The 51429-nt window shown below is 41.8% G+C and overlaps 2 protein-coding genes across 2 annotated transcripts; one reads left to right on the top strand and one right to left on the bottom strand.

Moving 5' to 3' along the window:
* Positions 1-4358: 4358 nt before the first annotated feature.
* On the bottom strand, positions 4359-18958 carry LOC127003754 (eukaryotic translation initiation factor 1A, Y-chromosomal-like). Its single transcript, XM_050870756.1, has 6 exons — positions 18818-18958; positions 17217-17311; positions 15335-15430; positions 7353-7485; positions 7009-7112; positions 4359-5121 (listed from the first exon to the last, which is right to left on the bottom strand). Exons 1-6 carry the CDS (start codon positions 18831-18833, stop codon positions 5116-5118), a joined length of 450 nt encoding a protein of 149 aa, XP_050726713.1. The 5' UTR covers positions 18834-18958; the 3' UTR covers positions 4359-5115.
* Positions 18959-20749: 1791 nt separating this feature from the next.
* On the top strand, positions 20750-39523 carry LOC127003752 (intraflagellar transport protein 88 homolog). The gene is made up of 17 exons (XM_050870755.1): positions 20750-20953; positions 22999-23175; positions 23470-23553; positions 23925-24103; positions 24198-24393; positions 24586-24803; positions 26682-26913; positions 27958-28115; positions 28498-28684; positions 29080-29266; positions 30448-30595; positions 31408-31519; positions 31650-31884; positions 33761-33899; positions 35183-35269; positions 37547-37683; positions 37922-39523. The coding sequence occupies exons 2-17, from the start codon at positions 23017-23019 to the stop codon at positions 38041-38043; spliced, it is 2580 nt and encodes an 859-aa protein (XP_050726712.1). The 5' UTR covers positions 20750-20953; positions 22999-23016; the 3' UTR covers positions 38044-39523.
* Positions 39524-51429: the final 11906 nt, after the last annotated feature.

Here is a 51429-nt window from a genome sequence, read left to right as displayed (position 1 = left end):
AACAGCCAATAAGGTTACTTCCTTATTGTCTCTGAATGATCCATGTAAAGAGGTGTTATAGTGCAGCGACTTGCGAGAAAGCCGACCTGGCTTGACTTGGTGCGCGCCTCTAGTGTAAACCAAGGTAAAGGGAAGCAAGCCGGATGTCACACTGGCCCTGTGTCCCGGGGTAATGGGCTCCCTCCCACCACTGGCTCAAGGGCCAATGTTTTTTTTTTTTTTTTATACAGCTATGAAACAGTGCAAGGGCGTAATGAAAAAAATAAATAAAAAAAAGGCCCGCTACTTACTGCTCCAGAACAGAGGTTAAAGGAGTGTTCGAAATCAGAGGTCAATTTCGGGAGGAGAGGTGTCCTGATACCCTCCTCTTGAAAAAGTTCAAGTCATTGGCAGGAGGAAATACAGATGAAGGAAGATTGTTTCAGAGTTTACCAGCGTGAGGGATGAAAGAGTGAAGATGCTGGTTAACTCTTGCATAAGGGGTTTGGACAGTATAGGGATGAGCATGAGTAGAAAGTCGAGTGCAGCGGGGCCGCGGGAGGGGGGGAGGCATGCAATTAGCAAGTTCAGAAGAGAAGTCAGCATGAAAATATCGATAGAAGATAGAAAGAGAATCAACATGGCGGCGGAATTTGAGAGATAGAAGACTATCAGTATGAGGAGGAGAGCTGATGAGACGAAGAGCCTTTGATTCCACTCTGTCAAGGAGAGCTGTGTGAGTGGACCCCCCCTACACATGAGATGCATACTCAATACGAGGGCAGACAAGGCCCCTGTAAATGGACAGCAACTGTGCGGGGGAGAAGAACTGGCGGAGACGGTACAGAACGCCCAGCCTCGAGGAAGCTGATTTACTAAGAGATGAGATATGAAGTTTCCAGTTGAGATTTTGAGTTAAGGATAGACCGAGGATGTTTAGTGTTGAGGAAGGTGATAGCTGGGTGTTGTCAAAGAATAGGGGATAGTTGTTTGGAAGATTGTGTCGAGTGGATAGGTAGAGAAATTGTGTTTTTGAGGCGTTAAAGGACACCAGGTTCCTCTTGCCCCAATCGGAAATAATAGTAAGGTCTGAGGCTAAGCGTTCTGCAGCCTACAGCCTTGAGATGTTAAGTTCCTGTAGGGTGGGTCTTCTATTAAAAGAAGTTGAGTAATGCAGAGTGGAATCATCGGTGTAGGAATGGATAGGACAGTTCGTTTTGGAAAGATCATCAATGAACAACAGAAAGAGAGTGGGAGATAGGACAGAACCCTGTGGGACACCACTGTTAATAGGTTTAGGGGAAGAACAGTGACCATCTACCACAGCAGAAATAGAACGGTCAGAAAGGATACTGGAGATAAAGGTACAGAGAGAAGGATAGAAACCGTAGGAGAGTAGTTTGGAAAGCAAAGATTCGTGCCAGACCCTATCAAAAGCTTTTGATATGTTCAGCGCAATAGCAAAGGTTTCACTGAAACGGCTAAGAGAGGATGACCAAGAGTCAGTTAAGAAGCCTAGGAGATCACCAGTAGAACGCCCCTTGCGGAACCCATACTGGCAATCAGATAGAAGGTCAGAAGTGGAAAGGTGCTTTTGAATCTTCCGGTTAAGGATTGATTCAAAAGCTTTAGATAAATAATGTAACGGAGATAAGCACCGAGGCCACGTACTGCTACAGCATATGCCCCCAACTTTACCTTTACCTTTACCTTCCCCAACTTTACCCTTCATTTCTCTCATACACCATCCATGTAAATATTGAACAACCATGGTGATATGAAACACCCCTGCCTCGAGCCCACTTTTATCTCAAAATGTTCACTTGTTTCTCCACTAATTTTGACACATAGGGATGCATCCTCATAGAAAGACTTTATTGCATTAAGCAGTTTTCCTCCCACACCATACATCTTTAAAACATCCCACAATGCCAGCCAATCAATTCTGTCATAAGCTTTTTTGTAGATCCATGAAGGCAGTGTATAGTTTTTCTTCCTTTTGCTAATATTTTTTCTACTACCACCCTGAAGGAAAATATCCGATCCACACATTCCCTTCCCTTCCTGAAGCCTCCTTGCTCTTCACTGATTTTCTCTTCTGTAAGTCTTTGCACCCTCTCTATTATGACTTTTTCATATACCTTTCCGGGTATACTCAGCAGACTTATACCTCTATAGCTCCCACACTCCCCTCTCTTGCCCTTCTCCTTATAAACTGGAACAATGATGGCTTTTGTCCAGTCTGCTGGCACCCCCCCCCCCCTCCCATGCCACTCTACATATCTTGACCATCCATTTAGTAACTACATCTCCACACTTCAACATTTCTGCTGTAATTCCATCAATTCCTGCTGCCTTTCCATTTTTCAATCTTTTTATTGCTTGATTTACTTCTTCATATGTTATACTTTCTTCTTTATATACTCTTCCTCTACCTCCACTCAAAATTACTGCTGTTACCACCGCTGGACCTCCATCTTCAAAATTCATCAAGTTTTTTAAATATTCTCTCCATCTCTCTTTCACAGTTTCCCTGTTTTTCAAAATCTTTCCATTCTCATCCATAACTTCATTTATTTTACTTGGAGAGATATTTTCTGCATTTCTTTCGTTCTTTACTTCTTTCCAATATGATTTTGTTTCCTTTATATTTTTCACTTAGTCTTTTTCCAAAGTCTTCATCAACTCTCTTCTTACTTTCTTTTATTGCTTGTTTTAATTTCATTTTGCATTCTTTATATTTCTTTTTCCTTTCCCTTTTTACTTGCTCAGCCACATTTCTTTCTTGAGTTTTCTTTTACTATCCTCCTTATCTCTTCTGTCCACCATGAATTTCCTTTTCGTTTTCCATCCCTCACCACTTTCATGGGTATCAAAATCACATCAAACCTCAAATTCTCACAACAATGCATTGATGCAGCAAGCAAAGCAAACAGAATGCATTGAGAGAAACATCTCATTTAAGAATAAAGATGTAATACTTCCACTGTACAACCAGTATATATACCTTTGTATATACCAGGTGGTGTCGTTGTGCATTCCCGCATTAGCAAGGTCTGTATGCTTCCACTCACCGCAAGGGGGCTGAGTCATGACCTGGGCCGCGGGCATGTTTCTCGCTCCCTCTGCTGGTAGCTGCCATCATTTCCGGAGGCAGCAGCTGCTGCCAGGTCTCTGTAGTAGCCACGTTATTTCCTTTCCTGCTGGCATGTAAGGTGTCCTGGGCTTCGCCTAGCGGGATACCATATGCAAGGCTTCTCAGTTATCGGGTGATTTAGTTCTCTTGCTGTGTGTGTTGCCCGTGGTGGTCTAATTTGGCTTCAAGAGGCAGCAACACCAGAACGCACACGTGTCGAGGAAGCCACAGCAGTCTTGGCAAGCAGCGCTACCTGCAGCGACACTCAGTTCTGCCAGCAATGGCAGAACTCTTCTCCGCACAAGCTAAGTAGCACCGTGTCATCATTTGTGTAGCCAGGGCAGTCTAGGTTCTGTAGGCTCATGCAGACGTTGATAGGTCAGCTGTGTGTTGGTGAGTGTTTGGCTTTGTGTAATAAAGTTATACACACCTGTACACACTCTGAGTTTAAACCCTTTTGTGCTGTGTGCTTGTGGCTGAGTCTGTGAGTACTGCATTGTGTCCTTATCAGCCCTACAGGGAGTATAAGAACGTTAACGGTTTTGTGTGAGTTGTTGCCGTGGCCATCTGTAGAGAGAGGTGTCACATGTTGACCTACATAGGGGTCAAGCTCTGAGGTTAACTTTCAGCCTTAAGCTGGCCCTGGACAGGACAAGAACCAGGTAAGTTGTGTTATTTACACTTTTTTGGCAGTGAGATTCCTTTTTTACAAGTTATTGGTTCTGGAACGGGGACCAAGCCTCGCTCTTCTTCAGCACTTTATACATGTGCCCCTGGTTTTAAAACTGACAATTACACTTACTAGGTTATGGACAGACCACCTAGCCTGGACCGTATGGTCTGTGGTGTCTGAGTATCTATGTAAATATGAAAAATATTTTTGTTCATCTCACTGTTCGGTGCCTCAGCAGTGGTTGATATGCCTTTCTACAAATCTGCAGGTCCTGGTTCAAATCCCAACCCAAGCAGTGAGCGTGCAACTCACCCAGCTGTTCATCCTCCCTTTCAGGCTGATCGACAGATGGATACCCGGGGAACCCTGGAGAACCCAGTCACACTGGCCCTGTGTCCCAGGTAATGGGTTCTTCCCACCATAGGCTCAAGGACCAATGCAACAAAGATGAGAACTGAGGCCACGAACAGCTGTAGTGTATGCCCCTAATTTTACCTTTATCTTTACCACTGTAACAAAACTGGAACACTTTGAAACTTTGCTGCAGAGGAATTAAAGTAAACAATGCAGTTTTCAGTTTTTTCAGTTGTAATATTTTTTGTAATAGTAAAAAAAAACGAATTAGTGTGAATCTCCCCATTCTGGGTGCAGGGCCATCACTAGGAATTCAGACAAATTTTTCAGATTATGATTCCCTGCCTTAAAATTTTGAACTATTAGGATTTTTAACCATTGCAATTCAAAAAAATAAACCTTCACTGTATTAGAATTATCATATTGACAAGTCCCAAGCAAACCAAAACACTAAAGTGGCCAAATAAATATAATAGCCTTAAAATACTGCTGTTCCAATGGAACAAAGGCAAATATTTTCCTCAATTTATTGCTATCATCTAATGTAGTCATTAAAAGAGCATTGAGGGATTAGGCTTTATATAAAATCTTAATCGATCACTTCAAAATACTTTAGTTATACAGTAGAAAATTAAAGGTACTAAAGAAACCTAAACATAATTTATGCAAACTTCTTTGTCAAAATCTACTACTGGAGAACAAATTTCAGAGATATTAGACTTAAAAGTAAGACAGGGAAATAAAGTTCTATGCCTTGAGTCACAAATGACATGAAGAGTCTAAAACAAGTAACTCTTGTCTTTATACAATATACTCTACCATTTATTAATATAGGTAACTATTAGATGCACTAAAGATTTGGATATTAATAAATAGATGAATCAATTCTTTTTATAATCTGATGCTTAAACAAGCAGCACTCCAGAATGTTTGCTCCAGCCCCGATATCCAATAGCCTTGCACGCAAGGGCCCTCATATCTGCAACATAGAATATAGAGCATTAATAATTAGTAGCTTATTTATATAACATGCTTTATATTTCAACACACTCTGAGGCATTAACATTAAAGAAAATACAATCCACCATAAATATTAACTATTGATTTACTTATCTGCCTTTTACAATATATTACAAAGACCTATAAGCCAATGCTATATATTTACAAAACATTCACTGCTTGACCATGACATTGTTGACATAACTGCAATCTCCCATTTACATAACAAAATATGAAGCTGACAATGATGGTCATGTACACTCACATCAATTTTGCTGAACAAATTCATAGTGAAAAATGTTACCATCATTGGTGCTCATGTTGACATTTTGTAAATTAGTTTTGGATCTAGAATATCTAGTCTAGAATATATTTGTGTTTTATAATTTGAAATTTAAATAGAAACATGACTCCATACTGATATTTATGGTATTTAATCTGCAGTGAAAACATTTCATGGCACAGTATTTCCTTTACGAAGCTAAGGAAATAGTGCCATTTCAAGTTAAATATATTTAGAGAAAATGAAGAGAGAATTCCATTACAAATAGTATCTAGAAGTGAGTCAAATGTTTATCATACTAAAAATATCACTGGCTGCCACTTGTCCAATTACAGCTCCAATACCATGTTACTTCCAGGAAATTCTCTTGACAGATTAGGCATAAAAGAAAATATTTTTTGTTCCTTTGTTTACTTGCAAAATCACCTCACCTCTAAGATCTTCATATTTCTTTAATTTATTTCTGGATTATTTTAGTATATACATCATCAGTGGTCCCTCAAACATAACTTTCATATAAATCCATAATTTTGAATTTAAGTGTCCAAACCATTTCAATGTACTTAACATCTTGCCTGTGTGTTCCATTTCATGTCATGAAAAATGGCAGGGTTGATAAATACTGTCCTCTTTTCTGTTATTTCTGGTCATTATTTAAGCCACTGACCTTCCTACCATAAACAGGCACAAACAGAAAAAAAATCTATCTAGTCTCTCATAATTGGACCAAACTTTCTAGATTCAAAATTCTTCCATTTTCTCCCATTTTATGATGATCTCAAATCATTTCCTTATCTTTTTCCCTAAACAGTATACAAAAATCATTACTTCAACCTCCCTCCTATATCTACTGTCATATCTGTATTAAATCATCTTCCTTCAACAACTTATACTTGATTCAACTAAATCTAACTCTTCTAATAAGTCATCTGCAAATCATCTTGTAACAAATTACAACCTGGCTTGACTTCTAAGCATGATATGCATTTAATCAAATTTCTACTGTTGCCACACAAAGATACAGTGAATAAAAGACCTCAGCTTGAGGAAAAAGTGGAAGAAAGACAACTTTGAAGTGATATGTTTAAATCATTGAAAGAAACTGGCATTAGCCGAACATGACAGGAGCTTAGGGTCAAAGGAGCTGCCTCGTACAGGCCTACCGGCCTCTTGCAGACTCCTGCGTTCTTATGTTCTTATTAAGACATTACTTAAGTGCTCTAATAAAAATCAAAGTAGAATTCTGTTTTGGTGGTGTTCCCATTAGAATTTAAGGTTACTTGTGTGAAATAAAGAAACATTTAGACAGCTCAATGCAAAAACTTATCTTTTAATATCCACATAAACCCAGAGATATAGTCTTCAGAAAAGAAGAAAAAAAGCACCAATCGCATTACTAACTCATTTTCGGCATATACTGGCTGATACACTCACTACACGAGTTCTGTGTTCTAACACTGCATGCCTGGCCCATTTCAAGTGTGCAAAAGTTAATGCACATGAAGTAGAAAATGTGCAAGAATTAATATAAACAGGCTAGTATGAATGCACAAAATTTTACAGCTTCTCCCACATGCTACTCACCGCATCGATATCAGCCACATCTTCCTCCTCTTCAGAATAGTCATCGAATTCAATATCGTCATCCATGCCATCTTCCACGAAGGTGGCGTTCTCATTAACCTTAACTGTGGGGGAAATAATGTCAAATGTAAGGTGAAAAGGGAATATGCTCACACCTCTGGAACAAATACCTTGCATTCCACTCATCCTCTTCTATCACAGAACAGTAAAAGATATCATGTAATTCATATGCTACTGAGTGAGACCGAGTACAAGAATTACTTCTAATATCAATGTCCATACTGCAAATGAATCAATGACACAACTCACATCAGGTATGAGTGTGGCACCTAATATCAATTTACCTGATTCAGGGATCTCTCCATAAGATTTCAGGTTGCGTGCTTCATCTGCATTATACTTGAGGATAACATCTGCCTTTTTGTCCTGGTAATCTCGGAGGCCCAGAAGGATGATGTCTCCCTGGTTGATCCATACCTGAGGAAGGATGGGAATAGGGAAGGTTATCCACAAAATTACAGTAAACCCTTGATATAATGCTTATAACGGATTTCGGATATAACGGACAAGGTCAGACAGTTACAAATCCACGGGGAACAGCTGAGAATAGTTTTTAAACCACCCACTTCTGGTAACTACAATAGTGTCTGCTAGCCACCTCTCCCTCCTCCCTTTACCTGCTGCCCCATCCTTCGGTTATCGTAGTCTTTTTCACCCCACCTCATGAAATATTTTCCTCCTCATGGTTTCCATTCAAATGAAGAACGTATTTATACCACAAGAAAATCTTATGCATCAATCCAAGACGTATATGTAATGGAAAATAGCCAAGTGTTTGTGAATGTCAGTACTGACACAGCTTAAGGGGGTTGAGGGGCGCTAAACCCCCAGTTAGGTAGGTTAGGTTAAGTTATGTTTGGTTAGTAAATTTATTCGGCACATGGTGTGGGGCACGGAAATACGCAGCACGGGATGGGACATATAGGTAGCGATCGTGATCCAATTTGCAGGCCAGTGTTGCAAGAAACACCTCCTCACAGAAATAAGTTGCTCTGCTGTCCACCATGCATGCACACAGGAAGAATACATGGCAAGAAAACATTAATTTGCCTGGTTTTGTTCTAGTTTGTCCACGTGTAATCTTTGTGAGCGGTGAGTGAAATGTAGAAACTGTAAGCAATAATAACAACTCTGCAAATAATTTTGCGGCTGCAGCGGGTGTACAACATTGAAAAGTCAATCACTTAATGATTTGTGACAAATAGTTATCCTATTATTTCATAACAACCTGAAATCTACCAAAGAAAATGTTTCATCTGCCAGTGCGAGATAGGCACACTTGTAAAATTTTACCCATTCCCGTAACATTACGGTCCCCCGCAGGTCCCCACTGCAAGTTTGTCAGCCTCGGTGCCTCGTAGTCCATCGCCAAGCCTGCTATGCGGCTATACAGACAACGTGCACACAACCTACACATTAAAAAAATATATGCCTACGTTTATTAAGTTCATCGGTATTGTTTCACGTTTTTTTCAAATTTTCGCCGCTTATGACTAAGTTATCCCCCAATTAGTCCATTATATCGAGGATTTACTGTATTTCTACACCAGAAAAACTATTTCACTTTGAAAATGAGGGAGAAGTCGAGTTTATTCTAAAAAAATCTAAGGTGAAAAGATAAGACGATGGTGTGGCTCTGTGTTTTATGTGAAGACCATAAACTGCTTGTAAACATCCTTTATGAGCCCTATGAACCCCAGCCCTCTGGTGGCAAGGGTAGATACTTTCTTTGTGACAAATACAGTAAATGCTTTGATATCCACAAACCTTGTATCTTCCTATGGTGCAAATAAGTTGGGGAAATTACCGGCATGAAGACCAAGATGTGCAAACCCATCATAATATCCACACAACTGATCATTAAGTGGAGAAAATATGGAAAACTATCACAAAATTTGCATAACGTAAGGATTACGTGGAGAATTTATGTGGATGGAGAGAATCACACTTGCAGCTGACACCTCAGTAGATGGACAGCAGGAGTTGTAGAACATGTTGGAGGACAACAGGGACTTTGCTATTACTGCAGTTTATCACTGTTGCAAACAGCTGCCGCTGTTTTGTTTTTCCGTGCAGGGGAGGCAGTGGCCAAGTGGTCAGCGTGCGGGCGTGGTGAGCCCATGAACCTAGATTCGAGTTCCACCAAAACACACTGATTTTTCAAGTCATCTCCAAGTGGCAAATTACCCACATGCTGCCTAGATCTTCTATCAACCCTAACCTCAGCAACTTCGTTCGAGTGGAGCACCATTGGCCAGCATGGGCCAAGCAGTCATATATCATGGCAGCCACTCTAAATAAAATTCGCCTGCACCATTAACGGGCTGGGGCCACCCAAGGGACTCCTCAAGACAGCCTACCAATGCTACAGAAAGCACACACAAAACAAAACAAAAACTCATCAGTGCCAAGACAGTATTCTCACTGGAGACAAAAAGTTTTGATGAAAATCAATGATGATTAAACTATGAGGCGAATTATCGAAGGGTACAGATTAACAAGATCGACTCTACAGTATATCAAGAACACCAGCCAGAAACTAATGAGTTACATAGAAGCATATGGTCACACATCAGGTCAATCTGCTTGTAAAGGGAAGAGGAGGGTTAAGGCTCAGCAAAATTTGCAGAGCTGGATAAGTCTGCTTTTATGTGGTTTTGTCAACATAAAGTAGGGGTGAAGGTACACACCACTGAGAAGAAAATGACCACAGATAAGTTTTCTTGTCACCAAGCTTCAAGGATAGATGGCCCAATTGGTTTATTGCCGTTTCCTTACTAAGTGTGGAGTATGGTGAAGCTTTGAATGCCTTTCATGGAAGTATTGAGTAATATCACTGTTATTGAATTAAATTGAGAAAGCCTTGTTCTCAATCAAGTGAACAATGCTGATGAAGCAGGCCCTCTTTACTGTAATATTCCTCCTCGATAAAAGCAGAGTAAGCAGCCAGTCTCCCATGTGTTTGTGTTGTGCAAGTGCTACAAGTGGGCATCAGCTTCAGCTGGTCATAGGTGGAAAAGCAAAGCAGTCTGTGTAATCACAGATTGTCTCCCAGATATTGATTACAAACTCTGCAAGCTTGGTTCACAACAAAGATCACCACAGATTGGTGGCATTACCAGCATTCCAAGAAGATTGTTTGTTATCAAACAGAGATCCTTGATATCCCTCAAAGCATGTAAAACATTTTGCTCTGTTTGACAGTGCACATCCACACCCAGCCAAGGAGTTGATCAGTCAAAAAGCTATATTTGGGAACTATTTTTGCCTGCTAATAACACTTTTCAGAGGAAAAGGAGGAGGAGGACAGATTGGATACAAGGGGGACATAAACTCTGAAGAACCTAAGGAAGTACTACAGCTTGAAGTCAGCCTTGCATACAATTGGGCACAGACATGGAAAAAGAAATCATTAATGCTAAAGACTGGAAGCTGACATCACCGACAAGGACAACGAAGTCCCTGCCATTCCTTGACTGCCATGAATCAGAGGCCTTAGATGTTATCATGGAGTACATAAAACACTTAAAAGCTGTTTCTGGACTTCTTTCTTGTGTATATATCCCCATGATAAGCCTCATGCAGAGCCTTATCCAGAGCAGCAGTGTAAGAGAATGAGGCAGATGACCCTAGATACCTTTTGTCAGCCTCCTCCAACACTTGCTTCATCATCTGCTCCAGAGCCTGAATCATCATCTCAGAGCTAATCATAAACTTGCTTCCTTCAATAATGTATCACCCTCTCCTCACCCAGTATCTGAACCATTAGCAAACATGCTGCTGGAGTAGCACCAGGCTGCAAAGAATAACTAACTTGCTCACTGCTTTGCCACTACTAAATCGGATAATTTATTACAAGTCGTTCTACAGAGGTAAGTGACAGTGTACAGTTATATATGCCACTACTAAATCGGATCATTTATCACAACTCTTTCTACAGAGGTGAGTGACTGAGTGTACAGTTATATTATGGTACAATATATTATGTAAACCTAACCAATCAAAGCTAACCAAGCCTAACTTCCCCAGACCTAAACTAACCTAACAAAGTAATATAGCTACTGCAATGGGTAAATACATATTTTTCTCTGTGCAAGCTTGATTTTTTTTATCATTTTCCTTCATCACTTTCAAAGAGGCAAAAAAGAATTGAGATTAGCACATGAGAAAACATCTCCATATGAAAAATGTATCAAATATTGATAAAAAAAATAACATTTTGAAAAATAGCCCCACCAACCACAAACTGAATCCTAATGATTATCAGACAAGTGTGTACAAAAACACAACTTACCTGCATATTACTTCTTCTTCAGCCATTACTAAACAATAGGACAATGGCCTTTCTTAATGTCGTCCACCTCTCTCTCTCTCTGATGTTAGTGTACTTCATCCAGCTCCAGCAAATGATCTAATTTCATCTCTCCACCTGGTCTTCTGCTTGCCCTGACTGCTACAGTTTTTGGGTTGCCATTGTTACTTTAGTTGTCCATCTGTTATCAGTTCTTAGCATGATATGACTAACCAAGTCCATTTCTTATTTTCAATGGCCATCAAAACATCTTCAACCTTTGTCTGTTATCTAATCCATGATGTGCACTTCTCATCTCTTCAAGTTGTATCCAACATTTTTTTCTCTCCATATTCCTGTGTGCACTGTTTAGCTCACTATGAATATTTTGTGGTGCCAAGTTTTTGAATCTTATGTTAGGAATGTGTCAAGTTGCTATTCATGTAGCTAAAATACTGGCACGCTGATGCTCATGGTTGCCTTGCTTATGTCTCATAATACCTCGAGTCAGGTGTGCCACAGAGCGAGGCAAGACTTAAAAGTAGGTGGGGCGCCATGCACCAGCTGTGGCCCAAGTGTACAGAGGCACAGTGGGCAAGTCCATGGAAAGTTAATGGCTCCCCACCAGCCCCACTCCATCTGCATGGAAAGGTAAAGTTGGAGGCCTACACTAAAGCTGGACATGGCCTCAAGATTCATCTCCGTCACACTGGCCCTAGAGCCTGCGGTAGGAAATAACCCATTACCCCATGACACAGGGCCACCTAAGTTTACGTTCCCCAGGTTTCCCCAAGTACCCAATTATCATCCTGCCTGAAAGGGAGGATGAACAGCTGGGTGAGCTGTGTGCATATTGCCTGGGCCAGGATTCAAACATAGGCCTGCAGATTCAGCTAGACGAGCTAACCACCTCCCAACATGATCCATACTATTATGAATATGTGGTAAGTTTTGTGTATCCTTTTGCCCTCTTAACTGTAAATTATGCAGATATTCTGATAGTATGGCACATTTCAGTCAAAATGCAGATAATTTCCAACAAACCATGATAGGTTAGCAAATTTGAGTCCCCATGGAGATAATGTCAAGGTGCGGATAATGTAGATGCAGACAAAATACTGTAGTATCGATAGTAGCAGTAGTGCTAAGTGTAGTGGCAGTAGTAAATGTAGTGGCTGCAATGGAAATCACACTAAAATCTTCTGACATATGAACGACCGTGTTTCAAATTATGCAATAGGCACCCCAATTATGCTGAAACTGGTCACGTGTATAACCTCACCTTCCATTTCAATGAGGAAAGTCACAATAACATTCTGCACACCTCCAATGAAAAGTGATGTGTACTGTTTATCATGTGTAAGCGCCGCCCGAGCATTTCAAATTTGGCGCTTCGTTGTAGTGTACTCTGCAGTTTTGCAACGCTCATACATATGTAACTTGTATTTGTTATTTTGATACATTTATAATTTTACATGTTGCATGGTGGCAAGTTTGAGGTTACTTGTGTAATTTTTTGTCATGTAAGATTTTGTGTTGTGGTGATTGCTGCATAGGGGGTAGGAAGGAGCCTTGGAGGGTGGCAGAGGCTCAAGACACTCGTCCAGCACGCCGCAGCTGTAGCCGTCCTCCACAAGAATTGAAAGAGTGACACCGTGCTATTGTTGTTTGTGCTTACTGTTGCAAGATGGGAGAGGACTGGGAGGTGGATTTGGCTCGCACGAGGTTGCTCGTTGAAGCATGGGAAGGGTTATAATCTTGGTAAGTGACCAACGCTGAGCCGGCATATTTGCTGATGTTTCATATTTATAGTTTAACGAGACGCCAATTTATGGCATGCATTAGTGCTACTTTATTTGTGAGCCAAACTTTGTGAGCCAAAGTGCCTATTCATTTTGTACGTCATTGTGATTGTGAAAAATGTGTTTACAGAAACAAGTATGCCCATGTCAGCTGATTGGTGGTGGAATAAAGGCCAGTCTGATGTGGGGAGTTTCAGTTGTACCATTTGGAGTAAACAGTCTCCTACATCAAATGTGATATTTCCCTCAATTTTTACTTTTGGTGACCAGAATGGGACAAAGGTAAAAACCAAAGAAATAACATCCTCAATACTGCTTGAACAGGGGTGCAGTGTCATCAATATGGCCCAAGAGATAGGGATCTCAAAGCAAGCTACCTCGCAATACAGTTTCCATGTGGAAGGACAATGGACTCAAAAGGAAGATTTTTCAAAGCAAAGACAAGGTTTTGCAGAATAAAGTACTTGGTAATCCATTGAAACAGTTGCAAAACGGATCAAGTTCTCAGATTTACTGAAAGACGTGGATCTTTTGGACCATCCAACATCCAACATTGGATGCAAAGGACATGGAGGAATCACTCTCAGGGGGATTATTCAGCATGTGAAGACTCGTTGTGGTAACTAGATGTGGTGGTAGTAATAGTAGTAGTAGTAGTAGCAAGTAGCATTCCGAAGTTCAGAATTAGGATATTTACAAACGTGAACATGATAAATTATAATAACAAAAAATTCATGCAAAAGTATAGTAATAGTAGTAGTAGTAGCAGCAGCATTACTTTTTTCTCTTTTCTTGCAGCTCTGTTATTCTTTTTACATAAATTTTTCCCAATGCATTAACTAGAAAAAATAGATGCCTTGCAAAACAATAACACTAGATGGTGAAAAGTGCCAGGATGCTATGAGTTTAAAGTTGCAAAATAAGTGTCAAGTCTGGATAAATATGAAACTGACCAACTAGATATACAGCAATTAAATTCTACACTCAATAAGTAATTCTCTACCTTCAAGGGAGCAACCACTTCAGACGACAGTTTTGTTATTAAGAGGGCTAGCTCAAAATAAATGAAACACACAATAGCGAATAAGTAAACAATGACTTTTGAGTGCTTGCAATTTGAAACCGGTCAAATAGTACTGGGATTAAATCTGAATGTTTAGTTTCGCCCCTAGTGATGATGATTATTGGGGCGTTCTGTTCTTGGCGCTGCAACTGCAAGGTCATATGGCGCAGTTCGCCCCTAGTTTTCACCCTTTTTTTGGAATCCCACTGCTCTATACTACAAGACAGGTTGAGTATTGGTCAGAAAGAACATGCAACATAAAGTGAATTCACCAAATATATTTGTTTTATCTGTTCAGGTTTTGATGTTATGACCCTCTAAATGTCAATGACCTTAGCAAGCCCAGTTTGAACAATATTTTTGTACTCGGAGACCCATAACTTTGAAATTAAAATTGGTATGAAAATCATTTTCAGTTAAATGGTATACAATTAACCCTTTCAATACATGACACAGACGTCAGCGTCACAGTATGGAAATGGTTAAGAGGAAATGGAAGAGGATTAATCCTCGTCTAAACCTCTTACTCCTCTTCCATTTCCTCTTAATCCTCTTTAAACCTCTTATGAGGAAATGGAAGAGGATTAAGAGGTTTAGAAGAGGATTAATCCTCTTCCATTTAGAACATAAGAGCGTAGGAGTCTGCAAGAGGCCGGTAGGCCTGTACGAGGCAGCTCCTCTGAACCTAAGCTCCCATGTATCTAACCCCACCTAATATCGCTGTCCCTCTTAACCCTCTCCATACTGTGGCGCTGACGTCTGCGTCACCGTATTGAAAGGGTTAATGTACTTCAAATAAAACCTCAATTATATTTTGGGTCTAATTTTTTTTAATTTTGAAGTTTTTAAGTCACATTTCAAAAAACACATTCAAAGTATTATGTGATTTACAAATTAATATTTAGTGCACCATAAGCTGAATGAAATCACGTGAATGAAATGTTGTGATACTCTACTTCACAGCATTTTTGAGAACCAAAGAAGAGGCACTATAGCCTTTTGTTAGCTGGACACAGGTACAGATAAATGTGCTTCCCTCTACTTTTCTCAGCAATACATTTGCAAATTAACAATTCATATAGTAACTATGCGTTTCATATTCTTACTCACCTTTTTGCGAAGTTTTCCTCGAATGTGACAGAGACGCTTCATGCCATCAGTAAAGCACAAGGCTTCCAATCTTCCATTTCCAAGCATTTTTGTCACCTGAAAAAAAATAATATTCTTACTATTGACAGTATATAAGAAACCAAGGAAAAAGTTCCCTTAGCCTCCGTGGAGCATAACCCTATAATGAGATTCAGCAATGATTGTGAAGGCTGGGCCTTCTGTTTATGTAGAGTGTGCATAAGCGTTCCGTGCACATGCACATATAATAATAATGTTGTTAATAATTTAGGCATATATGTATCTCGTTCGATTTCTTGTCTTGTTTTTTTATATATGCGGCTGGGTGAATTAAACTATTATTATTATCATTATTATAACAATTCAGCCAAAATGGTGATGCAAACAACAATTCAAAAGTTCCAAGTTGTCACATAATATGGAATATTGAAATATCATTAAATACCAAGATGATAAAATTAGACATGGTGGGTATGGGATCAAAATAATAAAATATGAAACATTATACAATTTGATTCAATAAAATAAATAAACAAGTAAAAGGAGAAAAATTGGAATGATACAGTAGTATGGATTGAGAAATAAACATACCAGTCACAGGCACATAGTCAAATTTCCCACTACATTTATACATAAATGCTTACACACACACACACATACACACACCATACACAAAGTACATATGGGGAGGGTCAAAAGGTGAAAAAATGGAAGAAATGTAGAGGTGCTCATGAACACATATAGAGGGATGATATGTAAGACATTAGAACTAAAGGATAACATCAGTTAAAACTTAAAAGCTATAAGATATTGTGGGTCTGGTGGAAACAAAAGTACATATATCAATAAAATGAAATAATATGGCAAAGGGAAAGAAAAGGCCATAAGACACTAATGATAAAGGTGGGGGATCAATAATCATGATGAATTCCGATTATAGTCAAATTACAGAAAAATAAAAATTGGGTGATGATACTATACCAACAAAAACAACAATGTCACTGCATGCTGTCAAATTTTTCCAATTAATAAAATAATGGATAAATGTTGGCACAGTGTGCACTGTCCTCATGCACAGGTTCAGGTGCAGCAAAAACTACAACCACTGAGCATGATAAACTGATGGGTGCCGTGAATTGCAAGTGACGTCCAGAAAAAAAGATTCTATTGAGCAGTGGTTCCCAACATTTTTGCACTCTCAACCCTTTTAAAAAAATCTTGAAACAAACATGACCCCTTGAGATCGACAAGTTGTTCAACGCTTTTTTTTTTTAACACACCAATTTTCAAATATACCCAGCCCTGTCATGCCCCTGAAACATGCCCTGATGTTCCTTCTCAACACTCACCAGCAGAAGCACACAGAAGCAACAGAAATAAAACAATACAAAACTATCTTGAAACGATCAACTATAAAAATTATTCTCCCAAACCATTTCAAGCAAGGCTTCACGACTCTCCAGCCAATCCTCCACAACCACTGGTTTGGAACCCTTTCTACTGAGGAATGCCAGTTATCATGGACTTTGTCATGAAAATTTAAAACCTAGGAAATATGTCATGGAAATCAAGGATACATTTCATTAACCCCTTCAACCCGGCGACCCCGACGTCAGCGTCCGACGGCGTCACAATATGGAAAGGGTTAGTCCTCTTCTAAACTACTTAATCCTCTTCTAAACCTCTTAAGAGAAAATGGAAGAGGATTAAGAGGAATTTAGAGGAGGATTGAGAGGTTTAGAAGAGGATTAATCCTTTTCCATTTCCTCTTGACCCTTTCCATACTGTGACGCTGACATCTGCATCACGGATGGAAAGGGTTAAATGTTCTTTATATCAGTGCCAACATTGCATCATGACTCACCTGAGCGTATTCTTGGCCTTCTTCCTTGAATATCAACTCCCTCTTCTCGGCTTCATTTTCATTCTTTCCTCTCCTGCGGTTCTTTCCTCCCTTTCCTGAAAAATGAGTTAAGAAGAAAATGAAACAAATGAACAGCAGATTCCAAAGAAGGCCATTGCAAAGGCTATCCCAAAAAACTATTATATCAGACGAATCATACATAATAAAGTAAATAAGGTAAAGCTATAGACTTACACCCAATCCAAAATGGCTGGCCAGGCCACCACAAAGTGAGTTTTCGTAAACTCCAAGGTGGTGCTGTATTGTCTCCATGGATTATAAAATAACCTATTTCCACTAGGTATAATATATAACCTACTACTATCATAATAGTAACTTCTAGCTGCTTAATTTGTTGTTTGAATCTCAAAAATTTGTCATTTTTGAGAGGAAAAAGGGGAACTTTCAAGTTGGCCATGGTGATTTCAACAGACCTTCCGACAAGTAAGACAAGTAAGTAAGTGTAGCCTCCTCTGATGCTGCTGACGACAATGGTGCTGCACAAAGCACACCGCACATTTATCATAAACAATTAAATTTAACAAATCTAACCTAATGTGACTCAACCCAACATAATCCCCTGGCTGCCAAATATAATGTGCTGGGCTGCACTCATAAACCTTAAAAACATCATTATATTGATGCTTCTTTAATTTTCTGAAAGCTACCATTAACTGCACGGATAATATTCATGAAAGCGTAGCTTCCTTTGGCAGCGGTCCAGCCAGTGTTGCGAGCAATACCTCCTCACAGATATAAGTCGCATAAACATGTGGGGTGGTCCAGGGGCCCCTGGTTAGAGGGGGGGTCGAAGGGGGCGAAGTATCCCGTTAGAAGTTAGGTTATGTAAAGTTCGGTTTTAGTAGTTTAAATATGCTCCCCCACCCAAAAACCCCAATTTCCCATGGGTCCCCCAAGTTGAGCCTCTCTGTGAGCTATTTTGCAGCTGCGGGTGCACAAAAGGCATTGAAAAGTCAATCATTTAGTCATTTCCGGAGAAAAATACTCCATAATAAACAGCATTATATTTTGTCCAGAAATCAGCAGTTAGCATCTCAAAATCAGCAGGCTACACTTTCGTGAATATTCCCCAACTGCGCTGCATTCAAAGAAATAAAACACATATATAGTCAGAATTAACCTCGTACTGTAATATTAACCAAGTGTTAGTGAAAGTTAAACCTAAACCTACTCAGAAAATAGACATTAGCCACTCATAGCCTGATATTATTTGTTCCAGTGAAACTCAAGCGGTGAACAGCATGCCCTTGTTCCTGACGACCAGCTCCCTCCCTGACACCATTCCCCATAGTGGTGCTGGTTTGGAGTGGCACTGACCTAAGGCTGTCCACTGATACACCCAGACTGCACCAAGGAACACACACACACACACACACACACACACACACACACGCACACACACCACAGCCTCGCCACACACACACACACACACACCACTAGGAAAGAATGCCCCCCAGTACTCTCCTCGACACCGCCCCTCCCAGCCCTCCCAGAGCACCCATTATTTTACCCCCTGAGCCCCACCAGCCTCCAGTCCTCACCTTTATTCTTGGGCATGGCGGCGTGTGTGCGGGGGCGGCGGTGAGTGGGTCCAAAGCTGCAGTACTCGCACCTGGGACATCAGCCGCTGCTCCTGCTGGGGGAAGGAAGGCCGTCAACTGAGAGCTTAATCATCACTATTCTCAAAGTTTAAAAATATGTTTCACTGTAAATTCCGCGTTTAAGTTCTTTAATAATGGTTTAGTATGTATAAATGTTTACTTGCATGGATTTTGTTGTATATTTAAAAGCTCATTTGGCTTATTGCGCAAATCTTCTAACATGATTGACAAATAATGAGGGAAGTGAGAGTGAGAGCAATGGTGGTGCTGTATTGTCTCCATGGGCCAGAGGAAGAAGAAAATGACATAAAGACACTTGGAAAAGCAGCAAAACATAGGTCTAGGCACCGCGGGGGAGGCCATGAGAGGGGGCCATGGTGGGGCATATTTAGGGGGAAAAATGAAAATTGTAAATCGAGCCTCTTTAAGAATATATAAAAAAAGGTTAAGTAAAGAGAGATAAGGAAAGAAAACAGCACAGGAATACAGTATCAAGTCCACCTGCTGGAGAAAAGAGCGGGAGAGATGAAAAATGAAAGCGAAAACTAGACAACAATGGAATGAGATGGATTTCAAGGGCCTTTAAAATGAAAGTGAAGGACAATGATCACGCCAGATGACAGGACAGCATTACAGAACGGATCTAGATAGAGTAGCAACAAGACGCCATTTGTATGCCACTATATCGCACAGTAGCAGCTTATACCTTGCAAACACACACACGCACACACACACACACACACACACACACACACACACACACCTCATGCCCTACCTCCTGAGTGCCTGCGAGATAACGTTTTGACCGAGTCCGAGTCCAATGCTCATAATCTACGAAAGCCTTAATTGCGCAGTGGTTTATTTCACTCAACATGTAGATTCTTCAACAGCTTGGTTAATTAATGGTAAGGATGAGGTCGGTTGTTGAGTATCCACCACCTTGAACGTCCGGAAGAGGGGGCAAGGGGGGCAGGAGGGGGGGGGGACATTTGATCTCCTTTGTAAATCCATCATATTGCCGTTCATACTCTCGTTGGCAACAGAATTAACGTTTTCAAAGCCTCAGAAGGACACTTTTTGCTGCGCTTATTGATAACACTGTATTCCATTGCCTTGTGATTAACCAATAGAAATATTAAATTAGATATGTAATTATGTATGTATGGAACGTATAATGACTCTGCCCCACCTTGAAAATAATCCTGCAGGCGCCCTTGTCCACTATGAAATCCAGTTTGATTCCTGCATTCGTAAAGCCTAGTGCTGCAACTATTCTGTTTGTCATGACCTTCGTGAAACGTTTGGGAAAGGCTTTATGAACTCTGACCCTGCAAGCACTTTTTTTGTATATATTTGATTTTTTTTTATTTTTTATTTGTGCAAACGCCCGTATTCTTGATTAGGACAGTTAGGCTACTTCTGCTGCTAATGATGATGATAATAATAATGATATTAATAATAATAATAATAATAATAATAATAATAATAATAATAATAATAATAATAATAATAATAATAATAATAATAATAATAAAGCAATAATAGTAATGATGATAGTTATATTATTATTATTATTATTATTATTATTATTATTATTATCATCATCATTACTATTATCATCACCATTATTATTATTTGTTGTAGTAGTAGTAATAGTAGTAGTAGTAGTAGTAGTAGTAGTAGTAGTAGTAGTAGTAGTAGTAGTAGTAGTATAAAAAAGAGGCCTAGTATCGGTAGCAGTAGTAGATTTTTTATTTTTTTGCCACTAATGCAGGGGAAAGAAACGACTACATACTTCATAAAAGTTTAATAAGTAACGACAATTACTGTACGACACTTCTTCCGTCCCTAGGCAACGCATTACCTGTCAAGGCAGTGAGTGGTGCCCGCCGCGCTGCCTTGAACCGATGCCACACTCAGCCACTCGTCCGTGCCCGTGCTGAACCATTAATATCGAGTGTCTGCCAGAACACTCGAGGCCGACCCAAGTCTTCTCCCGTCCCGCCCTTGGCCTTGGAGCGGCGTCTTGCTGAGCCTCACCTGCGTACCTGCCTCACCTGTGCTCCCCAGCCACAGGTATTGCAGTTAGTGCGATCCGAAAACTTCAGCAAAATATGAAAGTAATGTAGTGTTCTTACGTACTAATGGGAAAAAAGATATGCCAATGAGTAAAAAAGCAGAATCTGAAACGAAAGGAATATGGAAGGGAGTCTTAAATGTGTGAGAACTTTCTTTAATCTACTCAGTGGGTGGAGGGTACGGAAGTGATATGCATGAGACCCCAACGTTGTCTTCAACCAATATATATTCCCTGGCTAGCATATAAGTAGCATCCCTCGCCTATATTTATTTTGTTCCTCATAGATGTCGCATTACACGTAAGCTGCCATGCAATGTTTTGGTGGCCGTCACAACAAACAAGTCGCCATCCCGTCACCATGGAGACGAGCAGCCTCCTCGCTCAAGTTTTCCCGATAGGAATGCGGCTCTCCTCATGCCTTATATACGTTCTTTGGGTCGTTCCTCTTCTCTCGTGGGATCGTTCGGCCTCGTTTGATGATACAGGGTGTTAGGACCGGGAATGTACTCTTTCAGCTTGGTCTGATAGATGGGAGATGCCCTTTAATATAGATAAGTGCCAGGTTCTTCAAGTTTGAAGAAGAAAATAAGAGGTTCGATCACGAAATGCGCGGCGTTAAACTCAAAACCGTTCAGTGCGTCAAGGACTTGGGTGTCAAAATTGCGTCAAACCTCAAGTTCTCACAGCAATGCACTGACGCAGCAAATGAAATGAATAGTATGCTTGGCTTCATTAAGCTAAACTTTTTATTCAAAAATAAAGATGTAATACTCCCGCTTTACAATAGTTTACTCAGACCCCGCTTGGAATATGAGGTTCAATTTTGGTCTCCCCACCATGCAAAGGACATTGCTAAATTAGAAAGTGTTCAACGTCGGGCAACAAATATAATCTCTTCCTTGCACAACAAAGCTTACAACGAGAGGCTCTCAACTCATAACTTGCTCTCACTTGAGAAACGTCGCCTCCGAGGAAAACTGATCGACTACTCTAAAATACCTAATGGTTTTACGAATGTGGACAAATCAAAATTGTTTATAATCGATGAAACTCTGCGAACGAGAAATAATGGCACAAAATTTAGGTCTAAACAAGTAAATTCACGTTACACCAAATTTTTCTTCACCAACGTTGTAGAGCGAGAAAGGAATAAGCTCCCACCTTCAGTGGTCCAGTGTAACACGATTGACTCCTTTAAAAACAAGCTCGACCGACACTTCCTACAACTTAATATTTACTAAAGTAGAAATGCAAAGTTTTGGAGCCATCTTATTAATTTAAAATCATTTAGGCTTAAGGACAGACCCCCTAGTCTGGACCACAGGGTCTGTGTGGTCTGAATTTCTATGTAAATCTATGTAAATCTCAGTATTTTTGGAAGCTAAACTGTTCACTTCTCTTACATCCTCATGTCCTGATAACGTTTTTAAAATGGCTCAGAAGTGCGCTGTATTTAATGTAGTAAAAATACTATAACGAGTGAGGAGCTCAGTTCCTGGCCGCCACCCTCCAGGTAGTGTAACTCTTTACCTGTAATTGAGCGTAAGAAAAAAAGATCCACCGAACCATTTGAAATATGTTTAGGTCTGACACTTGTGCTTCCGGTGATGCAGAGGGTGAGGACCTTAGCCACAACCATGATGGGAACCCCTGAAATTTGACATCAAAACGTGACCCACCAAACCCTTTAATTAATTGTTTAACTCTCCCACTCGTGTTTTTGGTGATGTAAAGGAGGGTGAAGAGGACCTAGCACACTGGCAGCCATCATATTCATATAATACTTAATACTTTCGTGTCTATTCTTCAGTAAATAAAATATAATTAAAAAAACTGAGCATCAAATGAGCGGAGTTTTGAAATTTGACATCAAGCACGTAACCCAACACTAACTTAATGACATGTAACGCTTGTCCCTTGCCGAGGCCCAGTGTCAAACATACTGGCGGAAACACACAACCGGGAATTCAACAGCATTCACGTGACCCATCAAGCACTGCAATTAATATAACATTAATCTTTTGCCCTTGGTGGTACAGAGGCGACGAGACCCGTCCCAATGACAGCCATGATGGAAACACTGCGCTTCGCCGGGGACGATGACGAAGACCTCTACTCAGGCTTCGACACCGTGCACCCGGCCCTCGACACGACCCAACTGGAGAGCGATCCGGGTTTCCAGGAAGCTGTCCGCACCAGCCATGGACGACGCCCCCCGGTGAGTCGAGGCGTGGAGGCACAGGGACAAGGCATCTATATAGTGTTACTGTCTCCCCTTTATCATACTTATTTGTGAAGCGTCTATTTTAGTAACGGTCCCACCTGAATATTATGCTGTATTTGTGCAATACTACTACTACTGTTACTACTACTACTACTGCTGTTACTACTACTACTACTACTACTACTACTACTACTACTACTACTACTACTACATATATACTACTACATACGATAACCAAACTGACCGTTCACGTTCCCCTTGTCGCACGCCTTTCCTCTTCCTCTCCAGACGCAGAGTCGGGCGCCCCCCACCGGCCTGCGCCTCACCTCGGCCGCCGTCCCCCGCCTCGGCACGTCGCAGCAGGGCCCCGGGGTGAGCTACGGACAGGGGAAACCTTTGCCTTCATTTCATCAGTCTTTTTTTTAACATTTGTCATCAACCCTCTCTCATTGGCTTCTAATTTCGATCACTCAATAGACTTAACCGACACCAGTTACCCGTTAGTACTTCAAAGTTTCAACCATCTCCTATTGTCCTTTGCAGGTGTAATTACAATGACCAGTCCTGCATTTACCTCAATAATGTATCTTTTTTCATCAGCGTTAATCCCTCCCCCCTTGACCCTCATTCGACTTTTCACCTCTATACAACATTGCCGCTATCGGTCTCTCATGAAATTTTTACCCGCTTCATGAGGCCCCACAGATATAACACATGGCCTTCGTGCCCATGCTCTCCGCCAGGTGTCGCTGCACAGTTCCATGGGACAGACGGCGGGCGGCGGGAGCTCCAGTGACGGGCTGCGGCGGCCAATGACCAGCATGAGAGGCACAGGCTATACATCTCACGGCAGCTCGTTTGATCCCCTCCACCAAGCCAGTAGGGGTCCCGCACCTCCCCTTATCTCAAAGTCGGAGGAAAGGTAGCGCCACCCAAATTATTCAACTATCTTATATTATGCTCTTTTTCTATAATGAACAACTTTGTTTACGAGGTATCAATAATTTTTGGTTCAGTCCCGAAGAAAAAATCAAGTCCCTGGAGCGGCGGGTGATGGGGCTCATTGAAGAATCGTGCCTGGCGGCTTCGCGTGGGGAGGTGCGCCTGGCCCTCGACCGTGCCAAGGAGGCCTCCAGCAAGGAGCGTTCCCTCATCAGGCAGCGGGAACAAGCGGGCCTGTCGGACGGCCACAACCTCGACCTCACCTTCTCTGTGAGTGATTAGCGTTCACAGTGCATACTCACAAAGAACACACCGCAATAAATAAATGAACACACACACACACACACACACACACACACACACACACACACACCATAATATAGACGGATCAAAGCTGCAGCATAAATATAATAAAGACAAGTTACATACAGATACAGGTTGGTGTTTTTTTTCCCGTAACAGGTCCTCTTCAACCTGGCGAACCAGTACGCTGCTAATGACATGTACACGGAGGCCCTCAACACCTACCAGGTCATCACCAAGGACCGTATGTTCAACAACTCCGGGCGGCTGCGCGTCAACATGGGCAACATCCACTACAGGATGGGCCAGTACAGCAAGGCCATCAAGTTCTACCGCATGGCTCTCGACCAGGTGCCCAACACACACAAGAGTATGAGGTTTGTGCACCTTTAAAAATACTTTCTGTATAAACAGGCTTTAAGCTAAAATTGTGTGCAAAGCAGCCACGTGTCCTTGTTATTACTTTTTTTTTTATATTCTGCCTATATAGCACCGGCAGGCTTTTCTTCAGCGATCTCTTAAACCATCCCAGCCCGTTAATGGCGCAAGCGAATTTTATTTATATAGTGGCTGCCTTGATATATGACTCTTCCTATATGCTGACCCCCGGTGCTCCTCTTGAACGAAGTCGCTGAAGTTAGGGTTGATTGAAAATCTGGGCAGCATGTGGGTAACCTTCCGCCACTCGGCGATGGTTGTCGGCGATGGTTTGTCAGCGAGTATCAGTGGGACTCGAACCTCGATCCTCGGCCTCACGCCGACCACTCAGCCATCGCCTCCCGAAGTAACCAAATCCTCTTATAGTTGCCTGTTTTTTTTTTCTTATTCCTGTCACATGTCTTCTTGTCCATGGTGAGTGTGAGGCTGATATTGCTTCTCTGTGTTGTTTGTGATTCCATGCGTGACTAATACAGATACTGATTGACACAGAGTAGACACCAACAAGTTTCCTGGTCACTCAGACTCGCTGGCATAGTGCAGGTTACTGTAATGACTGGTGGGATGCTTATGGAATCTGCAAGACTAGCTACTGTGCAGGTGTGGGACAACAGGTGTAAAAATGCATGAATACGACCAATAACGGGGTCACCATTGCGGGGCGTGAGGAGCGAGAAGAGCGTATATTCCTGCAGTTGCATCCAGGATCCATACGACAGATTGTCTGTCATATGGATTCTGGTTGCATCATTTTGTGTGCTTGTGTGCGAGCGAGTAAGCGTTCCTGGGTGCGTGCGTGCGAGCATATACCTATTTCTCCATGACTAGGGCTGATACGACCCTGCCAAGCATATCATTGGGAAGCTCTTGAGTTAGTGATCTCGTGGGGGATCTCGCAAAAAATAGTAGCGAAGTAAAAATAATAATAATAATAATCATAATAATAATGATAAATATGATAACAATATTTTTTATTTATTTTTTACAGCACAGAGAGCAACTCAAGGGCAACAAAAAGATGTAAAAAAAAGCCCGCTAACTGTTGCTCTCATATAGTGATAAGTATAGAGTGGCCAAAAGAGAGGTCAATTTCGGATGGAGAGGTGTCTTGATACACTCTTCTTGAAAGAGGTCAAGTCATAGGCAGGAGGAAATACAGACGAAGGAACACTGTTCCAGAGTTTACCAGTGAAGGGGATGAAAGAATGGAGATGCTGGTTAACTCTTGCATAAGGGGTTTGGACAAAATAGGGATGAGCATGAGTAGAAAGTCGTGTGCAGCGGGGCCGTGGGAGGGAATAATAATAATATTAATAATAATAATAATAATAATAATAATAATAATAATAATAATAATAATAATAATAATAATAATAATAATAATAATAATAATAATAATAATAATAATAATAATAATAATAATAATAATAATAATAATAATAATAATAATAATAATAATAATAATAATAATAATAATAATAATAATAATAATAATAATAATAATAATAATAATAATAATAATAATAATAATAATAATAATAATAATAATAATAATAATAATAATAATAATAATAATAATAATAATAATAATAATAATAATAATAATAACTGTAGTAGCAATTTTTAATATTATCATTATCATCATTATTATTTTTTATCATTATCATCATTATTATCATCATCATCATCATAACAAGAGCGTTCGGAGACCGCAGACCTCCGCCAAAGACAACAGTTCCACCCTGAGTCCCACAGCGCCAGTTCTGTTTTCCCTGAATGGTCCCATGGATCGAATGTTTTTTTTTATATAATTTCAGGATCAAGATCATGCACAACATTGGCTTGGTGTTCGTACGGATGGGCCAGTACTCCGAGGCCTGTACCAGCTTCGAGTACATCATGCAGGAGGAGGCCAACTTCAAAACAGGTCTGGACTTGGTCACGGCTTACTACGCCCTTGGGGATAAGGAGAAGATGAAAAAAGGGTTTCTACGTCTGCTGGAGTGTCAACTGGACATTGATGACGATGAGAAATACACAACATCATCAGTAAGTTATGCTTTCTCATGCTACTGCTTAGAACATTTCCTATTTTTTGTGTTCATTACTCAGGTATTGCTATTATTTATAAAGGAGCCAAATGATAAGAGTAATTAACAAATAAGGAAGGTTGGACAAGCCTTAGACAAGGGCGATAGACTGAAGTGGTATATAGATGTTGCACCACGAAGCAGTTTGACTGATTGGACTGAGGAATAAGATGCCATATGAAGTAGGTAAAAACAATGTATATAAGAAGCTCCTGCAGTGGTTATGGAAGTGAAAGAATATCTCAGACATGCACATGTAAGGAAGAAATGTGGGACCTTGAAGATGAAAGGAGTACTACGGGCCGTATTGCTAAACATTTCGTCGCCCAAGTTTACACATTTGACAAGGCTTTCGTAGGAGTTTTGGGCATTTTAAGTAGTTGTTTATAAGCCAGGTGGTAGTTTGACCCTTCTTCTGTACCATGAACCTAAAGAAACGCTCATTAGAACCCGATTGACCCCCTCTTTGACCTTTAGAAATAGCTGATGTGAGAAACGAAAGTATTTTAAAATACCGACCTACATGTTGTGAATGAACAGAAAGAGACTATAAAAGTTCATAAATTTGGGTTTCGGAGATCACTCTAATCAAACATTACGTCCAACATTATATCCGGTCAGGTGCTGAATCTGTTGTATGTGTCACTGAACATGGAATTTGAGACTGTCATACCAAGAAATTGTTATCTGCCAATGCATTTAGAAGCAGGACATAATGGCTACTTAGAAATAAAGATATTTGATGCCTTTGAATAGTTATTTAATACATTAAATAACACACCTGAAGCCTGAGTTTCAAATCTAATTAAGACGGTATTTTTTTTTCTAACATATGCTAGGCACCGCTAGTGAACTGTGGGGAAATGGTTAAGTCTTAGTCATGAAAAGGCTCTAACACTGGATCAGCAGTTACTTAAAATTTCTCACTCTCGTCTTTCTTTTTAATTTGTGCCTACTAGAAGTCTTCCTCACAGAAATTTGACATGTATAACTCATGTTTCAGGATGACACTCAGGCCAACCTCATTTTGGAAGTAATTCGCAATGATCCTCTGCGCAAGATGGAGCGCCAGATGAAGCAAGAGGCAGAGCGCTCCATCCTGACCGCTGCCAAGCTGATCTCACCAGTGATTGAGAATAATTTCAGTGATGGCTACAACTGGTGGGTTAAACCTCCAAACACTACAAGCTGAGCCTTTAACTGCTCTATAACCATAAGTCAATATATATCGCTAGCTTAATGCACTTTACTGTACTGAACTTTCTTCTGAGTAGATGAACATGACAGATAAATCTCCCCTCTGTTCGTATATTCCCCCTTGTCAAGATCGGATCCTTCCCTTTCACCCCCCCCCCCCAAAAAAAAAAAAATCAACTATACTCCTACATTTCTCGGTCCACCAAACCAGTATCTCTTAACGTTACTCACCATGCAAGTTCATTTATATGTACGTGATTATACTTGACCAGAGTTTGTACATTTTTTCCTTCTACATAGTTCTAAATGGCTATGCTACAGTTGTTACCGTTCACTGCCGAAACAGGTGTGTTGATGCTATTAAGAACTCCCAGTATGCTGACCTGGCCAATGACCTGGAGATCAACAAGGCTGTCATGTACCTGAGACAGAAGAATTTCAAGGATGCAGTTGAGACTCTGAAGATGTTTGAGAAGAAGGAGACTAAAGTAGCGAGCACAGCAGCCACTAATCTCTCCTTCCTCTACTTTCTGGTGAGTGATTCTTCTGTATATATCTATCTATCAGTGTGTCCGATTCTCTGTCCCTTCGTTAGAACTTCCTCAAAAGTGTGAACATAGCAGAAGAATCTCCAGTTTTGTGTTCCAGCTCACCTCCACACAGGCACCAGTCAATACTCTCTCCAATACATATCCACTGTATTGGTCATTATAACTGGTGGTCTCCCTTTGATAACACCTCCCTCGAGCCTACTCTCACACACTCTCTTCACAAACTGATCCATCCTCCTTCCTCTCAGATGTGCGGACCATCTCAGAGTACCTTGCTTCACCCAATCAGTCACTTCTCAAACCACTCTCTTTGCATATTTTGTTTTTCTTACTTAGACTTTTTGATATAATAATTGAGTCATGTGTCTTTTTAACAGCAAAATGAGACAGACCTGGCGGAGAACTACGCCCAGATGGCCCGAGACGCTAATGGTTACAATGATTCAGCGCTTGTAAACCTCGGGAACTGCTGCTACAAACGAGAGGACTTTGAGAAGGCTCGGGAACACTACATTGCTGCCTTGGACATTGATGCGTCCTGTGTGGAAGCCTTATATAACCTTGGTAAGCGGGGTATGGATTTCATCAAACTATAACATCATACCCGCAACCATTTTCACAGTGGATATATAGGCTGCTCAGTGTTCATTTCCCACACACAGCCTCAGGGACACGCCAGTCCTCGTTATTGGACCGGCTCTGCCGGCGTCTGCCAGTGTAGCCGGTCTGCTGGCCGCCGTCTCCCTGAGAGAGACTCTCATCCTCATACCTACCCCGAACATTTGTATTGAGCTCTAAATAGCTCCGTCAGTCAGCGTCCTGACAGAAATATAAGATTTCCCCAAAAATTAAATGGGTACTGTATAGCTGAAGTAAAGTTCTAATACGGCCTATGGAAAATGTCTGATGAGCGTATTCTTATGGCTAAATAGAAAAAAAAGACCAGTTTCCCAATTTTCTCATACTGAACACAGTTTTTCTCCATATCACAACATAATGTATATCCCTTCTATACGTTAGTTTAACCATTCACTATGAAGTACTCACTATAAAAAAAATCCATGCGACAGCCGAGACTTGTGCCGTATACCAGCGGAGCTGTACTAACAGTACCATAGGCCCGCACTAATAAAAGATAAGAAATAAATGAAAAATATATAAATGGTAATGAAAAATTGCAAAGACAAAGAAAGATGACAAAAAAAATGGAATCTCAATTCTCACTTGTTGCTTTATATACTCCTGTGGAGACTCCACTTCTTCCTGACCACACCTTTCGGACTCGTTTTTGCAGCCTTCAGGGAGTACGGACCATATTTTGAACCATCACAACCTAAGCAAATGCAACTACAGATAGATAATTCCGAAACACATAACATTTTGTTTTTGATTTTTCTTATATTTTGTCTGATTCATTCCTTTTCAGTTTTGTATTCAACATTTTTAACCCCGCCTGTTGCAATCTGTCAAGTCTACCAACTTCCTTAACATTTGAAAGTATCAGTTGATTAAGATTATACAAATTTCATGAGAGACACGCCAGTCCTCGTCGACAGACCGACTTGGTCGGCTAGATTTCGATCGCCGATAGAGTCGGTCTGTCGGCACCCTGCCTTTGCTAAGGCCCGTGCTACCTCGTGCAGGGGGGGGGGGGGCGGTCTTCTCCCTCTTAAGGGCCCGTTCCTCTAGTGGTACTAGGGGTAAATCTTTAACAACAACAACAACAAATTTCAACTCGTTTCTAGGTCTGACCAACAAGAAACTTCATAATTACGAGCATGCGCTGGATTCCCTTCTCAAGATGCACGCCATAGTTCGCAATTACCCTCCCGTTGTCTACCAGATCGCCCACCTCTACCAGCTGCTGGAGGACAACGACCAGGCATCAGAGTGGTGGGTCACGCCTCCCCTTCCTTCGTTTCTTCACAAAGAATATATTACAAACATATAATCTCACTTAGATTTTGGAGACCATGTGTTACTGAAGCTAGATGTAAATCTCTCATTATCTTCCCCAAAATCAGCCTTTAGTTAATCAAAATATTCTCAGCTTTCCGTTTTTTACTCTGTCATTAATTACATTTTCCTACAAGCTGCCCCCAAATGCCCCAATCACACTTGCGTATTATTAAATTTCCTTGTTGATGATCTGCACTTTAGCAAAGATCTACGTAGCCTACATGTTAAGAATACAAATTCACAAAAGCTATCAATAGTATCGGTTGGCTAATTTAACTCTATGTTAGGTTAATAATTTATAGGTGGGTTGGTTTAGCTACTTTGTTACTTTGGTGCCAACCCAGCAAAGTGCCAACCCATGAACTGTGGGTGAAGTCAAGGACAAATAATCAGGCAGAAATGAAGCTCGAATCTCTGCTAGTGCAGGATGGAGTAAACTAACATCAAAGTGGAGAATGCTGGGAAAAGCCTTTGTCCTGTTATAGTGACCTAAAGAGGGCTGATGATGATGATGATCATTGGCTGTGATTTTTTTTTTTTTAAGAATTTCAATCCAGAGTTTTCATGGGAGTACTATGAACAATCCTATTTACTTAAAATTGATTCCCAATTTCCACATTATTGTCATTATCATCATCAGGAGCAGCAGCAGCGTCATCGATCATCGTCTTTAGCCATTACTAGTGCCCTAAATGACAAAGGCCTTTCCCAACATTCTGCACCTGTCCTGCCTGCCCCTTCCACAGGTACCTGCAGCTGCTGGGTCTGGTGCCCACTGATCCACACATCCACCAACGGTTGGGCCAGATCTTTGACTCAGAGGGAGACAAACAACAAGCTTATCAATACTACTTTGATGTAGGTATAGCTTGCATTTGCAACACATCTAAACACATGAATTCTGCAGTGCATGTCATGACTGAAGCTAGGCAAATCCCTTCCCTTACTTTTCATAAGTTTTACCAATTGTTTTTCATTGGCCTTGCAGTCATATCGCTACTTTCCAAGCAACTTGGAGGTTATAGATTGGCTGGGCTCTTACTTCATTGAACATCAAGTGGCGGAAAAGGCCATCAGCTACTTCGAGCGAGCAGCCCTCATGCAGCCTGACGAGCCCAAGTGGCAGCTCATGGTGGCGGCCTGCCACCGCCGCTCCGGCAACTACCAACAGGCGCTGCAAACATACAAGCAGATCAATCGACGGTTTCCAGAAAATGTCGAATGTAAGTAAAAACCTACTTTGAACTTAAGAGATTTAAAAAAAAATCTCTCATGATCATAAAATCTAAGTGAACAAATATTTTAGGTCTTGTTTTTAGTTCAACCCTTAAAGAGCACAGTGGCCTTAAGAATACGAGGCTACTTAATCATAGCTCATCATTTATCTTATTAAGCCCATCCCCCTCTTCTGTCGAGACTAAAAGGCCGCTTTCACAGTCGCTTTGTTTGTTTTGATCGTTACCAATGGCGGCGATCGTCGCTATACAATTTCCACTTAAAACTGGCCGATGGGGTAGTGGCGGCTGCGGGGTTAGCCAAGCCCCGCACCTTACCACACACTCAACACCTCTCGCTTCCTCTGCAGCCGCCACTACCCCATAGGCTAGTTTCACGTGGAAAACTATAGCGTCGATCGGCTCCATTGGTAACGATCAAAACAAACAAAACGACTGTGAAGGCGGCCCGGCGCAGGATCGCAGCAAAATAGCACGACGAAACAGTATGGTATCTCTTTGGCAACATCGGCAAAGATGTGGCCTTCCCGTCGCACGTGGGCAGGATCGAACCACGTCCCAACAAAATGTTGTTGTAACATTTCCCCATCAGACAGACGTCCCATGTTTGGAGAAATGCTGTTTTGCATGCATGCTGGTGGCGCGGGATCCTGCATACTCTCAGTTGAAATTCCCTGGAGTGCAGTGATGGCCTACTTTCTCTCGGAGGACGTTAACGCTACCAAAGAATCTTGAATAAAAATAGAAAGAGACACAGTATTAACCTAAAGCGGGAAAGGAAGCCACCCGTGACCCGCCGGATGGAGAGTGGTTTCAAATTTACACGCATCCGTTTGACATCTTCGGTAAAGTGGTTGCCTTCCTCTGGCAGGTAGTATGTTACCGCCGTTGTGTAGGCGGTAGGACAATGAAACGACCCTTCTTGTAGACGCACGATATAATGTGGTCAAACCTGTCAACAATAACATTAGCCTTCAGGATCACAAACATAAAACTCAAAACGTCCGTGTCTCTGAGCACCACAACGGGCAGCTAAGCACTTCACTTAACATTTAACCTCCAACATTATATGTGTATGTCACTTAACATCTACTAACGTTGACATTTAGCATCCTACATTGTATGAAGGCAACGAAGGCAACAACAATACAGTATATAATATCGTACTACGACAGGCGAATGCACTTAACGTATTCGGGTCCTACTGAAACGTCTCCGTCGTTCTGTTCCTCGTGTCCCTCCTTCAGGTGGAGTTCTCCTGCAGGGGCAGTCAGCGAAGACGAGAAGACACGTCTTCCCGTCGTCAAACCTTTAGCGATCTGCCTCTCCCTCCTCTCCTTGAGACCATATCCTCTCCTGTATGGCGTTTCACTCAGGACCCTGAACAAGGGCGCCTTCATACGAGTGTGGGGCAGCCTAATGGATTTGGTGACCTCTCTGACCATGATGTTATAACATTCCCGACGATAAATGTGGCCTTTGCGATAGTACCCGGATATCAACGGAGGACAGGCGTCCCTACACCATGAGCGCCACAACCTTCATACTCTTTTCCTATTTATCTTATTTGCTCCTCACCTATTATTTGTTCTGCCAGAACCACCTCCTATCCGTTCCTCCTTCTGGCGGTAACATAGTAAGAGGTGCAGGATATAATTCTCGCCTCAACAAAAAAAGTATTGTTGTTACATTTTTCCATTAGACCAATCAACCATGTCTTTCGAGTAATAACTGCCTCCATTCCCCGCCCGTTACGGAATTAGTAAATCTGAACAATCATCCCAAACAGTTAATTATCCTTTTTAACCTTACCACTATTGCTTGAATAAAAAAAACGTATATCCAATTTACATTCTGATTTTAGGTCTCAAGCTGCTCATAAGACTGAGTAACGACCTTGGTCTTAAAGAAGCTGCAGAGTACGCCATGGAGCTGAAGAAGGTGGAGCGGGCACAGGAGCAGCGGGACATCCGGGCCAGCAGCTCTCGCCCAGGCTCACGCAGGCTAGTGGTTCTTCGTTGTAGGAAAATGTTTTCACCAAGTACATGTAGTATTACCTGCTCTTATGATATATTTGTAAAACCATTTTATAATATTGCAATATTCAAAAACATTATACAACAAATGGGTGTGTGCTTCCCATCACAAATTACCAAATGATAAATTTGCATTAAGACTGGTAAAAAAAAAAAAGTAACACTCTTGCATGTCCTGTTAGAAAAACTCAGGTGAATTTCTCATGAAATATCTTGTTTAAAACATAGTTTCAGAGATTCTTGAGACTGTCTGCCCTTTGGACATTGTAAAGCCCGGCACATTGTACTACTGTAATAATCCAAGAAGCTGATAAAGACTCCAAGTGGTCTTATCATAAAGCCTCGGAATACCTCTTGGCCTGACGCTAGCTGGCCGCCTCAGGGGCCCGGGTTCATATCCCGAGGCAAATCTTGGGAGAAAAATACCCGAATAAATCTAATTATCATGTATTCGAGATGTGGAAATACACAATACTGTGATGGCACTAAAGCTCTTGAGCAGTATTGTTGCAACCTGAAGGTGACCAAATTTTAAGAATAAGTATTAGTCATATTTCTAATAAAGAACATGTTTAAGCAAGCAAATTTAAGATTTGGCTATGCTCATGAAATTATATAAAAAATAGCCCATTACTAAATACCCCATTCTTCAAGTCAGTTAGGCGAGGAGCCAAGAACTAATATGTTTGTAGGCAGGCCGAGGACCTTGTCTTGTAGATCCTGATGTTTCCGTCAGTGGTGCACAGTAGAGATGGCACTGACCATGAATTATTGTACTATATGTGTATGCCTACTATAAAAGCTCTTGTATTTACTTTGCAGGAAACATTTAATTATAAATATTAGTTGAACAGCCTACTCTACTGTACTTGTAGCAAGCTACAGCCACAGCTTAGTTTTTGCTGTAGTCCACAATATTATTCACATGTTTTGAATTCTATCACAACCTCTATCAAACACTTTTTCCTAGCTTCTCAAATGGTAACTTTTTACTCTCATTACCAAATGCAAAAGTTTGCTGATACTTTCTTCAATCTGCAGTCCTAAAATAAACTTTAGTCGTGCTCAAACTTTTCTAATATAGGAATGAGCCCTTTATGATTACATAATGATGTAAAAAGTATTCATTATGCTTCAGTATCACCTGGTAGTATATTTCCCTACTCATACCATTGTAGCCAGCACTGTAGCCATAGCATTTACTTAGCCCACGGCCTCCTACCTTGAGCACTCGTTCCTGGGTCCTCCAGATCCTCCTCCCGTGCCTCCCGCGCCGGCTCAGCTGTCTCGGGTCACGAGGAATATGGAGTTTTAACTCCTAAGAGTCCGGGTCCCAGGTAAAGGTTTCTTCTCAATGGCTGTGTTGCACTCCCTGGAACAAGCACTAGAATTAGCTTATGCTTTGTAGCTGTATGTTAAAGGTCCTGTTTCAGTAATTCTGCATTATTTTTCTAATTAATTTTTTTTTTTGATAAATGATACTCTAAGATGCAAGTTAATCCTATTTTTGTGAACTCCTAAATCTGTTTTTTAGTTTTCTGGTCTCTCAAGAACCAAACTCCCTTCGTTTTCTTACATTATTAAAACAAAGCTCAATGCCCGGTGTGGCGACACGCTTCATCCCTCTTTTATAGTCCATCCCCTGATCTGCGTATGCACGGGTTGTGCTATTTTGTCTTTTTGATAGCTTATACAATAGCTTATATACTGTAGCTTATACTAGGCTTACTTCTGATCGTATGAATGTCCTTCTGAATCCTCAGAGTTCTCTTTTGATTCAAGGTCAGGTTTATGGGATACTCTCCATTCAATAGTAACTGGGCTACGGGGTCCATGGCAGCATCGAATTTGGCCACTATTTTCATGAAAACTAGCATAAGATTAAAGGTAAACTTAGTATAAGCTATTAAAAGACAGTGCAGTGAATGAAATGGACAAAACAGCAGAGCCCGCTCATGCGCAGATCAGGATGGGATGGACTATAACAGAGGGATGAGGCGTGTCGCCACACGGCACGTGCTGGATTCCTAAGCGACTGGCGAGGAGGTTGCTAAATGGCTGTGGAGCGGAATGTCTGGCAGCTCCGTTTTCCAATACCCTCACGTAAACTCAGAAAATGTTCATATTTCTTTACTTAATTCACCTCCTGTACGAGAAAGGTAAAATTCAAATACATTATTGGGTTAAGGATTGATTATGCAATTATTATGCGATTTTAGCGACTTGATAAGATAATAGGCAGCGATGGGATTCAGCCGGTTCGCACCGGTTCGCAAGAACCTGTTCTTGGAATTTCTTTAATCCCGAGAACCGGTTGTTACTGTTAGCTTAAATCAGGGGTTCTCAATTTTTCCCCCATGAACACTTTTTACTTATAACTTATTTTAGTAAACCCCTCATAGACAGAACCTGTTCTTAAAAAAAATCAATCCCACCACTGGTAATAGGCAAGATGATTACAGTAAGTATAAATCAGAAAATAACATTTAGTGTGTAATCCACTTTTGACTCATTACTTGCAGCAATTATGATATCAAATTCAGAACAAACTATTTGTTCGCGTAGGCACACATAAGCAATCCTCCTGAACACGACGACACCCCCAGATTATAAATATGTGCGATGTAAGAGGGGACATGTAAGGGTTTTATGAAGTGGTATACCCTTAAATGTTTTCTCTAGCTAATGTTTGCGGCATTTACATTACTTATAGCCCTCTTAAGCTCTTAATGCGTGTTATAGTTGTGCAATCACTGCTTAAAATTCAATAAAGTCAAAAAATATCCGTAAGAAGTGATAAGAAGAAATATGAACATTTTCTCAGCCTATGTAAGGGTAGCCTATGAGTGGCGGTGACATCAGCCACACTGCCCGCCGCCAGCCACTCAGCAGCGCCCGTACCAGCCGGAGAGGAAGCTAGTCACTGTTGGGGGAAATCCAGCTGAAGTGAATGGACTATCTAAGAAAAAAAATGAATGGATATATATAAGACAAGAAGGTAAGGGGATACACCAGGAGAAATAAGTTGAGTTAAACATCCCAGAGGCAGCTTTTAGTTTCAAGTAAATAATATTTTCTCTCCACGCAGGCACCTCCTCGGTGTATCCTCTCATGAAATATTACAGAATTTTCTGTTCCACATAAATTTTCTATTATTTCTAAAACAGGTTTATGTTAAATTAAAATCATAAATACAGGAATCGATTTCATCTGAAATAACAATACATAGGTTTAGGTGGATGTATTTGTTCTGCAAACGCCTTCCTTTGTAACACTGCATGGAGTGACGGAGATACAGTACAGTCTAACTCTTCTAAGCATGTGGGGCTCAAATTTCCGATAAAATTTGTTTTGTTTCCAATTATTTATGTACTCAATAGTCTGGACTAGAGCTTCATTAGCTAGAGCTACAAGAATATGAATAATATCAGCCAGGTGTGTATATATATATATATATATATATATATATATATATATATATATATATATATATATATATATATATATATATATATGCGTGTGCGTGTGCGTGTGTGTGTGTGTGTGTGTGTGTGTGTGTGTGTGTGTGTGTGTGTGTGTGTGTGTGTAGAGCACTTAATGTTTGTGTGTTACAGGCGGAGTGCCAGGAGTGCCAGGAGTGCCAGGAGTGCTCGCAGCATCCCCGACTCTGCCATCAGTGGGAGGGCAACGCGGCTGTCCCTCAATGACCTGGACGAGAGTGAGCCGTATATTCCATCCAACAAGGAAGTTGGTCTGTATTAATACTTCATTAATTTCATTTCAAAGTCAAGAACTGTCAACTTAGGTACTTCTTGAATATCAAGTTATCCAGTAGACATATTTATAATTTCATTATTTCCACAAGACTCAAAAGTAATCAGCTAAAAACTAACTATAATTTGAATGCAGTACCATTGTAATGTTACACAGATTACGCATCGATTGTGCTTCAAAAAAGAACTATACGAATGTCCATTCTTCTTTCACAGACAGCAGCTATGTTGACCCTCTCGGGCCCCTTCAGGAGCGCCCGAAGACAAGCCTCCGCAGGAAACAGGATGAAGATGAATTTGCTGATGAGGACATTGGAGAAGACCTTTTGCCGGAGTAAAGACATTGCTCTTTTGAAGACAGGCTTTGATGATCATGTCATGAAGGTGGCGGCGTTAAGGAAAGTTATTTCATTTAGGAATGAAACACCAGTGTAGCACAAGTTCGACTTCACATATCAATACTTATTCATATACACTTGAGGAGTAGTAGCTAGCAAATTGGCATGTTTAATAATAATAAATATGAACCTCGCTATGTACCGTATTTCCAAATTCCTTTCAAGAAGATCTATTTTCGCTGTGATAGACGGTCAATATTCTACTCCGGAAACTAAGAGTATAAACAGTGGTGTTCCGCAGGGCTCTGTTCTATTACTCACTACATATATTTGCCAATTGATAATATAATCTTTAAAATAAGCCCTACCCATTTTATACGCCGATGACTCTACTCTGCATTATTCTACTTTATTCAACAAGAGACCAATTCAATATGAACTATATAACTCAAGGATGGATACTACTGAGCGCTTAACCTCTGACTTTTTTTTTTTTTTTAATGGGTGAGAAGGAACTTCGTGTCCCTTAATGAATCAGAAACTCAACTTCTCCACCTGGTAATTCGTTAGAATCTTCCAGACATGTATTCTCTATTTTTTTTTATATAGCACTCAGCTGTCCCCTTCTACATTAGACATTTTCGGTTAATACATAACTCAAAATTTCAGCTGGAAACTTCACGTGTCATTTACTGTTAAATTGGTTTCCTTGAGGTTAGGCGTTTTGTATCCTATCCTAAAAGCTCACCATATACACAGCAGACGTTTTTTTCCCCTTTTCTGTGAAAAAAAAGTTATGTATGCATCCATTGCAACCTGTGTGTCTCTGTGTGTGTGTGTGTGTGTGTGTGTGTGTGTGTGTGTGTGTGTAATTCACCACCATGGCCTGATCACGTTTTGGACTCGTAATCGCCAGCAGGTACCGTCCCGACATGGGCAAGTGCTCTTTATCGTCAATCTCTGGGTACTGCCAGGACCTCACACAGCACACACCTCATCCCCCTTGCTGAAGGGGAGATAGAAACCACTCCTAGTCAACGGAAAGAATCCGGCCAGAGCGGGCTCGAACCGCCGCCCTGTCAGACCGCGAAGCCTGGCAGCGCAGCTCTCTAACTAACCAGTTGCGCCATGGAGTGGTGAGAGTGTGTGTGTGTGTGTGTGTGTGTGTGTGTGAGGAGGGGTGAGTCCACGCACACAACCATTTTGGACAGAATATAGTCATGGGTTTCCCCCTCAACAGCTCCCCTGCCACCTCTTGAATCCCTCTGCAGTGTTTCATCTTTATCATCTGTCGATACTGTGCTGCTAGTTACTCTTTTGAACTATCTAACAGCATGGCCCCGCCCCTCCCACGGCCCCGCTGCGTACGACTTTCTACTCTAGCTCATTCATATGCTGTCCAAATTTCTAATTCCTTTCACTGGTAAACACAGAAAGTCTCCCTCAATCTGTATTTGATCCTTCCTACAACTTGAACGCTTTCATGAGGGGAGGAATATCAAGACACTTTCCCAACTTGAACTGAGCATGATTTCTGTGTTTCTTCTGTCCTGTGTGGAATCAGTGATTTGTGGTATTATTTTCAATCTTCTTTGCCCATTTTGGTGTTTCTTTGTTGGAAAAGAAATAAAAACAAAAATATATTTCAATATTTTTTGTGTGTAGGTCTACCCGTTTCAATTTTTTTCTCAGAACTACGAAATTAATAATCAACATGTTTTAGATCACGTGTATGTATGTGTGTGTGTGTGTGTGTGTGTGTGTGTGTGTGTTATGTCCTTCTAGTGGCCTGGTATAGGAGCACGCAACGCCTCTAACAAAATCCCATTAGTATGCTACGCGGCACTGTCAACCCCTCCCCGTTCACATTCCCAATCCTTAATCACTCACCTGGCTGGCTATTCCCATGGCCAGCTGTTGTTTCTGCTCACTTTTCATTTCTATGGTGTTGATTTTCGTTCCCATTCCCCTCAAAAAAAAATAATAAACTAAAAATCTGCTCACACACTACTTCGGGGTTCTCCAAGCAATAGCCGTGACCCAGTGCTGCATGGCAAACGACAATCTGTTCACCTCACCGCCTTCGCCCGTAAATAAATGGGTCTCAGATGGCGGGAGGTGTGCAACTTTACTATCAAGAGACTTCCGACCAGATCGTGAGGGTAATGCTTCAAATAAAACTGGTTCGCAGTAGTAAAATAAAATAAAACCAGTTCGCTGTAGTAAAGTGAAATAAAGCCGGTTCGCAGCAAAATAAAAGAAAATCGGCTCGCAGTAATAAAATATGATAACACCGGTTCGCAGTAAAATAAAAGAAAATCGGCTCGTAGTAATAAAATATGATAACACCGGTTCGCAGTAAAATAAAAGAAGATCGGCTCGCAGTAATAAAATATAATAACACCGGTTCGCAGTAAAATAAAAGAAGATCGGCTCGCAGTAATAAAATATAATAACACCGGTTCGCAGTAAAATAAAAGAAGATCGGCTCGCAGTAATAAAATATAATAACACCGGTTCGCAGTAAAGTAAAAGAAAATCGGCTCGCAGTAATAAAATATAATAACACCGGTTCGCAGTAAAATAAAAGAAGATCGGCTCGTAGTAGTAAAATAAGATAAGAACGGTTCGCAGTAAAAAAAAAAAATAATAATAATAATAACACCGCCCTTCTAGGCACTGAACTCTCCCTTTTGTACCAGTGTTTAGCATCACATAGACGAGTAGTGCGTCTGTTGCGTTGTCACTAATCATTAGCAATAGCTCATGTCGCTGCTTGCTTTGCCTACTAGTTAACAAAGACATCACGTAGAAATATTCATCTCTCTCTCTCTCTCTCTCTCTCTCTCTCTCTCCCAACGCGCGGTGACCTTGGGAGTAACAGTAGCAATGTCAGTGTGTTGCGTGACTCTTCTTCAGCGGCTCGTTAAACGCACACACCGCGGGACACACTCGCTGTTACGCTGTTACCGGAGGAGATTAACCTGTAAAATGACGGCTGTGGCGATGCTGGTGACGGTGGAGGACGGAGAGAAAGTCCAGCCGCGCACCATAAATAAGTTGGAAGGTTGGTACCACGGTAGAGACGGACGGAGGAATGAATAGGGAGTGAAGGGTTTAGATGGCAGGATTAATGGTCGGATTGTTAAACACTTCCTCGCCCGAGCACACATATTTGACAAGGCTTTCATAGGAGTTGTGGGCCTTTCCAGGGGTAGTTTAATGACCCTGGTGGTAGTTTGACCCTTCTTCTGTACCATGAACCTACTTCTGGAAATTTTGGCATTTGGATTGATCTGATGTGAGAGAGGTAACCCAATCTGACTAACCAATCAATTATAGATTGTTGACTCAGATTCTTTGGGACATTTTGAAGCTCGAGCTTTTCTCCTCAGCGAGGCTCTACTAACTTATAGCTTTTAGCAATGATCTCTCTCTCTTGTAGGACCCACCTCTCTTTCTTTTTTTTTTCCTCTTTTTTTTTTCCTTTTGCAGGATCTTTTTTGCGGTGTTTTTGGTTGATGTTTTGTTTTGTTTTGTTTTGTTTTGTTTTCCCCTTGAAAATATAAGCTGCTGCTAAGCTTTGCTGCTGCTCAAGTTTAAGCTCTACATAATAATAACAAACAACACACAACAGCAACAAACAAACTTACAATAAACAACATAAATAACAACACAAGCTAACTAACTTACTATTACTACTACTACTGCTACACTACTACTACTACTACTACTACTATAGGAGGGAGAGGAATAAGAATGGTAGGATAATAAACAAAGGTGTAATCTCAGAATATCTCATAAAACTACGGTTTAACGCTGAATTCAAACATAACATGACTTCCACATTGGACCCCCAGCCAGGACTGGTGCGCTGGGGTCACTCGGAGGAGGAGAGAGGCGAGCTATTATATAATTTAGTGAAACTTTTCGGGGGGGGTTAAGATATTTTTTTTTTTTTTTTTTTTTTTTACGTCTACGCCTATAGCGCCGGTAGGCTTGCTTGAGGGGTCTGGATGGTAGTCGGCCCCAGCCCGTATTGGCGCAGGCAGGTGCTTATAGTGGCGCCATCTTCTCTTGATTGAAAACCTGTTATCCTATAAAAATTAATATGTATGGACTCTGATATATAGTGTGTTGATTAATCATAAGGTCACTTGTTAAAATTACGTAGTTAGTTTTTTGGAATAAAAAATAACTTAGAATTTCTGCTAACTAATTATGAAAATGTCGTTGGGTGGTAATATGGAACAGCATGTTCCATATATATATATATATATCTATATCTATCTATCTATATATATATATATATATATATATATATATATATATATATATATATATATATATATATGTAGGCGGTGGCGTAGGTGGTAGCGTACTGGGCCCACATTCACCGCGTGATGGACGACGCGGGTTCGAATCCCCACGCTCCCACTCGGATTTTTCAGTCACCGCCGAGTGGCTTAAAACTACCCACATGCTGTCCTGAAGACCACCCATCAACCCGGACTCTAGAGGAAGCCGTCCAAGAGAATCAAGAACGAGTTCCGGGGGGCAGCATGAGCCAATGCAAGATGGCGCCACTATAAACACTCGCCTGCGCCAGAACGGGCTGGGCCGACCATCAGGCCCCACCTGGAAGAAGCCTTGGGCCGCCCATCAGGCCCCACCAGGAAGATGCCCTCCCGGCGCAACAGGCAACGACGTAAAATACGTAAATAGTATATATATATATATATATATATATATATATATATATATATATATATATATATATATATATATATATATATATATATATATATATATATATATAAGTAATGAAATTGTACAATAATTTTCACAGACATTTAATATATTTGTACGATAATTTAGGTCGAAAAACGATCATTTTGAAACCTCAGTACAATAACTTTAACAAAATAATCTGGCAACCCTGCTGGCCCGGCTCAACGTCATGAAGACTATGACGCGGCCGTGGGCGGGCGCCACTTTCTCCGTCCTCCGGCTGTACTCAGTGGCGTAGCTAGGGGGGCGCAAAGGGGGATATCTTGTCCCCGGGCGCAGCATCTGGGGGCGCAAAACTGATGTTACATAATTACGAACGAATTTCAGAATTAAATGTTTTCCCCTCTTAATTAAATGCACGGAGAAATTGGAGATGTTCAGTGAAATAATGGACTGCCGAATGTTACTCAAGGCAAGGACTGATGTTAAGCTTTCGACACCAGCGGACCTGCTTCGCTTCATTGTGCAGTACGGGGATGATGTATTTCCAAATCTGAGAGTTGGTCTTCAGCTCTTACTGACTGTTGTAACATCCATTGCTAGCTGTGAAAGGTCTTTAAGTAAGTTTAAACTTATATTGTCCTACCTGAGATCATCCATGGGACAGGAAAGATTGTCAGCCGTGACTTTGCTGTGTGTGGAGCGGGAGGTTACTGACAGCATAAATTATGAAGAACTACTCGATAGATTTGCAGCTGCAGAAGCAAGGAGAAGTTATCTTTGAAGCTACAATTTTTTTTTTCTTTTTTACGTATTCGCCTATGGCGCCGGTAGGCTTTCTTGATGGGGCTTGATGGTCGGCCCCAGCCCGACGTGGCGCAAGCAAGTGTTTATAGTGACGCCATCTTGCATTGGCTCATGCTGCCCCTCGGAGCTCATCTTTAATCCAATAATCTAGAGTCCGGGTTGATAGGTGGTCTTCTGGACAGCATGTGGGTAGGACGATTCGGGGGTAAGTAGGAAGAAAAGAAGGGAATAATCAGATGGACAGTGGTGGAAAGGAATGACAGAAAAAAGGCAAAACAGAAATAGAAACTCATAATGGAGCAAATAACGAAGGAAAGGATGATTAGAGAAAGTTTATGCGAGTTATGAGAGACAACAAGGAAAGAGGAAGGAAGTCAAGAAGAAAATAAAATAAAAGGAAGAAAACAAACTAAGGAAACGAGAGAGAGAGAGAGAGAGAGAGAGAGAGAGAGAGAGAGAGAGAGAGAGAGAGAGAGAGAGAGAGAGAGAGAGAGAGAGAGAGAGAGAGACAGAGAGAGAGAGAGAGAGAGAGAGAGAGAGAGAGAGAGAGAGAGAGAGAGAGAGAGAGAGAGAGAGAGAGAGAGAGAGAGAGAGAGAGAGAGAGAGAGAGAGAGAGAGAGAGAGAGAGAGAGAGAGAGAGAGAGAGAGAGAGAGAGAGACTCCGTAAATAGAGCTAGAACTTAATGAACAAATCCAAATATATCATAATCCACAGGAACAATAAATAACAAAAGATTAAGAGAGAAGGAAAGCATAATCTTATAAAGACAAAAACTTAAACAGTTATTTTATTGTATAAGAACTTCAAAGAGAAAGCATAAACACACACACACACACACACACACACACACACACACACACACACACACACACACACACACACACACACACACACACACACACCTGGTGATAGAAATAGACTGTCACAGGATTGGAAAATACAATGGCCAAAGAGATAGACCAATTAGAATAAAACTTAAGGCACAGAGTGAAGCAGAAGAGGCCTTGGCAGGAGGTTGGAAGCTGGCGGGAGAGGAAGACACCAAAATGATGTGGTTGAGAAAAGATCTGAATGAACAAGAGAGAGTAAAGTTGAATGAACTTAGAGGTGCATGAGGTTCGTGATTGACATGAGAAGAGATCGGAAGAAGAGAAGGAGTTATTTTTGGAGAGTAATGGAATTGAAAATGAGAAAGTGGTTCATGGGGACGAGAGGAAGGACGGAATGAAACTAACAGAAAAGGAGAAAGGGTGAAGAGTGACATACACGAATATTAATGGAATAGTTTCATCGTGGATAGAGTTCAACGACTATTTGAGACAAAGAACTTGATATTGTGAGAGTAACGAAAACTAAGTTGTGTGACCCAATTGAGGTGGTGGGGACTGGAGAAGGTGCATACAACATATGAAGGAGAGCCAGATAGAGAAAACAGAGAGGAGGTGTGATGTTGATGGTCAAAAAACGCATTAGGGTGGAGGAGGTGATTGAGGGTGAAGGCTTGGTGGAGGTGTTGAAAGTGAAAATTGTGTGAACTGAAGGAAGGAGGCATTATGTAGTAGGATATGTGCCCCAAAGAGCAAGCGCATGGGAGTTGCGAGAATATGAAGAAATGATACAAGACACGGTGAGTTGCCTGGATAGAATGTTGAGGGAGTGTGAGAGAATAATTATAATGGGTGATTTCAACTGCAAGGAAGTGGAATGGGAGGATTACCAGACGCAGGGAGCAGACGAGTCATGGGGAGGAAGACTCCTGCAACTGGCAATGGAACATGTGCTGACTCAATGGATTAAGGAACATACCAGATTCGGGAATGAAGGAGAGGCATCAAGACTAGACCTGGTATTTAGTAAGGAACAGGAAACAATAGGAAATTTTTAAATAGATTGTCCAATAGCGAAGAGTGATCATGCGGTTGTGGAGTTCAAAGTATCAGAAAAGAGAACGATTGACCGAAAAGAGGATCACAAAATTGGGAGAAGCAACTACTGTAAAGCAGACTTTGTTAGCTTAAGAACTTTTTTGAAAATGCAAATTGGAGTGGGCTGCACAAAGCCAAGAGAACACAAGATAAGTGGGAGGAGTTTTGACAGCTATACAAGGAAGCCGTAAATAGATATGTCCCCAAGGTAACCAAAAGGGATGTTGGTGAAAAGGAGTGGTTTAACAAAAGATGCGAGGCAGCTAGAAAGAGAAAAGAGAAAGCTTGGAAAAGATGGAGAATACGAAGAAGAATCAATTCGTGGAACGATTACAAACAAGCAAGGAATGAATACACAAAGATTAGAAGAGAAGAAAAACGGAAATATGAAAAAGATATAATCGACAAGTGCAAAGACCAACCCAAACTATTTTATAGACATGTGAACGGCAAATTAAAGAATAGAGAAACAATCGATAAAATGAGAATGGATGAAACTACATATGAGGACCCAGAAGAGATGGCAGAAGTGATGAACAACAGCTTCCATAGAGTTTTCACAAAAGAAGGAGATTTTGTACAACCACCGGGCCAGGAAAGAGAAAGGGCTATGCAGGAGATACAGTTGACGGTGCAGGAGGTCAAGGAAAGTTTGAACAAGCTGGATGTAAGAAAGGTGACGGAGCCGGATGGAGTATCAGGGTGTCTTGAAAGTGAGTAACTTGCGGAGAAACTGCACTCCATAATGAGTGCCTCCCTGAGTGAAGGAAGGGTACCACAAGATTGGAAGAGAGCAAACATAGTACCGATTTTTAAGGGAGGAAAGAGAGAGGACCCATTCAATTACAAACCGGTATCACTCACTAGTGTGGTTGCGAAGGAAGTGAGAAAATTATCTCAGATTGCCAGTTTGGATGCAGGAGAGGGAGATCTTGCATCACCAACTTGTGTTATTATTCAAGGGTGACAGATTTAATACAGGAGAGAGAAGGTTGTGCAATTTGTTTTCAGTTGAATTTCCTGAGAAACATAAGGACGACATTTGTGTACTTGGATGAGTAGATGATGAAGAAAATAATAGTTACAATGATAAGGCCAAGGTTGGAGTATGCAGCAGTGGTCTGGTCTCCTCACGAAAAGAAGAACATAAGAAAGCTGGAAAGAGTGCAGAGAGTGGCAACTAAGATGGTACCGGAACTTAGAGATCGGACTTACGAGGAGAGACTCAATAGCATGGGGCTCACAACCCTGGAGAGAAGAGAAAAAGGAAACCTGATAGTGGTGTACAGGGTGGCGAACGGAGTGGAGCATTTGGACAGAGAGGACCTGCGTGTGTGGAACGAGAGAGAAACGAGAGGACATGGAAAGAAGTTGAGAGCGACCACGTGTAGGAGAGATATGAAAAGTTTAGCTTCCCAAACAGAAGCATTGAGCTATGGAACAGACTGGAGGAGGAGGTGGTTTGTGCAAGAAACATTCATGATTTTAAGGAAAAGTTGGATAAGAGAGGATATGGAGACGGGACAGCGCGAGCATATAGCTCTTTTCCCGTATGTCACAACTAGGTAAATACACACACACACACACACACACACACACGTCCCGGTAGCTCAGGGGTAGAGCGTCTGGCTCACAACCTGAAGGACCGGGGCTCGATTCCCCGGCCGGGTGAAGATAAGTTGGGTTTATCTTCTTTCACGTGTAGCCCCTGTTCACCTGGCAGTGAGTAGGTACACGACGTCAGGCAAGGAGTTGTGACCTCGTTGTCGCGGTGTGCTGTGAGTAAGTGGTCTCAGTCCTACCCAAAGATCGGTACTATGAGCTCTGTGCGTTTTATAAGGAAGGTTCGTTCGTTCGTAAGATTTACCCCCTAAATAGGGGGACAGGGCCTTTGCTCAAAGGCGGCCCTGTAAGGGGGGGCGGGCAATTTAAGTCCCGGCGGGTGTAGGGATGCCTCCGCCGCCGCCACAGCCACGGGTAACAGCCGGCGAGCAGTGACAGAGGCACGGGCCCTCCGGGCAGGCGCCCAGATGCAGCCCGTAGCGGTACACGGGCGAGCAGCTGACTAGTCGACTTGACTGCGGAGGGGGGGCCCAAAGCGAGGATGACCACGCGGGTCAACCTCGCCGCCGCAGAAGGGCCATCCGGCTGCTCGCCCACGGAGTAATGGCGTTCCACTGCATAAGGTAGGTAATGAATGCGATCATCCTTCCCCAGCAGCCTCACTGCACTCAATGCCGTCCCTGCCCCACTCTTTCACTGAAAGTCCCACTCCCCACATCCCTCCCCGACGACGCTTAGCTAGCTAACTATCAAACAACACAACACCTACACTTCACGCCACACAAACAATATGTAAACACACTCCAAATAAATAACAACAACATATATAAATTGTCAAATAATACAATGAACTTTATAAAATTAACAAACTCTGTAACTATTAACTAAAAATAAAACGTTTTTGTCAGGTGGACGCCCACCATCTGTCTACCTCCTCCTGTATTTCCCTCTCTTCCCCCCTTTACCTTCTCCACCCCCCCCTCTTCTTTTACTTCACCCTCTCTCTCTCTCTCTCTCTCTCTCTCTCTCTCTCTCTCTCTCTCTCTCTCTCTCTCTCTCTCTCTAAAAAAAAAAAAAAGAATAATGAGATCTAACCGATGGGAAGTGTGAGAAGTAAGTGTGAGAAGAGACGGGGAACAAAGTATCCCAGTCTCCCCCGTGACGCCCCGAGGCGGCCGCAAAAAACTCACTAACTTTTAAAAAATCGCTAGCAGCGTTTCTATCAATTTGCGATGCATATATATGGGGTTCGAAATGTATAGAATTATGAGATCTAACCCACGGTGAGGGTGAGAAGTACCACAGTGAGATGGGCAACTCTCTGAACATTTACCGAAAGGAGATTCTGCCCGGCAACAAAACGACTCAAGTTGTAGTAACGGATGTAGTGGCCTATGCGTCGTATTAAAAAAGGCTAAAGTAGTTAAAAAGAAAGTCTTTGCTTTGATGCTGACGATAGTTGTTAAAAAGTATGCGTCCTCGGTGGTAGCGGAAAAAGTTCCCGTTGTGACACAGATGAAAATTGCTGAAAAGATTCCCCCTACGGTGACGGAAGGAAAAGTCCCGGTAGTCCCTCAACAGGAGGTTGTTGAAAAAGGGTCCTCTTCGGTGACGGAAGAAATTGTCACTGTTTCTAATGAGAAAGAAGTCCCTGTTGTAACAGAGGGAAAGGTTCCCGTTGTAACAAATTAGACAGTTGTTGAAAAGGTTACTCCTTCCGTAACAGAAGAAACAGTTTTCACTCAACGGAAGGGTGTTGATAAAGTTGCTCCCTCTGTCCAGGACAAGCGTAGTTTCCATTCCAAAGAGGAAGGAATGAGTAGTTGAAAGAACTGCTCCTGTTGTAAAGATGTATATTACAACAGAGTAATGATATCATGTTTCTGTTTCTCTTATCCATTTCATTGAACTTAACCTAACTAAATCTAAACTAACCTGACCTAACTAATAACCTGACCTATCTTAACTAAATCTAGCCTAACCTAACATCAGTGGCGTAGCTAGGGGGGCGCAAAGGGGGATATCTTGTCCCCGGGCGCAGCATCTGGGGGCGCAAAACTGATGTTACATAATTACGAACGAATTTCAGAATTAAATGTTATCCCCTCTTAATTAAATGCACGAAGAAATTGGAGATGTTCAGTGAAATAATGGACTGCCGAATGTTACTCAAGGCAAGGATTGATGTTAAGCTTTCGACACCAGCGGACCTGCTTCGCTTCATTGTGCAGTACGGGGATGATGTATTTCCAAATCTGAGAGTTGGTCTTCAGATCTTACTGACTGTTGCAACATCCATTGCTAGCTGTGAAAGGTCTTTAAGAAAGTTTAAACTTATATTGTCCTACCTGAGATCATCCATGGGACAGGAAAGATTGTCAGCCGTGACTTTGCTGAGTGTGGAGCGGAAGGTTACTGACAGCATAAATTATGAGGAACTACTCGATAGATTTGCAGCTGCAGAAGCAAGGAGAAGTTCTCTTAGAAGCTACATTTATTTTTTATTTTTTTATACGTATTCGCCTATGGCGCCGGTAGGCTTTCTTGAAGGGCCTGATGGTCGGCCCCAGCCCGACGTGACGCAAGCAAATGTTTATAGTGGCGCCATCTTGCATTGGCTCATGCTGCCCCCCGGAGCTCATCTTTAATCCAATAATCTATAGTCCGGGTTGATAGGTGGTCTTCTGGACAGCATGTGGGTAGTCTTAGGCCACTCGCCAGTGACTGAAAATTCCCGGCCTGTGTATCCGGGCGGGGCGCGAACCTGCGTCGTCCTGGACGCGGCGCTGTCACGCTATCCACTCAGCCACCGCCACCCTATACATATAAAGCCTTACATCGAACTATTTCTTTTACTTTATGTTAATTTTTCAGGTTATTATATCTAAAGCAATGTTTCATGCTTTCACAATGTTATATGTATTTGAATAGTACTTTAGTACAAAATAATTTTACATCGATTTTCATATATATTTTCTTGTATCTTGATTCCGACCTTCTTTGTTATTAAATTATATCTTCAAAGTACCATTGTTGCCTTAATTATTCTACTTTATTCACCTCTTCATACCGCAAAAGTATGCCACAGGATGCAGGTTTTCCATGTTATAAAACTATAAACTTTACGGGGAACCATGACGGACCCATTTATGGTTCACATGATGGCCAGGAGTGGGCGCGAAAACTGACTTTGTCCACGGGCGCTGAAAACCCTAGCCACGCCTCTGGCTGTACTACCTGCGGGCGGTGCGCTCCCTGGTGGAATACAGCGCACCTGTCCTCGTAGACCTGTCCCGGCACCAGAAACGGCGCCTCCATGGAGGTGGTGCAGAACAACGCCATGAGGACCATTTTTGGAGCACCGACGTGGACCAGCGCCTGCGTGATGCAGAACCAGACCCGACTGGTGCCCCTCACCTGTAGGGTAGACTGCATCATGGCCTGCCGGGTGGCCAGAGTGCTGCAGCGCGACGTGGAGGGCATGGCGCCGGAAAGACTCCGGTTAGCCATGCCACAGGGCGTCGAGTGCCTCCACAACAACAGTTGGCTAATCGGCACCTCTATTGCTGCCAACACCAGCCGGCACGCGGGTAACTGGCTGTGGCGAGAGCCGGACCGCCCGCACCCCACCTACAGTCCTTCTGCCCCCTGGGAGCCCTCCGCCGCAGTGTTCACTGCCACACAGCTGCCCGCCAGCAAGGCGCAGTGCACCACCGGGGAGCTGCGTCAGCACGCCTTGATGGCCATGGCGCAGGTCACTGAGCAGGGTGCTGCGTTTATCATTTATCATGTGCCCTGATGCACACCCAGCACAGCTGTCCCTCAGCGGCTACTGAGTTTATCATGTGCCCTGATGCACACCCAGCACCGCTGTCCTTCAGCGGCTACTGAGTTTATCATGTGCCCTGATGCACACCCAGCACCGCTGTCCTTCAGCGGCTACTGAGTTTATCATGTGCCCTGATGCACACCCAGCACCGCTGTCCTTCAGCGGCTACCGTGTTTATCATTTATCATGTGCCCTGATGCACACCCAGCACCGCTGTCCCTCAGCGGCTACCGTGTTTATCATTTATCATGTGCCCTCATGCACACCCAGCACCGCTGTCCCTCAGCGGCTACCGTGTTTATCATTTATCATGTGCCCTCATGCACACCCAGCACCGCTGTCCCTCAGCGGCTACCGTGTTTATCATTTATCATGTGCCCTGATGCACACCCAGCACCGCTGTCCCTCAGCGGCTACCGTGTTTATCATTTATCATGTGCCCTGATGCACACCCAGCACCGCTGTCCCTCAGCGGCTACCGTGTTTATCATTTATCATGTGCCCTCATGCACACCCAGCACCGCTGTCCC

Source organism: Eriocheir sinensis, chromosome 26 (genome assembly GCF_024679095.1).
Source record: "Eriocheir sinensis breed Jianghai 21 chromosome 26, ASM2467909v1, whole genome shotgun sequence".
Classification (NCBI taxonomy): domain Eukaryota; kingdom Metazoa; phylum Arthropoda; class Malacostraca; order Decapoda; family Varunidae; genus Eriocheir; species Eriocheir sinensis.
Note: the sequence above shows the minus strand (reverse complement) of the source record. Positions and strands in the feature narration are given on the sequence as shown.

What these genes read in the sequence shown, in the direction of transcription:
- LOC127003752 (XM_050870755.1), top strand. Translation starts at nt 23,017, where the DNA reads ATGACAGCCATGATGGAAACACTGCGCTTCGCCGGGGACGATGACGAA. An exon ending in AACACACACAAGAGTATGAG is followed by an intron (nt 24,804 to 26,681) that starts GTTTGTGCACCT and finishes ATATAATTTCAG; the next exon opens with GATCAAGATCATGCACAACA. An exon ending in AGAAATACACAACATCATCA is followed by an intron (nt 26,914 to 27,957) that starts GTAAGTTATGCT and finishes CTCATGTTTCAG; the next exon opens with GATGACACTCAGGCCAACCT.
- LOC127003754 (XM_050870756.1), bottom strand. An exon ending in AAGGCCAAGAATACGCTCAG is followed by an intron (nt 15,431 to 17,216) that starts GTGAGTCATGAT and finishes ATTTTTTTTCAG; the next exon opens with GTGACAAAAATGCTTGGAAA. An exon ending in TGGAGAGATCCCTGAATCAG is followed by an intron (nt 7,113 to 7,352) that starts GTAAATTGATAT and finishes TTTCCCCCACAG; the next exon opens with TTAAGGTTAATGAGAACGCC.